This window comes from Silene latifolia, chromosome 11 (assembly GCF_048544455.1).
Source record: "Silene latifolia isolate original U9 population chromosome 11, ASM4854445v1, whole genome shotgun sequence".
Lineage (NCBI taxonomy): Eukaryota > Viridiplantae > Streptophyta > Magnoliopsida > Caryophyllales > Caryophyllaceae > Silene > Silene latifolia.
In genome coordinates, this window is record NC_133536.1 from 183634679 (window position 1) to 183706767 (window position 72089).

Sequence of the window (72089 nt, forward strand, 5' to 3'; positions counted from 1 at the left end):
CGATCAATCTCCTCGCCTCGGCCGAGTCCGCCCTCATGGCAGTCTCTGGCCACTCTACCTCCTCGGTCCCCGCACGGCACCGGGAATCATGCCGTAGTCCTCCCGTAGTGACTCCCACCTCACCGAAAGGCATGTGAAACGTGGAAGTCGTATCCCAGAATCGGTCCAAGAAAGCGCGGACCAGGCTAAGGTTAGCCCGCAGCTTCCTCTTCGCGATATCTCTCCAGGCCTGCACCAAAGGACCGAACGCTCCACGCTCGATCATGGCCCGCTCCTCCGCCGATAGCCGCTCATAGTGCTCCATCGCTGTCGTGTAGCCCGAGAACGACCTGATGTTCCCGGCCTCATATTTTGATTTGAAACAAAAGCTATCTTTAGTTTTGAATGAAATTTGAAAGAAATTTGAACAAATGAATGAAAGAGGATGAGTAATGAGTAGTGAATTCCTATTTACCAAGCTCTTCACCGTCCTGTAGGACAGGTGACCTGTGCAGCCCACAACAGGTGCCTGCTCTCCCAAGTCTCAGCCCACGCGGGAGCTCCTCTCAGCTGACAACCTCCTCGCCCCACGTTGGCCCGTCTCGGGGCCTCCTCCTCCTCGACAGCCTCCTCCTCGTGAACCTCGTCCCCAGCAGCCATCACCGCAGCGGTGAAGGCCTGCTCTAAAGCCTCCTCGACAGTAGCAGCGTCTATCTCCATGGGAGCTCTCCCAGAAGTAGAAGCCTCATCACCTGCAACGTTAAAGCAAATTTAGGCCGCGTCACGTGACGACAAGCCTTGGTTAAGGGATTTTCGAGCCTTCGAAGCCCTGAAATCGCTCTTTTCTTGCCATCCTTGGCCCTATTCCCACCAACCCGATCACTCATGTGGTAATTTGGGTCAAGTCAAGCCTAATGTGAAGCCTAGTTCCGGGTTCAAGCCGAAATTTCGGCAGCATTTCATTATAACGGCGGTTATGCCCTAGAAAAGTGTCCTGAAAAAGCCGTCACAGACCAAAATTCCGAGATGGTAGAAAGTTTACCCATCATTCAAGGATTCCAAATATCAAGTTTCATCGCAAATAGGCAGTCCTAAGGCTATTTTTGAAGCAATTTACGGTTTAGCTGTGAAACCGTCTCAAATTTCACTCAAAGGCTCAAAACTCAACGAAAATTCGAGACAAATACATGGTTATGTTCCTAATATTACCTATTATCCATTTCTAATGTCAATTTGACAAGGCAAATGCATTTGGGGGAAAAGCCCCAAATTTTCGATCAAATGGGTCATAAACCCTAGTTTTTTCGGCTCAAAATTTGACAAATATAGACAATTAATGCAAGAATGAGACACATACCTCGATTAGTCATGATTAATGCAAGCTTTTGGATCAAACCTTGGCGGAAATGGTGAAGATTTGAGAGAGAAATTGTGTAAATTTGTGTTTCGAAATAATGAACATAAGCCTCTGATTATCGCGTTTTTACGCAGAAATAACACTTTGGGGAATGGGAACAGACGCAGGCGGCGGCTGCTGCTCTTCCCAAGAGACGCAGCTCTTGCTGCGCCTCTTCCTTGTCTTCCCTCCATACGAATTTTCAAAAATTCGTTATGAGTTCGTTATTTGTGGGCCCATCTTTGGTGCGCCTCTTCCCCGATGCTATTTTATCCTTTTGGTCCGTTTAGCGATTTTCTTTCATTCCGACCCGTATCTTCTCAGCCAGCAACAGACTGTTGCATATTATTTATTCCTTCCAAGACCTTTTGCTTGTTACAACGAGCATTTATTCCTTCACAAGATTCGACACGCCTTCATTATGTCTCCAGCAAGAGTAAGCGGATACACTTTCCCTCTCATGACATGAAGAATAAATCCCAATCACGTCGCCAGCGAGAGTAAGCGGACGTACTGTCCCTCTCAAGACATGAGGATTGACATCTACCTAAGCAGATTTCCCCTCAGCAGTTCCCGCCTGTGTCCTACTACTCGCAATTATTTCTCGAAGACTACCCAAGCAGTTTTCTCTCGGCGGCTTCCCTTTGTGTCCTGCTACTCACAATATTTCGTGTTTCCCCGCGGAGTTCGACAAAGGTGTCGTTCTCCAGAAGTTCCCAAACCAATAGAGTTCCTATACCCAAGCTTTAGTTACCCCTTAAGTTGAACTTATATTCGGCCTCCTTCCCGTCGATGCTTTCCTTTAGGGCCCCACACCGTAGCACAATCCTTATATATCCTTTAGGTCTTAACCTTAGCTCCTATGCTTAACCTTAGCTCCTACGCACCTCCGGAAGCATCTCGAGAAGAAGTCTCAGGTATGGTCTCTTCTTATGGCTGGCGAGCCTCCTTACGTAGTCTAATGGACTTTAAACGACCCTCCCCGATAGTCGACAGACTCTAAAATGTTCCCGACGACAGGTCCTTGGTTAAGACCCCTTGAGCCGCCTCGCGTCGCCATAGTCGTCAGGTTGTAATCTTTGATTGACGTGATGGCTATACTTTGACTTTCGCCTTGTCCAAGCCTCAGTCAAAGTGGGGGCTCTATAGATACCTCATTTCTGCACCTCTCGCAAACCACCCGGTGATGATTGGGCCGCATGTTTACTACGCGGAACGATTTGTGACAATTCGTAAGATTATCGTCAAGTGATTGCGCAAACATTAATGTCTACCTCTTAGTTGTCATCTACGCGCCGATACGGTCGTTTTGACAGTAATTAGAGTACATTTGGAGTCCGGGCCTAAAACCGTCTCCATTTTCTGATAACCGTTAAATCCCAAGTCGGAATGTTCTGGAATGTTCCGGATATTTCTATTCCATATTTCACAATCTTTATCTTTTGGTAAACAATTTCCCGTAATATTCACATAAGATATTAAGGAAAATCAAATTATTCCGTCCTACCATAACTTAAACACGGAAATCTTTCTTCCGCAGGAGGAAACCCCTTGGGAACAGACGCAGCAGGGTCTGCGCCTCTTTCCAAGAGACGCAGTGGGCTGCTGCGCGCCTTTCCCGTGCCCTTTCTGCGTATTTCTCGTATCTTTTTCATATCTTTCCGAGATTCACTTCCAAAGAGTCTCCGAAACCCTAATTCCTTCACGTGATTAGTATAAATAGGAGCCTTCGCTCCTCATATTTCTCACGCGAGTGTCCGCCCTTCTCTTCTCCCTTTGCATTCTAGACCTTTGTTCTTACTTTTTGGCGTCTACGTGCTTGAACATTCGACCACGTAAGCTCGGATCCTTCTGAGTACCAGCCTCGTTTGCATGACCGACCAATTTGACCAACTCCACATCAATCAACTTAATTAATCTAATCGTTTTCCTCTTACGAGGGCACTTTCTTTGCATTCGCGTCGAGCATCACTAATCGATATCTTAGTCCTTCTCGTTTCGTCAACATGTAAGTCTGAAGGTGTATAATCTCTCTTTTATTTATTGTATTTTAATTATTGTATCACAATTGTAAGGTTTATGTCGAAAATACCTCATTAAAACCGATTTCTAAAACCACGTTCAAAACCTCTTTTTACGGATTTTTAGAAGACTGACTGTCGAGAAAGGACGCAGCAACTGCTGCGCCTCTTTAAAGGAGCGCAGTTCCTGCTGCGCCTTTTCGTGAGGCTGCCGCAGTTCCTGCTTCCTTTCTTCTTCCTTCGTCCTCTGCAATTCGTCAAATTCTTGTTCTTTATTTGTTTCTTGTTAATTCTTTGACATGATAGCATATTAATCTCATATGTATATTGTAATCATCATCATTAACATGTTTTAATCATCATAAATCCGGCTTAAATCCCTTATAATCTCATATTTGCGGGTTTTCGTCACTAAATTCAATCCGGGTTATAGGAATTCGATTTGTTCATATCGGGTTTCTGGAATTCGATCTTTGACATATTTGCACTTGTTATTCATCGTTTGTTCGTCATATTCGTCATATGTTATTCATTAATTCATCATGTTTAGTTTAGTCTAATTAATTTGTTTAGCTTGTTAATATCGTTCACTCCTGTAATTAATCCATCTTAATTCCGTCTCACCCATGTTTTACTGTTTTTCATGACCCATTCATATGTTAAATAACCTATTAATCACTTTCATCCGAGTAAATAATTTAATAGATCATTAAATTCACCAATTGATATTAACAACTTGCAATTCCGGCTTCACAGCCAGAATAGAGCCAAGGAACAGACGCAGCAACTGCTGCGCCTATTCCAAAGGACTCAGCTCTGCTGCGCCTGTTCCTGGTTGATTTCTGCCTCTGAACTCCGTTTTTGCCTTGACCTAGTTTATTTAGCTTACGTATAATTGACTATTATTCGTATTATCACCTTCTGATCTGTTCGTAATTTTATTTCTTTTATTCTTTTTCTCAAATTATCCGTTTTAAAGGTATTTTCGACATAAATCGCCTAACCCAATGTAATTATTGTAATTCTCATTATTGTAATTTATAATTATTGTACTTCTTTTATTTCTTGTATCATTTGTATGCTCTCACATGTAATTGAACATTAAATCCTACTTCGACTCAATTGTTTGCTAATTACGTGTCAACCGACTTAGTATTATTTCTCACATGTTAGGCTTAAAACTTGGATGTTGCATTGCATGCATATAGCCGACGATATATCAAGTACGAATAACTTCCCTAATCATTAGTAGAGGCCGCTATCGAGGCGGGCGGGATTAGGTGTTCGATCAAAAGAGCTTCCTAATACGTACCCTCACCCCTTACTCCAGATCTCTCAACAACACCCGTGTTCATTGGCATCCACGAGAGTCATTCTAGACATAGAATGCTAAGGGTAACGATTGCTTAGTGTTCATGTCTCTACTTTGTGTCTTGACATGGCACGAGGTATTCGAACGGTTCCAATTTCCCATAAAAATTGGTGGCGACTCCAAAAAAAATGCAAACGCTTGTTCTCTTCCTCCCAAGCGCCTCTGTGGGCCCCCGCTGTCCACAGTTCTACATACCATGTCGGATTTTAACCCGAGTGCGATGATGAACGTTGACTAATTACAAACAAATGAACTTAAAACAATTAGTTCATAGTCATTTTCAAAACTATTCATGTCAAGCTTGCAAAACCGAACCCGACATCGAATATTGTCAAAACAATGACGATTATTCAAGTCTCGTTCTTCAAATCAACACAAAAGCGGCCTAAACGGCCTTTTCAAACCAAGACGGGTTAAAACACCCATTTTTCAATACATTTTATAAACCTTTTCAATGGTCAGAAGACGTCTTTCATCGTCTGTTAACTCGCGCCTAAACAGGCCACTTATTTTCCATTTTCAAACCAGGGCAGACCCCCTTGCATCGCCAGCAGGCTCGCGCCTCTTATGGCTGCTTGATGCAGGATCTGTTCCTATTCCAGCATTTGTCCAGGACGATCCCGACTTCGGTTAACCCGAATACAGGATGGATCAGATGACAAATCTGCCCATTTTACATCACATTTGCAAAACGCCTTACCAAGACAAATGGATCACGTTATGCACCATAAACCTAATTTGGTAAATGGATGTTTAATTTCCGTCTTGCATGCAAATAAACAATAAATCCAACTTGACATCAAATACTTGATACTTGAATTAAAACAACCGATATAGAAAGCTCACATGTTAGGTTCAAACTAGTGGATGCACATTCATGCATTTACCCGTTTTATCAATTTTTGCATTTAACCAACCAAGATCGATCAGTAGAGGCCGCTACCGCGGGCGAGATTGGGTGTCCGACTAAAGGGCTTCCCAATACGTACTTTCACCTCTTACTCAGAAACTTTGGATAGTGGACGACCTTATCCAGGGCGTACGAGAGTCATTCTAGAGATAGGATGCTAAAGAGGGACGATTCCTTATCTTTATTAACTATGTCAAACACCGCCTTTTTGCCTTGGTTAACCTAGGTATAAAGTGGATTCGAACGGGTTCTAAGTATCCCACAAATGCTTGGTGGCAACTCCAAACATCTCTTGCATCGTTTCGAGACCCTTGCCGAGACGAAACCGACCGATCTAAAACGATCCGGTCGAAAGCATTTTTACGCCGCCGAGCGTGGCTTTCAAAGACCGCTATACGTCCACAGATTGGCTTGGCTTGTAGGTGGGTATGTCCACAGATTGGCGACTCCGCTGGGGATAACTAGGACAGTTGTGTCTTTGTGATCCCTAGATGGCGAGACTCGAACGAGGTCTTGGTTGAAATGCATTAATTTATATTACGGTCATAGTCGGGTTCCTTGTCCGGGCCCACAACCTAACCCTTTTCGACCAATTGGCTCGACTCGTCGGCGTGAGTTTTCTCATCCCCGCGTTTCGAATCCCGATTGAGTCGAGCATACCATTGACGTTACACATTTCTGTTTCGCAAAGAGCTTTCATCACCTTCGAGCATGAGGCTAGGGCACCCTCCTTACACATTTTCTTTGGATTGGTATCCCTCTCGAAAATCGGGGTTTGGTTGCTTGGTGTGTAACCCACCCTTTAAGCTAAAACCCGTGTCAGCATTATGCATAATATAATGAAACTGCGAGTTCTTATGGGTTATGTGATCATAAGTCCTTCCGTGTCATTTTCAAACTTTCAAAAAACACCCTTTTGCCCTGTTATAATGGCCATTTCAAAACCTTAGTCTTTCGCCGACCGTTGCATTTCAAACAACACGCCTTTCATGGCCGTCGTAATGACGATTTTCAAACTCGGTTTTCTACAACCATTTCAACACGCCTTTCTAGGCCGTCGTAATGACGATTTTCAAACTCTGTTTTCTACAACCATTTCAACAGGCCTTTCTAGGCTGTCGTAATGACGATTTTCAAACTCGGTTTTTTTACAACCACTTCAAACATGCCTTTCTAAGCCGTCGTAATGACGACTTTCAAACTCGGTTTTCTACAACCATTTGAAAACACCTTTTTACGCCGTTATAATCGCCGCTTCAAGACACGGATTTTAATCCGTCTCGCGCCGACAATGGCTCTTTCAAAACCCGAAAAAAGCACACACCACTTTCTCGAAACATTTTCAAAATCCCGAGGACCATACACCGTCCCCGAGATCTTTTCAAACATTTCAAAACTCGATTTTCAAAACATACAATTTTGAATTTAAAAAAAACCGTCTCTGGAAACAACACACTGTTTTCCAAGCCAACTCAAACTTACACCGTCTTTTGAAAACAAATTTAAGACAACCCTTCAACTGACCGACTTTCGGAGATCCCTATTCTTCGGAAGCCGTCCATAAAGCGACAAACGAATCTTTTTGAAAATCTCTATTTTCGAAAGCTTCAGTCCACCATTCCAATTCCGCCTCGTGTCTATCGAGTCGAAGCAAGCGTACTTATGGGTCTTTACTTATGAGTCGTCTCACCACGAGAGTCGTCCAACTGCGTCACGCCACTACGTTGGGCGCAAGTAAAAAAGTCCGGTCAACATCGTCGCGTTATAAATTGAGTCAGCACCGAGGTACCACACACGGTCATCTTCGTCTTGTTGAGTCTGATATTGGTTTCGTCCTTTGTGTTGTCTGCATTCTGTCTTTGGACCGTGTCGGATTGAGATGTAATGTGAGCCGTTTTCCTGCCTCAGAACCATGGCCCGGTCTTCAACTTCGTTAATAACAACAACAACAACAACAGAGATGTCACAACTGCCGAGCTAGCCAACCTACTCACTGCTCTCAAGGTCACCCTAGACCGTGTCGAGACCCGTATCGACACCCTGGAAAACAAGGAAACTGGAGAACATAATACTCCGCCCTTGACTGAAACTGAGAAAAGGCTCAAACTCTTGGAGGAACAACTCCTAGCCCGGGGTAACAACATCCATCTCGAGAACAACAGAAGATTTGAACCCGTTGGGGATCAACTACCCGACAACTTTACATTGACTGATGTGCCCAAATTCAAGGGAGTGGAGGACCCACTCAATCACATCCGAGCCTTCAAAGACTACATGGCCATAAAATGGGTCAAACAAGAACTCTTCACCCGGATCTTTCCATCATCCCTAGAACCGATCCCTCGCCAATGGTACTACTCCATTGACCCGAAGAACCTCACCACTTGGGATGAGGTCGCAGTTGAATTTGCTAAGCAATACGCTGACAATGTCGATATTCAGGCCAACACCCGTACTCTGGAGGTCCTCACTCAAAATGATAAGGGGGGATTCACAGAATTCCTGACCCGTTGGAGGAGAGTAAGCACTTAATTGGTCAGCAAGCCAAGCGAGTCGACTTTGGTAGAGAAATTTGTTAATAATCTCCGCCCGATGTATGTCAACTTACTGAGATACCAAAACATCAAGACGTTCCAGGATCTACAAATCCTTGGAACCCGCATCGAAGACGACCTCCGAAAGGGTGTCCTAGCCAAAACCACCGGTAGAGGCTACCAGGAATCTAAATCAACCGGATCTCGCCCCTATGGTCAAACAAACAAAATTGACGAGGTCAACCTCCTCGAGCCAACCGTGAAAAGAGCTGAGCGCCCTCAAAGAGTGTTCACCAACCTAGGGTCAACTTATGCAAGCACCCGAAAAAGGCTTATGGATCAAGGGAAATTACAACCAATCGGACCCACTCTGGATCCGTTTGAGGCTAAGAAGACCCGTTTTTGGAATCCTAATGACTACTGCCAATACCACCAAGGGAATGGTCATGACACGGAAACCTGTTTTAAGCTCAAACACGTCATTTAGGACATGATAGAGAAAGGGGAATTACCTTTGCCTCCACCGATAAAACCAAACAACAAGACAAACTCTTTGGGAAACCATGCTGTCTCCGATGATGACGCTTACCACCGATTGATTTTCAATCCTCCAGTACCGCGCCCGAGGGAGGGTCACCCAAACACCCGAAGCTACCCTCACCAGGAAGGATTGCTCCCGCGACCATTCTGGCACGCGCCCCACAACAATCAACCCCACAATAATCACCCCCACAAAAATTACCCTCACAAAAACTTCCCTCACAAAAACTACTGACCAAGTAATACCCCTCCGAGGTACCCTCGAGATCCCGAAGTCAATGGTATTTGGAGGGACGATGCTAAGGATATCTATGTGGTTCCGGGAAAAGGGAAACAGGCAAAAGATATCGGTCATCTTACCCGGTCCGGACGCCCCTATCAAAACCCAAACAATTCAACAGTCGTTCCAACAACGAATGACCAGATTGTCCCTAACGTGGACACTCAACCAAAGGCTCCCGAAAATCCGATCCTCAAACAACTGCAAAAAGCAAAAGTCGAAATTTCAATTTGGCAACTGATCGCCACATCCTTCGAGCATCGGCAAGCTCTACTGCAAGGCTTGGGAAAACTGATTGTTCCCTCTACCTCCTCTCTTGAAGAAGTGGTAATACACATGACAAGGGATGTCCCCGACTTGAGCAACCCGATCATCTTCTCTGATAAAAATATCCCTCAATTCGGAGCCAACCATAACCTGGCCCTATACATCACCGTGCAGTGCCTAAAAAAGAATGTACCTATGGTTCTAGTGGATGACAGATCCGCGGTTAATGTCATTCCCCACAATACGGCTCATAAATTGGGTATCAAAGAAACTGATTTGGTCCCAACCAATAAAGGGGTACGCGCTTATGACGGCACTTGTCGTAAGGTTGCGGGACTTATTACCCTAACCGTTACAACCGGACCATTGGAAAGGCAAACCAGTTTTCAGGTAGTCGACATCGACGCCTTTTTCAACATGCTTCTGGGACGCCCGTGGATTCACGCCGTCAAGGCGGTTACATCAACCCTTCACTAGAAAATCAGGTTCCCTTTCAACGGGAAGACGATCACAATACTCGCTTCCCCAATCAAAGCCGTCATGAAAAAGGGAATAGCCTCCCAAGCCATTGAGGTGGACGACAGTGAAATGTGGGGGTTCCAAGCTGTGAATGCCCTAACCGACGAATCAACACCTTTTGATTGTGACCCGTTTGCCAACCTCACTGTCAACCGCATTCTGATGCGCTAGGGTTATTTCCCAGGTCTACCCCTCAATCCGCTGAAGAGCACCTTACCTCCCTTGAAACAGGCTAAGGTCCCCAACACCCCCTTCGGGCTAGGCTATGAGTCTACCGATGAAGACATCCAGAAGATGAACCTCCTAATACGAAAGCGCAAGAAGCACGGAGTTATTCTCCGTCCTTATCATTTGACCCTCAATGGATACTTTGTCCCCGAGGGAGAGTCCGAACTCTACCACGGCTTTCCTGAGCCGATCTATGATTCTGTGGCCAAGGTCAGACACCCGGGTGTAGAAGTCTTCCAAGACTGCTACTTCATCCCCGATAAAGCCAAAGCTGCATCAACCAAATCTGAGTCGACCCCATGCCTCGACGGACAAGCTGTCACTCTCCTCTTCGGAGAAGACAACATCAAACACCTCGACTATAAGGACAACATCGAACACCAGTTTGACCCCACCGCCTTAATCTCTGATACTGACCCAGAGAAAGCAACACAAGGCTGGAGGAAAACTGTCAAGTGGACCGATCGTTAAGGCTGCTTTCTAAAGATTACAACTGGAGAAGGCCCTATGTTCAAAGAGGGAAGTGAAGAAAAATTTGAGTCTGAGTCGGAGTCAGAGTATGTCTTAGCTCCTAACACTCCTGATGCCCCAGTCAGAGTCCCCTTCCCACTGTTTTATCACAAACTTGTGGCTGCTTCAGAGGCCGAGTCAACTAGGGTCATCCCCACTCCCATGGAAGGTGACAACCTGGAGCTTGTTCCAGGGGCCACCTCCTCTGCTGTGTCGCCTCTTACTGCCCACGAGATGTCTGTCCTATCCGAGCTTTTCACTCAGGTCGACTTAATGAACGCTAATTTTGCTTCTGACTCGTCTCAATTTAACTGCAATGCAATTCTGAACGACTACGAGGAATTTGACTTGAGTGACTACCTACCTCACCTAGCCAAAGAACTTGACAAACGGGAAACTAGGACCCCCATCATTGAGGAGACCGAACCTATTAACGTAGGGACCAACAACACGCCTTAAGAACTTAGGATAGGGACAACCCTTGACCCCTCGGAAAGGCAACAGTTCATTGACCTCCTACACGAATACAAGGACGTATTCGCTTGGTCCTACAGAGACATGTCTGGGGTCGACAGGGATATTGCAGAGCACATGATACCCATTAAGCCCGGAGCTAAACCCGTAAAGCAAAAGTTACGCCGAATGCGCCCTGAATGAACTTGAAAATCAAGGAAGAAGAAGAAGTGGTTAATCAAAGTGTCTGAGTACTTTGACTGGGTGGCCAACATCGTGCCTGTACCCAAGAAAGACGGAAGAATTCGGGTTTGCGTCGACTTCAGGGATCTGAACAAAGCAAGTCCAAAGGACGACTTTCTCTGCCACATGTTGACATCCTGGTGGACAATACTGCCGAGCACGCCCTCCTATCATTCATGGACGGGTATGCTAGGTACAACCAGATCAAAATGGCTGAGGAAGACATGCACAAGACTGCATTCACTACGCAGTAGGGTACATACTACTACACGGTCATGCCTTTCGACCTCATCAACGTTGGAGCAACCTATCAAAGAATCGCTACCACTCTCCTACATGATATGATGCACAAGGAGGTAGAGGTATATGTCGATGACATGATCGTCAAATCAAAAGAACAGGACAGCCACATCAGCGCCCTTCGGAAATTCTTCGCTCATCTGCGGAAGTACAACATGAGACTAAATCCTCAGAAATGTGCATTCGGGGTCACCTCTGGAAAGCTCCTGGCACATGTCGTAAGAAAAAGAGGCATTGAGATTGATCCAACCAAAATCAAAGCCCTTCTGCAAATGCCTCGGCCTAAGAACGAGAAGGACATCCGGGGATTTCTCGGTCAGGTTCAGTACACCAGCCGCTTCATAGCCAAACTCACCATGATTTGTGAACCAATATTCAAGAAGCTTCGCGCCTCCGATCACACCGATTGGGACGACGACTGTCAAATGGCCTTCGACAGGATAAAGGAAATCCTGTCCAAACCTCTTGTCCTCATGTCACCTCAACAAGGAATTCCCTTACCCCTATACTTGACTGTCATCGACACGGTCATGGGAGCAATGCTAGCACAAACAGTCGACGGCGAAGAACGAGCCATCTACTACATCAACAAAAAGTTCATCGAGTATGAGACAAGGTACACCCATTTGGAAAAGACATGCCTTGCCCTAGTATGGTCAACAAAGAAGCTGCGGCACTACTTGCTCAGCTACACGGTTCACATATACTCCAAGATAGACCCGGTCAAATATATCTTCGAAAAACCCGTACTAAACGGAAGGCTGTCTAGATGGGCACTCATGCTATCCGAAATTGATCTCAAGTTCGTGTCCCTCAAGGTTATCAAGGGAAGGACAGTCGCCGATTTCCTAGCAGAACATCCCGTCAACGAGGACTTAACGACCGACACATGGTCACTTCCTGACGAAGACATCCTTTGTGCCGACTCCGACGCATGGGACCTATACTTCGATGGTGTATCTAGTTTGAGAGGCTTCGGGGTAGGAATCCTTTTAATATCACCAGAAGGAGAACATGTTCCAATCTCGTTCAAACTGGACTTCGCCGTCACCAACAATACCGCCGAATATGAAGCATGCCTCATCGGCCTTCAAGCCGCCATAACACTTGGCTTCAAGAGACTTAGGGTCCATGGCGATTCCTCACTCATCATCAATCAAGTGTCCGGATCATGGAAAATCCGAAGCGACAACTTAACACCCTACCGAGCAAAAATCAATCAAGAGGCTGATTTCTTCGACCAAGTCGACTACTTCCACTTACCACGAGAGGAAAATCAATTTGCAGATGCCGTGGCAAAACTTGCCGCGCTCGTCAACATACCTGACGACATGACATCGATGCCCCTATGTGTCGAGAGAAGGAGCGAGCCAGCTCACATATGCGCCATCAACAACGAGGAAAACCATGTCAAACCTTGGTACCAAGCCATCCTCAACTACAAAACCAAAAACGAATTCCCTCCCAACTCTGATACAAGAGGACAAAGAGCCATCCGTTTACTTGAATCACAATTCGTGATGAACCGAGAACAATTATACAAAAGAACAGCCCAAGGGATTCTCCTCCTTTGCATTGACCATCACAAAACCAAAAAGGTCATGGGAGAGGTCCACGACGGAGAATGTGGCCCTCACATGAGCGCAATGATGTTGGCCCGAAAATAGGCTACTACTGGACCACCATGGAAGCCGATTGCCGCAGCTACATCAAACATTGCCACAATTGCTAAATCTTTGCCAACATACAACACATACCACCATCCCTTTTATACACCATGACGTCACCCTGGTCTTTCTCGACCTGGGGCATCGACATCATCGGGAAAGTCAACCCGGTAGGCACTAAAGGACATTGCTTTGTCCTCGTCGCCATCGACTACTTCACCAAATGGGTAGAACTATAGTCCTATGCAGTCTTGACCGCCAAAAAAGTGGCCAGGTTCATCCAGGACAACATCATTTGCAGATATGGGGTACCCCATGAAATCATTAGCGATCAAGGCTCTCACTTCCGGGCACAAACACAAGCCTTGCTGGACAAATACAGGATCAAACGACATCGATCATCCCCCTACCGTCCCCAAACCAACAGAGCGGTGGAGGTAGCGAACAAAACTTTTGTCACCATTATCAAGAAGATGCAAGATAATTACCGCGATTGGCCGAGCAAACTCCCATTCGCGCTCTGGGGATACCAAACCTCCATTCGAACACCGACAGGAGCCACACCCTTTTACCTAGCATAAGGTATGGAGGTGGTTCAGCCGGTAGAATTAGAGGTCCCATCTCTACGCATCCTACTGGAAAGTCAAGTCCCTGAGGCGGAATGAACCCGTCGAAGGTTCGAACAACTCACGCTTCTAGACGAACGGCGGCTCAACGCCCTGCACAACGTCCAGCTATACCAACAACGTATACAACGGGCATTCAACAAGTAGGTTAAACCCAGGAACATCAAGGAAGGCGACTTGGTCCTCAAGTCGGTTCGAGCACCATTACCCGTCGATCCGAGGGGGAAATTCAAACCCAATTGAGCCGGGCTATACCTGGTCAAGAAAATAATTTCAGGGGGCGTAGTGAGACTGAGTGACCTAGACGGGGAGGATTTTACAAACCCGACCAACCTAGACCAACTCAAGAATATTACCCTTGAACTTCAGCAACCAACAACCTCACCCTAGTTTTACAACTAGCGACCACCTTGTCCCTTTCAATTCAAGTTCCTCAACGCGATCTGATTTGAAATTGCATGTTTTATCGAGTCTAAGTTGTGGCACCTTGTCCGTTTCGAATGCCCTTTGATCTGTCAAAGGAAAAATCCATTTGCACTCAAACAAAAACACCCGAACTACGAACATGGTTTGATTTAACCTCTTCAGGTGGATACGTAGGCAGTCCTTTCTTATACAAGAAGGATACAACCACAAAACCCAAATAAATCTACAAAAAAATCCCGAACTACGAACATGGTTTTATTTCACCTCTTCAGGTGGATACGTAGATAGTCCTTTCTTACACAAGAAGGATACAACCATCCCCATAATAAAAAAACCATCCCCATAATAAAAAAAACATCCCCATAATAAAAAAAAAAAACCATCCCCATAATAAAAAAAAAAATATCCCCATAATAAAAAGAAAAAAACATCCCCATAATCAAAAATCAATCACCCATACCAACTAAAAAAAGAGAGGGGGAACAACATTCCCTTTCCCATAAAAATACAGAAATAAGCCTTTCTCGCTTTCCACAAAAATCCCATTTCCCAAGTGTAATATTTAGGGTAATTCAAGCCGAATTGCCTTTACAAAATGGATGGAAGAAACAAGCGTTCACGACTCCTTTGACACAAGCAATCCTCTTATTTAATTAATAATGAGAAGGATTACAAATTCAACAACAAATAAAGCTCGGCAAGTCTACAACTTGTCAAAGTTAAGATGTCGATTAAGACACCTCACACAGTACAACTAGCATAAAACACACAATACATAGCTAGTACAACATAATTAAAATCACAACACTAATACAACATAATAATAAAGTAGGTAATGGAGGTCTTCATTCTTCCATTCTACCTTGGCCTTTTCCCTCTGGGTACATCTTTCTCTTGTTCTTCTTGTTGGCCCGCATAGCATGAACTTCCTCTTCGGAATGGATCCTCAACGAATCTACAATGGGGACGGCCTCCGGTCTCTTTCATGACCCCATACTCGGTACAAGACGAGCCCACACGCGGCTCACTACCTCTTTGGGACCCGAGCTTCTCCTCTTTGGTGGTCTCATCACATCCGGGCTAGCTCCATCGATAAAGTCGTCAAAGAAGGCATGGTTGGCCTTGCCAACCTCTCTATACTTCAAATAAACAACCTCGTCCTTATGAGATTTGGACCTTTTCTCCAAGGTTTGAGCTCTTGACCACTTGACATAAGCGGGAGTCACCCATGTCGTGGCAACGGGGTTTGGTACCTCCCAAAGCGGCCGAGTGGCCCACCACCTTTCGAAGACCTTCACAAGCTCGGAGTTTCGAAAAACGCTCTCTTGGACGAGGGTATCTTGAGCAGGCACCTTTTGTTGACGCCCCATTTGCCTCATGAGCCTTTCGGGATAAATGAAGGAAGCAACCTTCAAACCCACCACCATCAAAGAACGAGAACTAGCAACCGGAGCGGGCAACCCCGTGAAGGACCTCAAGTGCCACCATGGCACCACCCACCGGATGTGAGGACCACCCTCCTCCACCAATCTCGAGGTCCAATAGGCCTCGGTGGATGCAAAACTATCCGAGTACAATTTCTTCCTCATAGTAAGGTGAGGAAGGAGTAAGAAGAAGAATCGGTCGGAGGCTCCACATACCTTAGCCTCTCCAATAGCCACACTTGGAGAATCCTTGGAGACCCAAACGAGGGAGCTTCTCCACACGAGCTCTTCTTGTTCAAAGCTTGGACGATCTCGCTAAGCACCAACCATGATGGATCTCTACCATGCTCCATTTGCTCAACCACATGCACAAGGGTCATACTACCATAGCATTTTGACCCCTCCTTCTTTAAGGCATCAACAAAGAGGTATGCATGCACTAGGCAAAAGGCAAGAGTCCTCCTCCGAGACATTGGCATCCAACCGGTTTGAGAAAATGTTGATAAGAGCCAACATATCCACACCATGAGCAGCAAGGAGAAAGTTGACTTGACTTGTCGACAAACCCAACATTGAACGGAATTTCTCCTTATAACACGACCGAGTCGTTGGAAGCACCGGAACACAACCGGGCCACCCACCAATGGCACCTACTTCTTCGGCAAGAGGACAAATTTCGCCTTTCGGGAAAACGAAAACATGATGTTTCGAATCCCAAAACCGAGAGCATGCTTCAAGAAACGAGAATTGCACCTTGACTTGACGAAGCACCAACAATTGACCAACTCCAATGACTACGAGTTGATATTTCTCGGGAGGTGACAAATCCCGGCACCAATGCCGCAACCTATTCTCGAAAGCATCCATGAATAATTTTGTGGAAGAAGAAGAAAGGTTTTTGTAGAGATGTTTTTCGTGTTTCGGATGATGAAACAATGAAGCACAAATGTCCCTATTTATACAAAACAATCAGCGCATTTTTTCCGAAAAAAAGGGAAGCTCCCTTCTATCGCCAGTGTACTCGCGCCTCTTCGGGCTGTTCCTCAGGCTTCCCGCCTTAAATTGTCCCTTTCAAGTTGTGTTTCTTCCTGACACCTCAAACCTCCCGCCACAGGGCTCGCGCCTCTTCGGGCCTATCCAGGATATTTTGTGTTTTCTCACACTCACATTTCCTTGTTCTCGAGTTTTACGAAATCCGACACGGTTTCCATGACGCAGCTTTAAACATACAGGTTTTTCTCTTTCTTTTATAAGGGGGAAGGGCTAGTCCCCCCGATCCGCGATGGATCGTTTCCATGTCAGTCGAAATTCCGAAAATTTTTCACTTTTTCGCATTTTCCACAAAAATCGAAAATTGATAACATGACGCCAGTTTTCTTCAAAAATTCAAGCTCTTACAAATCCGAGTCTTGATCTCACAAAAATCAAACACTCGCAAAAATCTCTTTTTAAAAAAAATTCACTCCAGACGGTTTGAGTTTTAATTTTTTCGAGTTACAAATCAATTTTCAGCAAAATTCGATGCAATTTAATTCAAGATACGAGTTAATTGCTCGAAATTTCAAATCAATTTCTTTTTGAAGAATCCAAACGTGACGACCTGTCGCGGAATTTTCAAAATATCAATTCAAATTTTAATTTTAAGTTCGAGTTATCGTGGTTAATTTTTGTTTTAATCAAATGCTTTTACGTGTTTACATTTGTGCGTACGTGCTACCTGTTGCCTGTTTTCTACACTAACGATGCAGGGACTAGTATGAAGCAAAGGGGAACTAACAGCCGACAACGCTTCTCCGAAATACAACACAAAAAGTCAAAATCACAAATAAACCACAATCCAAAAACACATATATACAAACCGCCTCACGCAAAATACATCGACATACGTTTGATAAAAACGACTGACCATACAAACAGGATCCGGTACAGACATTTAACATACAGACACTGGCCTAAAACAACGAACTAGGGGCTACCTGCAACCTACCGAACTAAGCACTCCCTATCCCTCCGATCAGAAAAGAAAAGGAGTAACGGCAGAAGCAGAGGTGGTTACCATGACGGTAATACCACGTTCCTGCTCCATGACAAAAAGGAAAATGATGCCTAACAGATTTTGGATGACATGATAGTCAGGGATCGTAACTCAGCGCGTCATCTCGACGTTGACCTCCAATCGTCAGAATTCGGCGACAAAAAAGAGCCATGACATCGGACGCTACCCCGATGTTGAATTCCAATCATCAGAACTCAACCACGATCGAAGACGGCAGCGTGGGATAACGCACCCGTCTTGAACCCCACTCATCAGATATCCAACCTCTGCAAACAACAGCCAATGATCGGTGTACAGTCAAAGGCTGGGCAAAGGCCACCAGGGAGAAACACAACCAAGCCTGTAACAAAAAACAGTCGCCTGTCTCCCTCCAGGATCATCCTCGTCCTCCGAAGTCTCAGCAATGGACCCGGTAGGCCCCGAACACTCCCCTGCAATCAAAGAACAAACAAAAAACGTCAGCCAAAATTTTGGCATTACGACGACACAAAATGGACAAATCCAAAAAAAAAACCCTGCAAAACAAAACAAGGGCAATCCCGCCCAAACCCAACCAAACAAAACAATCCACAAGAACCGCATAAAAAAACGACTCGCCCTTCTTTTCAAGCAAAAGACGAGTCAAAACAACAACAATAAAACGGCACCTCAAGATCCACGCAAGGTCCGTCAATAACCAAAAATATATTCCCGACACAACAGGGTGTTTTCCACGGCTCGAAAAAAGCAGTTTTGCCCCAATTCGAGCGCAAACAGGTCAAAATTTCAAAATACGACCACAACAAAACAACGTGATTTTTATCACGTCTCAAAACGACCTAAACTACCAATAAGGTCCATTTCAAAACAAACTAACTCAGTTTGAGCTCAAAGTGACGCTCATTTTGACAGACATAAGATCGCTTCAAAGGCAAAAATTCCAATTTTGCCCACAATACCCCAGTGAAGGTTCAATATGGTAAACACGGTCTTCCCCGACTACAATAGTACCTAGTGGGGCACACAACTCAAGCAAACAAACTTGACGTTGTGAAATAAGACGGTTTTACCGTCTCATTCACGTTTTTCAAGCATAGGGAGCGGGAACGGGGACCAAAATGCAAACTAAAAGCGCCCCTATACTCCTAAACAGGTTTCTAACCTAATGCAATCATCAATTTCACTCGAAAGGGGGTTAATCAAAAATGCCCAATTCGATTTTTGAGGGTTTAGGGTTCCACCCTAATTCAATCAACAAAAAGACAAACAAAAACAAATGAATTCAAGAGGATTTACATACCTTGAGATGACATGATATTGAGAACACGAAAGCAAGCAAGAAATGAGGTCGAAAATTGCGTCTTTCTTTGTTTCGGGTTTTTGTGTTTGAGGAAGACGAAGTGAGAATGGAGAGCTTCCCATTCTCGCGTCTTTTCTACAAAAATAGGGAAGCTGCCTTCCTTCGCAAGTAGGCTCGCGCCTCAAAGGGTGTTCCCCCAGCTTTGTTCAGCGAAATTCTGGGCTTTGGCCCAATTTCCCACACAAACTACCAATTTTCAACGACGGCAATAAAAACCGTCATTTAAAAAAAAATAAAGTGAAATTCAAAATTCACTATTTCTTCAAATGTCAACAACGGCAATAAAAACCGTCATTTCAAAAACAATAATAGTGAAATTCAAAATTCACTATTTCTTCAGATGTCAACGACGGCAGTAAAAACCGTCATTTCAAAAACAATAATAGTGAAATTCAAAATTCACTATTTCTTCAAATTTCAACGACGGCAATAAAAACCATCATTTCAAAAACAATAATAGTGAAATTCAAAATTCACTGTTTCTTCAAATTTCAACGACGGCAATAAAAACCGTCATTTCAAAAACAATAATAGTGAAATTCAAAATTCAATATTTCTTCAAATGTCAACGACGGCAGTAAAAACCGTCATTTCATAAACAATAATAGTGAAATTCAAAATTCACTATTTCTTCAAATTTCAACGACGGCAATAAAAACCGTCGGTTCAAACACCAATAGTGGAACTCAAATTCGCTATTTTTTAAAATTTTGATGGCGGCATTAAAAGCCCCCATCTGTCAAAAAATATAGCAGGATTCAAACGCGCTATTCCCACAAATTTTTCAAATTGTGGGAAGACGAAACTAAAATCGTCCTCCCCAAACACACATCAAACGACAAAGCACGCATCTGTCCCTTTCCTACAAAACCAACGGTAATAAAAACCGCTATCTCTCTTCGAGATTCAAAATCACCGTCGACCGCAGGGGCTAGGCTCACAAACCCGTTCATTTCCGGCACCACAAACATTCACTACAAACACCGAAATCCCCAACAGGATATCGGAGGCTTCCTCACGGAGCCCACTAATTCGAATGACTTCTCGAAATAAGCCCACCGAACGCGGCTATTTCCACGGTCGATCAATCGACCTTCAACATGGCTGGCGAGCCATACAACGCACGCGGATGGCGAGCCCCTTTCATATATGCACCGCGGCTGGCGAGCCTCTCTCATATACGCACCGCGGTTGGCGAGCCCCTTTCACATACGCGCCGCGGCTGGCGAGCCCTTTTCATATACGCACCGCGGCTGTCGAGCCTCTTTCATATACGCACCGCGGCTGGCGAGCCTCTTCATATCCGCAACACACCTGGCGAGCCTTTGTCCGCAAACAAGAAATAACCCAAGGACATATCCCGAAGATGCCTCGGGTATGACTCCTTCTTATGGTTGGCGAGCCTTTGTACGTAGTATAACAGACTTTAAACGACCCGCACGGACAGTCGACAGACTCTAAACTGTTCTCAATGATAGCTCCTTGGCTCGTACCCTCGAGTCGCCTTGGTGTCGCCCTTCCCGACGGCAGGTCCTTGGCCCAAATCCTTTCGAGCCGCCTCGACATCGCTGCGATCTCCAGGTTGTAATCTTGATTGACCTGGGGGCTCTACTTTGACTTTCGCCCTGTCCAAGCCTCGCTCAAAGTGGGGGCTCTGTAGATACCCAGTATCTGTTGAGACTCCAACAAACACCCGATGATTATCAGACTACAACATGCCTAGGAATCGCAGCGTTTGATCGACCGTTTGTGTACAACTATACGTCGGAAAACTTAAAACGATTTCGAAAACAGAATATTTCAAAACTTTTCAAAAGTACCTGGAGTGTTTAATGCATGACGACGGGATCGCAATGACACTAATTAGAGTCAAAACCGACACTGGACCAAAAACCGACTCAAAATTCAAATCCCGACTCCAACAACGAGTCAAACCGAGTCAAACACAAAAAACAAACTTTTCAAATGCTTCCATGTTAAGATTTCCCGGAATCCAAAATGGTCAATTACAAATCAAGTTCTTCCAAATCCTAGGATAAAACAAATCATAATTACACTTGTGTGATAGCGACAAGACAACCGAAGACGCGCGAAATAGCTCGCGCCTCTTTGTGAAGCCCATGCGGCCACGTCGCTCAAAACACACACAACCACCCATTTTCCTATAAATACCCCTCAAATGCCACCATTTGAGAGTTACGCGAGTGTCCGCCCCATTATTTCTCCCTTAAAATTCTAGACTCGACTTCTCAAGTCACCAACCGACATGTGTTTACGACCTACCGATCGTAAACACAAGCCTTACACATTGTTTGGTACCGTCATCGTGTATTAAATCACTTGTCCGACCATCTCGACCACTACACCATCACTAAACTTAAAAAACACTCTTTTACTTGCTAAAACGGTTTTCAAACCGAGTTTTCCGGCCAAACAAGTTGATACACTTTCATCGGTTTCTCGTCTCAAGCCTAACATGTAAGTATGAGGGTGTAGAAATCTTCTTCTATCATGTTTTTCATTTGTTCCATGACTATAACATGCTAAATCATGCATAACATGGTCCAAACATGGGATGAATGAGCCAAAACCGGATTTTGGTGGAGGCAGGGGATACTTACGTAGCAAGTAGGCTCGCGCCTAATGTAACAACCCGGATTATAAAACAAAGGAAAAACTTATATAAAGTAAATATCAGAGTACGATACTGATAAAAGGGTCAAGGCGGCGGAAACACCTGACAAATCCGATTCGCTACTAAAACCAAAACAACTAATACATTATTCAAAGGGTACTTAAAACTTAAAAGAAAACTCCTATTTCATTATTAAGCTCACTTCGCACATTCCTCAAGCAAGCATCAACCAGTCAGCAACAAGCGTTCAACCTGAACAACCTGAGAAGGGGGTCGACAATCAGTCGGAAGTAACTAGATGCTCTCCCAGTCATGTTTACAACAATTGAATATAATCAACAACCATTAACAAATGAAATGTAAAACCAGTAAACATGTGAGATCATCTATACTCATGAATGTCAAACTCAGACTTACTACTCATGATACTCTTAACACTAGACGAATGAGACTATATATGAACTTAGATCATGTACACTAATAACCATTGTAACACACGATGTAATACTCCGTATTTATAAGTCTTGGGGTACTCTATCGAGTAGCCCTTACTCTGTCGAGTAAGGGTAAGTTGCGAGATAAAATAGTTTCTGACCTGTTGGGTACTCGATCGAGTAGTCAGTACTCGATCGAGTAAGGGGTACTCGATCGAGTACCTTGGGTACTCGATCGAGTGTCCGGTTTTACGGGGAGTTTTCTCGGGTTTTGTTAATTATGCGATTAAGGTATTTAAACATAGTCGTCATTGTTTTAAATCACTTTTACAAAACCTAAAACCCCGTTTAAGAGAGAAAGCAACCAGTTCATCTTCCTAATCGCATCCTTAGCAATTCCGGAGTTCGACGGTCGGTTCTTGTCGTTATTCGTATCGTTGAGTTCCCTGCGTCGAGGGTAAGCTTTTAATATAATTTTTATAATGTTTTGTTAAGTTTGGTTAAACCCTAATTTAGAGATTGGGGGTTTTGTGTGTAGTTTGTGATGTGTAGCCTCTATGTGTTATATGATAGGAGGAGGGTTCGTAGAAGAGACTTTTGATACAATCTTTGTTGATACCGTCTGATCATTGTGCTTTCCGGGTAGGATTTCCTACTCAGTATTAGTCCCATAATGGGATGATTGTTGATGTTTTGAGATTGATTGTTTGATATAGTAATTGTATTGTGACGGCTGTGATTGTGATTGTGATTGGTTGTCTATGGTTATCGAGATGCGTTCTCGGCTGAGTGGAGTCACTTGCGGGAGTGGCTTCACGCCCTAGTTTCGCCCTTCGTGGAACCCGCCACGGAAGGGGATGTGCACATTAATGGACAGAGTTATCGCTCGGTATGATGAGCGGGGCTTAGGTGGGAACGGCAGGCGGTCCCCACGCGGGGCTGGTCCAAAGGGACGATCAATGATTGAGATGATTGGAATTGGTTGGTTGTGTGTGTGTGACAGTTAAGTCATCTGTTTATCTTATTGTGGATATATGTGTTGAATTGTGTGATTAGTATCGACCCGTTTAAATGTTTTAAAAATTGTGGTGATCCATTCGGGGTGGTGAGCAGTTATTGAGCAGGTGTGATATGACGCGTATGGGATAGCCGGGATGAGTCATCACGTGGCGCTTAGAAGTCTTCCGTGTCGACGAAGTCTAGTAGCTTTGATAGTTTTAGCTGTAGACCGTATGAGAACCTTGTAATTCCTTTTATTAGTTTTGGTTTGAACATGTCATCACTTAATCTATAATCACTTTAAAAGTACGTTTCTTTATTGTCTTATGATATTCAGTACCTCGGGCAACCGAGATGGTAGTATCCTTATACCTGAGTGGTCCTGGTAAGGCACTTGGAGTATGGGGGTGTTACAAATGGTATCAGAGCGACGATTTTGGAACCTGTAACAAATGAACATAATAAACATAGGGAGTCTAATAAAATGAACCTGGTGTATGTGTAATGGGAGCCCCGGCTGATGCTAGGTTTTGGGTGAGTAGGTGCCCTCACTTCAAAATCTTGGCCCCATGATACTTAAGCCAGTCACATGGTATGGGAACGTGGAGTCCGTGTGTATATGTGCGACGTGTATGTTACTTGTGCTGTATATAGTTTGTTGAAAGCATGTTGCATGATAGTTGGTTGACATGTTGGTTGGAATCGTTGGAAAAGTATATGAGAATGATGAATGATATGGTAGAAAAAGAAAGTAGTTCGTATATGATGATGTGTGATGAAGTGGATTTGTAATGTTGTTGTGTTAGCAACATGGGAATAGGATTTTTAGTGTATGGGTGTGGTTTGTGTTATGAAAAGTTATGAAAATTTAAAACATGCAGGTAATACTGGATTGAAAGTTGAATGTTATATGAGCATGATAGATGGTAATGTTTGGCTTTGGTAAGTAATAACATGAAGAATAGAGGTTCAATGATATGTGTTTTGTATAACGAATTGGATGAAAAGCATGATGGCTGTTTATAACGTGGCACTTGATAACACGAAGTAGATTATTTTGTTAATTGTATGAGGAGTCGCGCAGATTTGAATGCGTAGTTGTAATCATAATGTTGAAATAATAATGAATGCATAGTACGTTAGGGTATGTGAGATAACATTCGGGTAGCATTCACGAGTCTGCATGACGCGATCGAGTGGGTTGATTCGATCGAGTGGGTATTTGTCGTTATTTTGACCAGAATCGTGTTTTTGGGCACTCGATCGAGTACCTCGGGCACTCGATCGAGTATGGGGTCACTCAATCGAGTAGCCGGGCTACTCGGTCGAGTAAGTCGAGAGATCGAAGGTCTCCGCTTTTGGGTTAAGTCGGGGCACTCGATCGAGCATGTTGGGCACTCGATCGAGTAGCCTCAACTCGATCGAGTAGGTTCTGGTACTCGATCGAGTGGGGTCTGTGCAGGTCATATGCGTATTTCGGGTCATATGTTTGTCTTTTGACATTCGTTGCATATTATGTTTAATTCAAAGGTGTTGTATTACTTCTTTATGCATTGTTTTACGTATGTGTTGGTCCTGAAGCGTAAGTTACCCAACCTTATGATGTAAAGAGTGGCACTATGATGAGTATGAGTTCGGTGGGGAGGACATGAGTTATATGTGATTATGATAGATGGTGGAAAAAGAAAAGGAAGATTAGTATAGTTTATTGAGGCATGGCGCACGTTTTGCGAGACGGGATGAGTGATATGATTGTGTGTTGAGTAATGTAAAAATAAGTGAATATAGGCAAGGGATGATGTGAGTATAATGAACGTGAGAATGAAAAGATTGAAAGTAAGAATGTGGATAGTGGCAGCTTGAGATGTGTAAAGAGTTATGGAGGGAAATGGTTAGGAGTCGTGTGGGTTATGGATTTATGTAGTGAAAGTTCGTTTAAAGGGGTTGAGAAGAGTAATATATAGTGAACTTTGTGGAGACATGTTGCGAGGTGTATTTTGTAGACAGTGAGTGAGTTTGGGAGGTTTGGTTTATTAAAGGATGAAACTACTGTGTGATTTCCTTGGGTAATTAACGGTATTAAATGAATTCTGATTTCTAGAGATGTAAAAAGGGAGATGCAATTGTTTGAACATTAAACGTTGGTTCTATGGATAGATTAGTGGCAAGTATGAGTGATAGCATAATAAGAGAAGATCCATGGTAAGAAAGAGTGAGATGATGTCGGTAGAAAATAATGGAATTAAGTTTTGGAGCAACGAAGGGGTAACCAGATTTCTAAAGAGTTAGCTAGAAGGAATAAGGAGTTGAACTATTAATTGGTATTATTGAGTGTAAAGAGAAAAGAAGGATAAAAGTAAGCTGAGGAAAATGTTCACCGGAGCTATGTGATATAAGATAAGAAATCATCGAAATATGTGATGGTATCACGAGGATGTTAGCTAAAGGTTATAGAGGAGTTTCAGGGCAACATGATTGGTAATGAGTTTCGAGGAATTAAGGGAGTAAGAAGTTGGTGGAGTATTGGCACGATACGAGATATTTGGTGGAGAATTGGATGACAATACAAATAAGATAGCATTGGGAATAATGTTGAGGTAATTTTGTGGATGGGTTTGATGTTCGTTATTTGCAATGTTAACCAAAAATGGTAGAAAAACCATGTTATTTTGATATGAGTGTAAGAGATTTGATATACGAGCAACGGTGGCATTGTGGTGTTATCACTAATGGCTAAGAGTGATGGAATATTAGAAGGGTAGCAATTCTAAAGAGGTTGATTTGGTAGGGACCTGATTGTTGTGTATGATTGTGAGAGGGTATAAGATGTGGTTAGATGAGGCGGACGCTATAGTTGAATAGTGTAGGTGTGATTATATTTGGCAGGAAGTGATGGTTATGCGAATGGGGGAATATGTTATGAGGGGCATATGAGTTAAACTCGGGCGACAGGTAACCTTTTTCGAGTGGTGACTTACGTGGTCAGGATTGACTAGTTGGTTGTGATTACGGGTCTGTGATTTGTGTAAATGTTTGTGTGAGGTTCTGACCTCACAAGAAGTGGTATGGTATGATAATTATAAAATTGTTTTATGAATGTTCGGTAATATATATGTTGGACACGGTAATTTAATTTAATGATATCCAAAAAGGTAATAATTTGATTGATTTGACATGGCTAGTTATAATTTTATGTGTATTGATAACACATGTGTATTCCGGGAAATGGCAGAGAGGATGTTCATGAGATGCTTATCTGTTTATCCATATAATATGTTGCGTGGTGATTTAATAAAGTGGATTTGAGTAAATTTTTCTTGTCTGAGAAGTATGCTAAGTCAGTATTTATGGGAATTGTATGAAGTTGTGATGTCTATCGGTGTGGTTGTGGTGCCTCGGGTGGTGATTCGGGCACGGTACATAGTGCTGTGATGCGGGTATTTTCGCACTACGGTGTGGCTGTTGGTGGCGGTGTTGTGATGCCGTCACCGGTTGTGGTGGAGTAGGCGGGATGATTATGATTCGAGTTTCGAAAGTACATACCAGTTATACATAGATTGTTGTTTTGTTTGATGTTGCTCTCTGCGAGTTTCAGTTTGTGCTGATAGACAGTTGTCTTGCTTATTCATGTTTTCTTTACCAGGTTAAGTTGGGAATGAGGTAGAGTATGATTTGAAATAGAGTTGTATATGTTTCGTTGTTGTCATGAGATAGTGATAATCTGTTGATGGGACACGATTGTGAGAGGTTATTCTGATAATTTTGATCTTGTTTTCAGATGAGACATCGGTAGACATGGTAATGGAAAATGATTCGTGGAACATGTGTGGTAATGATCTGAAAGCGGCAGGTAGTTCATAATCTTTTGTTGAGACAGTGAGTGTAGGGTGTTGGGGAAATTAGTGTCATGTTAAGTTGTGTATGAATTTTGCGGTAATGAAAGAAAGAACTTGAGGATCTAGTGTGCGTGTACGTAACGAGTGCGGACCGTGAGTTATGCTTCCGGGAGATAAGTGCCTTACGTAGAGAGGTATGTTGTTTGGCGAATAATGGAGAGTGGGTATGGTGATTTGCTACGAGTTTATGGTATAGGTTAGGTGCACCGCCGAATGAGTTGAGGAATGGGAAATGTTTATGTATGGGAGCCTTGGATATAAGAATGGTGAGTGTTTGGTTTATAGACGGTTATCTTTGACATGTGGTGGTACAGAGGGTAATGAGATATAGATATGGTTTGGTATTAGTGAGTCACGAGGACGTAACATTTGTCTTAAGAGGAGTAGGATGCGATAAAGCAGATTTTGATGGTTGTACATATGGTAATATATTCGGAAGTTGAGTCTTGATGTAGAATAAAAGATCGATTCGTGTTGTGGGTGATTTTATTAAAGGTCATGACCGTGCTTGGAGTAGCGTGATGTTTAGGAGTGTGAGAATATTTCGCTAGTATTGACAGTTGGATGATGAGGTTACGAGTGTGAGTAAACTTCGAGGACGAAGTTCCTTTTAAGGGTGGTAGAATGTAACATCCCGTTTGATGTCTATGAGTGTCTTGGTATTGGATTTGATAGTTGATGATATTAGGGAGCTAGCAGCATTAGAGGATGGTAGTTGGTTACGTATGGAGTTGGTATCGTGAGAGATATATATGTGGTAGATATGATATAGTAAGTCATGTTGTGGAAGTAAACATAGTTGGTGGAGTGGGTGTTAAGAGTTCATGTTCTATGTTCGGTCGAGTTCTTGAGTCCTTAGCTAAGTTGTTGTGTCTTGGTCGAGTCTGTATGGTTGTTTTTATGTATGGGTTGAACTTCGGGGACGAAGTTCCTTTTAAGGAGGGAAGACTGTAATACTCCGTATTTATAAGTCTTGGGGTACTCTATCGAGTAGCCCTTACTCTGTCGAGTAAGGGTAAGTTGCGAGATAAAATAGTTTCGACTGTTGGGTACTCGATCGAGTAGTCAGGGGTACTTGATCGAGTAAGGGGGTACTCGATCGAGTACCTTGGGTACTCGATCGAGTGTCCGGTTTTACGGGGAGTTTTCTCGGGTTTTGTTAATTATGCGATTAAGGTATTTAAACATAGTCGTCATTGTTTTAAATCACTTTTACAAAACCTAAAACCTGTTTAAGAGAGAAAGCAACCATTCATCTTCCTAATCGCATCCTTAGCAATTCCGGAGTTCGGACGGTCGGTTCTTGTCGTTATTCGTATCGTTGAGTTCCCTGCGTCGAGGGTAAGCTTTTAATATAATTTTTTTATAATGTTTTGTTAAGTTTGGTTAAACCCTAATTTAGAGATTGGGGGTTTTGCGTGTAGTTTGTGATGTGTAGCCTCTATGTGTTATATGATAGGAGGAGGGTTCGTAGAAGAGACTTTTGATACAGCTGTTGATACCGTCTGACTGTTGTGCTTTCCAGGTAGGATTTCCTACTCAGTATTAGTCCCATAATGGGATGATTGTTGATGTGTTGAGATTGATTGTTTGATATAGTAATTGTATTGTGACGGCTGTGATTGTGATTGTGATTGGTTGTCTATGGTTCTCGAGATGCGTTCTCGGCTGAGTGGAGTCACTTGCGGGAGTGGCTTCACGCCCTAGTTTCGCCCTTCGTGGAACCCGCCACGGAAGGGGATGTGCACATTAATGGACAGGGTTATCGCTCGGTATGATGAGCGGGGCTTAGGTGGGAACGGCTGCGGTCCCCCACTAGCAGGGCTGGTCCAAAGTGGACGATCAATGATTGAGATGATTGGAATTGGTGTGGTTGTGTGTGTGTGACGGTTAAGTTGTCTGTTTATCTTATTGTTGATATATGTATTGAATTGTGTGATTAGTACTGACCCGTTTAAATGTTTTAAAAACTGTGGTGATCCATTCGGGGTGGTGAGCGATTATTGAGCGGTGTGATATGACGCGTATGGGATAGCTGGGATGAGTCATCACGTGGCAGTTAGAAGTCTTCCGCTGTGTCAGACGAAGTCTAGTAGCTTTGATAGTTTTAGCTGTAGACCGTATGAGAACCTTGTAATTCCTTTTATTAGTTTTGGTTTGAACATGTCATCACTTAATATATAATCACTTTAAAAGTACGTTTCTTTATTGTCTTATGATATTCAGTACCTCGGGCAACCGAGATGGTAGTATCCTTATACCTGAGTGGTCCTGGTAAGGCACTTGGAGTATGGGGGTGTTACACACGACCCATAACAACTCAAGGCACAATGCTAGCATCAAAGCATAGTGAATACGGTAACACACAATCCACAGCAACAGAAGGCACAAAGGTAGCAGCAAAGCATAGCGAATAGAGCGAATGCCTGTTAGAGCGTATCACCACTGCCTCTAACTTGTCAAAGCGTATCACCACTGCCTCTGACTGACGGAGCGTATCACCACTGCCTCTATCGGTGTGGAGCGTATCACCATTGACTCCACGGTACTATGTATAGCGTATCACCACTGCCTATATGCCTAAGACCTGGCCAGACCCCTCGGTGCAATAACTGTACACCGAACGACACTCGGGACCCAGAACGTATAACTGACGACTCTGGCCACCCCCGAACATAGACCAAAATAAATCCCGCATCAACGGGTGGCGTTTGTTCATTCCGATAGTATATAACTGATACTACCGTCACCTATTCAACCAGCCAACAAACAAATGCACAGTATAACTGACTGTACTAACATGCGTGAACAACATCACGACTCAACTCATAGGATAGTATAACTGACCATCCTACTTATCATATGAACACGAGTAACCAATGACATAAGCAATAAAAGTACATAACACGTTGAACACAATACAACATATGAAACAAGTATAAGCAACCAATGTTATAGCACCCCGGCTATATCTTTAACATTAACCATTCAATGTTATAGTACCCTAACTATAACTCTGGATGCGAGGTTATAGTAACCTCGACTATAACTTCAACATATACGACTTGAAGTTATACTTACCTCAACTATAACCTTGACACGAAACTAAAAGTTATACTAGTTCCACCCATAACCTTGAGCCATAAATCTCAGGGTACGTTAGTTTCAGCTATAACCTTAACTCGTATCCAATGTTATAGTAGATTCAGCTATAACCTGGATTCATATTTCCAAGGTTATACCTGTTTCAGCCATAACTAGAGTGACTACCCAAAGTTGTATTAACTTTAGCTATAACACTTGAATCATCATCAAGGTTACACTAGCTTTAGCTATAACTTTGGAGAGAACTCTTGGCCGCCTATCATGCCGCCACTAGAGTTTGATTCATAAACCCTAATTGCGCTCATGACACCCATATTAAACATGTAAACAATATACAAGACATAATTAAAACATTAAATCATGTACAAACATGCGAAAACATTATTAACATGATAATAAACAATCAAACACGTACCAATTACACAAATCAATTATTAAATCATGTAAATTACATCAATTGGCAAGGGTTTGGATTCCCTTCTTATTTATAGAGAAGCTCATGGGTTTATTTCAAGCTTAGGCCCAAAACTCATCCATCTACACCAAGAATCACGTGAGACTCAAGGAAGGAGCGGGTCTTTACCGTTTTCGAGCCCAATGAGCCCAAAAGACAAGAGACAGATATTTTCCCGGAAAAATAAAATATGAAATATGGGAAAATAAAATTAAAGAATTATATTACGGGAATTAGGGGTGTTAAACCTAAAGCACCCCCTCACCTTAAATCCAAACCGTGTTTGGTCTCTTCCTCTCTTTTATTTTTATTTCATATTTGTAATTGGTTTTTACCATTTCAAATATTCCAAACCATTTTTATGACAAGTTTTTAACCATGAAACATTAATCATCCTTGGTTCTTAATACCATGACGGTTTAATCCGTGTTTCGGTGATAATATTTGGTTAATTACATTATAAAAGGTATTTTAAAACCTTTTATTTCATTTCTTCACATTTTGAAGGGTATTTTAAAGCCTTTCTCATTTCTTTACATTTTCAAAACAAATGTATTAGTCACCAACACGAAATCATCCTTGGTTCTACATACCATGTCGGATTTTAACCCGAGTGCGATGATGAACGTTGACTAATTACAAACAAATGAACTTAAAACAATTATTTCATAGTCATTTTCAAAACTATTCATGTCAAGCTTGCAAAACCGAACCCGACATCGAATATTGTCAAAACAATGACGATTATTCAAGTCTCGTTCTTCAAATCAACACAAAAGCGGCCTAAACGGCCTTTTCAAACCAAGACGGGTTTAAACACCCATTTTTCAATACATTTTATAAACCTTTTCAATGGTCAGAAGACGTCTTTCAACGTCTATTGACCCGCGCCTAAATAGGCCACTTATTTTCCATTTTCAAACCAGGGGAGGCCCCCTTGCATCGCCAGCAGGCTCGCGCCTCTTATGGCTGCCTGATGCAGGATCTGTTCCTATTCCAGCATTTGTCCAGGACGATCTCGACTTCGGTTAACCCGAATACAGGATGGATCAGATGGCAAATATGCCCATTTTACATCACATTTGCAAAACGCCTTACTAAGACAAATGGATCACGTTATGCACCATAAACCAAATTCGGTAAATGGATGTTTAATTTCCGTCTTGCATGCAAATCAACAATAAATCCAACTTGACATCAAATACTTGATACTTGGATTAAAACAACCGACATAGCAATCTCACATGTTAGGTTCAAACTAGTAGATGCACATTCATGCATTTACCCGTTTTATCAATTTTCGCATTTAACCAACCAAAATTGATCAGTAGAGGCCGCTACCACGGACAGGATTGGGTGTCCGATTAAAAAGCTTCCCAATACATACCTTCACCTCTTACTCAGAAACTTTGGATAGTGGGCGACTTTATCCAGGGCGTATGAGAGTCATTCTAGAGATAGGATGCTAAAGAGGGACGATTCCTTATCTTTAGTACCTATGTCAAACACCGCTTTTTGCCTTGGTTGACATAGGTATAAAGTGGATTCGAACGGGTTCCAAGCATCCCAAAAATGCTTGGCGGCAACTCCGAACATCTCTTGCATCGTTTCGAGACCCTTGCCGAGATTAAACCGACCAATCTAAAACGATCCGGTCGAAAGCATTTTTACGCTGCCGAGCGTGGCTTTCAAAAGACCGCTATACGTCCATTGATTGGCTTGGCGTGTAGGTGGCTATGTCCACAATAGTGTATGGAGGAGATTCGGGAATTAAAATGCATATTTTTGTAAAATTTTCAATTTTTCGATTTTTTGTGTTTTTAAATGGGGATGCAATGCATGAACTATACTACATGCAATATTGAAATGACAATGAAAATTATGCTAAATGGATGCAATTCCTATATGTGACAATATATTACAAAATTGAAATCTAATGCAAGTCTAAATGAATGCAACTAGATGAATAACTATTCTACATATCATACAACTAACTAAATGCATACGAAATTTAAATATGAATGAGAAGTTTGGATTTAGGGAATCATACTTGGCTTTGGATTTGAAAGGGAGTAAAATTAGGCCAACAACTAGGCCTCCTAGGACTCGTTGTCCTCATCATCATCTTCCTCCTCCCCGAACTTGGACTCTCGGATGAAGTCGTCCATGTTCATGCCCGTGGTCGTGTCAAGGAACATCTTTGTCCCCCCTCCCGAGCCACCTCCTAGCTCGGGGTTACCAAAAATGGAGGGTGCTCCCCCAAACCATTAAGTATCATTCCCCTCCCCTTGAGAGGCCGGAGGGGGAAAGACCGGGGCGGCAAAGTAATCGGGCCGAATGTTGATATCGGCGTAGCCGTAGCTTCTGTCTTTCGAGTACCCACCATCCAGCTCGAGGTAGTAAGATGGATATAGGCCGGAGGGGTGGTTGTATTGCCTCCTCCGATAGTCATCATAAATGGGGAATTGCCCTACCGATTGGTCTAAGTAGATCCTTTCCAACCGTTGCTCTATACCGCGTCTCTCACTTGCGGCCGTTTGCAAGCCCATTCTCATGTCGTTTATAAACTCCACCAAGTCGGAGTGAATTGGGGGCGGTGGAGGAGGTTGGCTTGAGGAGCCTTCACCAAAGGGAACCCCCATGGTTGAGATTGGAAAGGGGGAGGTTGGAAGGAGGGATTAGGCATCGTGAATTGGAGGGTAGATGTGGTTTGTGCACAGTTGTCCCTTCCATAGGTAATTGGGTGAAAGGGAGGGGGTTAGGTGGTGTCCTCCTCCGCTTGGATTTCAAAGAGATATGATTCTTCACCGGGTTTGATTTTGAATTTGGATGCATTGGGGAGTGGGACAGAATTTCGCTTTTATATTTGCCAATATTCTAGGCCATCAAAGGGGTTTGTCTTGATCCATTCAAGTTTCTTTGTCAAATAATCCTTTGTGATCCATGTGTCCCCCCGTACCCAGTTCATGGTGGATAAATCCATCGGGCGGTCTAAATGCTTGGTTATGCGGGTGATGAGGCCACCCACATGGAGGGGGACTTTTTGCCCCGGAGACTTGGCCAATTCTGACAAATGGAGGGCCAAGTGATGACCCACATTAATTTCGTAGGGAGTTGGGGTTTTGAGTAAATAAGAGCCCAAAATTTCAAGCTCAGTTGTGCAAAAGACCCACGGCTCATCCGTAGCAAAAACCGTGTACCCCATAAAGCGGTGCCAAATTTAATTGGCGCATTGTGAAAAAAAATTTCCGGCCTTTTCACACCATTTTTATCTTCCACCCCCGAGATAGCCTTCCAAACCCGAGAAATATGCATATTTGCGGGTGCCTTATGGTTGGGGGAATTTGTTAATCCAAAAATTTGGCAAAGTCGGCCAAGGGACAAGGTGTGGTCTCGGTTAATGAGACGGAAATGGATTTGGGCTACCATTGATGTTTGGCGATGTTTGTCGAGATGGAAACTACTTAGGAATTCTCAAGTAGGACGGGGGTAATTTTCCTCATGGATGTCATACATACCCTTCACCCCGACTCCTTTAAACAAGGCAAAGGTCTCCGCATCCAATCCTAGGCTTCTCATATCGGGGCGACAAATAAATCTAGTCGGGGTGAGGGGGCTATTTTTGAAAAGGATAAATTTACCTTTTTTATGCTTGTGTCGCAAACACCACATCCGGAAAGTCGAGATCCGGGTTGGTGTCGGAAGCCGCTGCCTCAACTAGTTGTTGTTGAGCCCTCACAAGATCTGCCCTAATCCTCTTGCTTGCCATTTGTGATGGATTTGAAGGTGAAAAGTGAAGGAGGAGTGATGGGTTATTGATGGATGGAGGTATGGTAAAGGTTTAATGGGGATTGGTGGTAATATGATGGAGGTTTGATGGTGTTTTGTTGGGGTAGGAAAGGGGAGAGGGAGATAACAGTGAAGAAAAATGGATATAGAATAAAGAGGAAAAGGGGGTGTCGGGTTAAAATTTAGGCGAAATAGAGGGTCTGTGCCGGCAAAGGTGCCGGCAGCCGGTCTGCCGGCAGGGGTTCCATGCCCCTTTTTTAAAAATCTGAAATTTCTGCCCAAAACACAAAGAACTCGCTGCCGGTGGGGGCGTCGGCTGTCGGTCCACTGGCAGAGGACTCCTCTTTTCTCCTTTGGATCAGTTTTTGGCCTTCAGTGTATGTCTCTACCGGTGGGCCGGCTGCCGGCCTGCCGGCAGAGGATACGCCTCCTTGCTTTTTCCTTCATTTTATTCAATAATGAGTTCCTCTGCCGGTGAGCCGGCTGCCGGCCTGCTGGCAGAGGACCTTCCTTCACTTCAATTCTCAAAATTTTCTCCAAATTAAAAAGGACTCGGTGCCTGTGGGGGCACCGGCTGCCAGTCCACCGGCAGAGAGTCACTTCTCAGGATTTTCAACTTGTTTTCTTCCTTTTACTTAGAAAATTAATTCCCGACTCCTTAACTTACCCCTTTTTTCGAGTTTTCCACTTTTAAACCGACGCCTCATGTCGGCGTTTTGGGTAAAGTGAGGGGCCCCGCTTTGCAACCCAACTTGTGCCAAGAATGATATTTTCAAATCCTCTCATTTTCTAACTACATGCATGCTATATACAAATGGTGGTTCTTGTGGAGCTCTACCAAACCGCTTCAATGTTAGAGATTGAAACAATTCCTCCTCGGGAAATGGGTCCCCCAGGTATAGCACTTCGATAGTGCCCTTCTCATCACCATCATAGTATCGCTTCACCCTTTGGACATTTACTTTGAAGGTTCCACTTTCTTCACTCCAAAGTTCAATTGTGCCACAAGGGGAGATGTCCGTCACTTTGAATGGTCCCGACCACCGTGATCGGAGCTTCCCGGGAAATACTTTGATCTTAGAATTGAAAAGGAGCACTAAATCTCCTACACTCACATCCTTCTTCATTATCTTGGCATCATGCCACTTCTTCGTTTGATCCTTGTAAATTTTGGAGCTCTCATAAGCCTCCATCCTCAATTCTTCTAACTCATTCATTTGGAGAAATCGGACTTCTCCGGAGGCATCAAAGTCGAAATTCATTTCTTTGAGAGCCTACCAAGCCTTGTGTTCTAGCTCAACGGGCAAGTGACATTCCTTTCCATACACAAGTTTGTAGGGCGTGGTACCAAGAGGTGTCTTGTATGCCATTCTCAACGCCCATAACACATCCGGGAGCTTTTGGGACCAATCCTTCCGGCTCTTTCTAGTCACCTTTTCCAAGATAGCTTTGATTTGGCGGTTAAAAACCTCCACTTGCCCACTAGTTTGAGGGTGGTAGGCAAGTGCGGTTTTATGCCGCACTCCATGTGACTCGAGTAATGCCTTGAAGGTGCTCTTGCGGAAATGGGATCCACCATCACTTATAACCACTCTCAGGGTTCCGAACCTTGGAAAAATTGTCCCCTTGAAGAGTTTCATGGCGACTTTACTATCATTGGTGGGAGAGGCCACCGCTTCAATCCATTTGGACACAGAGTCCACCGCCACCAATATATACTCATTTCCACAAGAGTTGGGAAAGGGTCCCATGAAGTCTATGCCCCAACAATAAAAGAGCTCAATCTCCAATATGTTTGTGAGGGACATCTCATTCCTTTTTCCAATATTCCAAACCCTTTGGCATGCATCACACGATTTTCCCAAGTAATGGATGTCTTTGAACATGGAGGGCCAATAAAATTCGCCTTGTAGGATCTTGGCAATAGTTCTTGAGGTGGCCAAGTGTCCTTCATAAGCGGAATTGTGCACTCTGTCAACAATCGTCAAGCCCTCCTCTCTAGAAACGCATCTCCGGAACATTCCATCCCCACACTTGCGAAACAAGTGGGGATCATTCCAAAAATATCGTTTGGCGTCATGCCTCAACTTTCGCCTTTCTCTCGGTTCCATCTCATCCGGTATGAAACCATTCACTAGATAATTTGCAAGAACCTCAAACCAAGGAGTCTTGGTGCTAACTTCCATTAGGCTATCTTCCCTTAGCCATTCATTAATCGGTGCACTCTTGTCTTGAATTCCATGGTCTTCAATGGTCAATCTTGATAGGTGGTCGGCAACAACATTTTCCGAGTCGGCCTTTTTCTTGATCTCCAAATCAAACTCTTGAAGTAATAGGATCCACCTCAAGAGCATCGGTTTTGCGTCCTTTTTCACCATTAATTGTCTCAAGGCGGTGTGATCGGTATACACCACCACCTTGGAGCCAACTAAGTATTGCCGAAACTTTTCAATGGCATGCACAATGGCCAACATCTCCTTTTCGGTCGTTGAATAGTTACATTGCATTTGGTCAAGGGTCTTGCTAGTGTAGTAGATGACATGATGTCTGTTTTCAACCACTGGGCCTAATACCGCGCCCACCGCAAAATCCGACGCGTCGCACATAATCTCGAAAGGGAGGTTCCAATCCGGGGCCCAAATTATTGGAGCCGTGACCAATGCTTCCTTCACCCTATTGAAAGACTCAATACAAGGTTCATCAAATACAAAAGGCACATCCTTGAGGAGTAATGAAGTCAATGGCTTTGCTATTTTTGAAAAGTCCTTAATAAAACGCGTATAGAATCCAGCGTGGCCTAGAAAAATCTTCACCCCCTTCACATTGGAAGGAGGTGACAAGTTTTCTATCACAGCAACCTTAGCACCATTGACCTCAATACCCCTTATAGAGATAACGTGACCAAGTAAAACCCCCTCCTCTACCATGAAATGACATTTCTCCCAATTTAGGACAAGGTTGTGCTCCTCACATCTCTTCAACACATTAGTCAAATTGACTAGACCATGATCAAATGAGTCTCCATGGACACTAAAGTCGTCCATAAAGACTTCCATGCTTTTCTCAAGAAAATCCGAAAAGATGGCCATCATGCACCTTTGAAAGGTGTCGGGTGCACTGCACAACCCGAATGGCATTCTACGATATGCATAGACTCCTATGGGACATGTGAAAGTCGTTTTCTCTTAGTCCTCCGGGTGAATTGCTATTTGGAAAAACCCGGAGTAGCCATCGAGAAAGCAATAATACGCATGCCCGGCTAGCATTTGGTCAATAAAGGGGATTGGGAAATGATCCTTAAGGGTGGCGACATTAAGTTTCCTATAGTCGATACACATTCGCCACCCGATAACCGGTTTAGTGGGTAGGTGAGTCCCGTCCTCTTGCTCGACCATGGTTACCCCTCCCTTCTTGGGTACCATATGGACCAGACTCACCCATTTGCTATCCGTTATTTGGTAGATAATCCCGGCCTCGAGTAATTTCAAAACTTCATTTTTTACCACCTCGGCCATTTTAGGGTTTATCCGCCTTAGACCATCTACCTTCGGCTTACTCCCATCCTCTAGAATGATTCTATGCATACATAGGCTTGGACTTAGCCCCTTTATGTCATCTATGCTATACCCGAGTGAGCCTTTCTGAGTTCTCAAAATTTTTAAAAGTTTCATCTCTTATGACTCACTAAGGTTAGCATTTATGATCACGGGGTAAGCCTCCCCCTCACCAAGGAAAGCATACTTGAGTGAGGGGGTAAAGGTTTAAGTTTTACCTTTGGAGGGAGAAGGCCCTCCACCTTCTTCAAAAGCTCGTCATCTACATCACGATCTTCTTTCATTGCTTCATCATGTAGGGAGATTTGAAAAACCTCTTCCATCTCCGCCTCTTCTCGGGTCACTTCATGAACTACCTCATCAATCACTTAAATAGCGCTTAACCTTTCAACTTTGGGTCCTTTTATCAAATGTGGGAGGTTAAATTCGACATTGTTGCCCTCAATTCGGAAGGTTAGAGTCCCATTCTTCACATCAATAAGCACTCCTCTGGTAGCAAAAAACGGCCTACCTAGGATAATGGGGGTATGGCTATCCTCCGGGATGTCAAGGACAACAAAATCGGTTGGGATTAAAAGCTTTCCAACTTTGATGGGTACATCTTCAAGCACCCCCAAAGGGCACTTGACGTACCTATCCGCCAATTGGAGAGTCATAGTAGTAGGATCAAGACTATGAATGCCAATTTTCTTTGCAACTTTTAAAGGAATGACACTCACACTTGCTCCCAAGTCACAAAGAGCTCTTGATATAGGAACACCACCAACTATACATGGGATTGAAAAGCTTCCCGAGTCACCAAGTTTAGTGGGCATCTTGTTAAGTATATGAGCACTACATGCCTCTTCCATTGCCACTATCTCTTGGTCACCCAAGACCCTCTTCTTAGTCAAGATATCTTTCAAACATTTTGAGTAAGTTGGCATGTTCAAAATCACATCCGTAAAGGGTAGGGTTACTTCAAGTTTCTCAAGCATGTCACAAAACTTGGCATACTTGAAGTTTTCCCTATTCTTTATGGCTCTTGAGGGATATGGAATATGAGAAAAAAGTTGAGAATTGGGAGATACATTTGGGGGATTTACATTCTTTGTTACCTTAGTAGTGGGTTGTAGGAATACCTCTTCGGTAGCATCTTCACCTCTTTCTTCTCCATAAGGTAAATCCTCAACCAAACCGTCAATATCCCTTTCCACTTGTGTTTTCTCACTTGAAGATTCTTCGCATGTCTTCTTCCCTTTCTTGGCTTCACTCATCCAAGCCGATGGTGTCATTGGTGGGCTTTCTCTTCCACCATTCATGTTCGTTTGCTTTCTCTTGGGATCCGCATCGACTTTTATCTCAAGATGCTTATAGGGGTCTTCAAGTTCTATCCCACTTAGCTTCTCAAAACCACCGCGTATTCTTGGTGGCTAGTTGAGGCATCCTTGGAGCTTTGCCCTTGAGATAACAAACCACCGGGTGGCTTATGAGGGTTAGGTAGAGCATGAGAGGCCAATCGGGCCTCCAATTCCCTCATTTCCTTTTGATGGGCAAGTCGTTGATTAGCATTTTCTTGTTGGGTAGCCTTTATGAAATTAGCCATGTCTTGGCTATGTTGCATTTGCATGTTCTTCACCAACCTCATAAGTTCATTTTGAGAGGGGTCACCTTGGGGGTCTTGATAAGGTTGGTTGGCTAGGGGTAAAGGAAACCCATAGTCATTCCGAGTGTTGGGACCTTGTCCCCCGTGATAATTCCCTGTAGGGCCATTGTTGTTGAAGTTTGGTCCTTGACCTTGATCTTGAAACCCTTGAGCATACCCTTTCCCAAATCCTTGATTAGCTTGATTCACTTGGTTCCCTTGATAGAACCCTCGGGTGTTTTGATTTCCCCCCAAAATCTTGGTACCCTTGATATTGGTTCCCAAAGTTTTGGTTTTGATTGTTGTTGGGCCATTGGTTTTGATTTCCGGGGTTATTTCTTTAGTTTGAGTATCCACCCCTTGGTTGAGAAAATCCGGGTGGATTATTTGGGGCTTGGGGTTGAAGATGTTGTGGGTTTTGAACATTGGTACTCTTGTAGCTAAAGTTAGGGTGGTTCTTCAAACTCGGATAATAGAAGTTGGTGTTTGGGTTATAGACATTGGGATTGTTGTAGGGTGGTCGTGGTGGTCTTGTATTGTTGTTATAGCTTTGAAAGGCATTGACATCTTGGACATTCTCCTCATCCCCCCCCCCCCCCCCATTGTAGTTGTTGGTACATATGTCAAAAGTGTGGTCATTTCCCCCACATAGCTCACAAGGTGAAACTTGAACTACCTCCTCCATGGGTGGACCATGTGAGGCAGTAGCTTGATGAACTTGGTTCCTTTGCAATTTCTCAAGTTGCTTGGTGAGAAGATCTAGCTTAGCATTTGTCTCGACATTTGAACTAGAAGAGTTCTCCTTAGGGTATTTGCCATTTCTCCTAAGCATATTTCCCCTTGATCCATAATTGGCCTCCGAGTCTACCATCTTCTTAAGTAATGCCGTCCCTTCCTCATCACCCAAATGGTAAAATCCCCTTCCCGCGGAGGCATTCACCATTTATTTAGTTCTAGGAAACAAGGTTTGGAAGAAGGTTTGGGTGATATACCACTCCGGGATCCCGTGGTGCGGACAACTAGCGATAAGGTCTTGATATCTATCCCATACTTCACCCAAGGATTCCCCATCTTCTTGTTGGAAAGTGTGGATTTCATTTCGAAGCATGGCGGTCTTGGATGATGGATAGTACTTGGCCATGAATGCCTTGGCTAAGGCATCCCATGTTGTGAATGTATCCGGAGGGTGAATATTCAACCACCGGTCTGCCTTACCCGTCAAAGACAATGGGAACAACATCATCCTTAGAGTGTCTTCGGATACCCCATTCTTCTTCATCATCGAGACCTTTATCTTGAACTTTCGTAGGTGAGCGTGAGAATCTTCTTCAATGTGTCCCTCGAACAAGTATTTTTCAATCAACCCCACTTGGGCGAGGTGCATCTCAAAGTTGCTGGGAGCCAAGGTGCCGAAATTAATTGGATTACAAGAATCATTATGGTTAGGGCGATTATGATCACGTAAAGCCATTGGAGGTGGTGGTGATTGAGGTGGAGTCAGAATTTGAATTATGTGAAATGGGTTTTCAATTGGAGTCTCAATTGTGTCGTTTGATTGTGGTTGGGTTGTGGTTTCAATGATTGGTAGGATGTGTGGGTTTGGTTGGTCTATGTTTGTTTGAGGAGGATTCCTAACTCTATCAAGAGTCCTTGTCCTCAAGGTTCTAAAAAGCCTCTCGGGGTCGGAGTTGAAGATTAGAGCTTGATGGTTCATCCTAGGCATGCACTCGACAAACCGTTAGTCTCCTAGTGTTTTTACACACTAGGGAAAGGCAAGAAAACACACACTCTACAAAGAAACACACAACTACTGAAGCAAATAGCAAATGAGATGAAACTAAAGCTAATGTTGGAATATGTGTCCTCCGACAATAAGGCGATCACAACTGTCGATCTTGATGATCACATGTTTAAGTCTCATTTTAAGAATACAATTGGGAAGTAATATTTTACTGTCAACTGGTCTACACATATCGGTAATGATTGGCTGACTAGAGTTTGACATTACTGTCGTGCGACGGTGGTGATCAGTTGATCCCCTTAGGTCATACCTAAAGGGTAACACTCTTAATTGATTATTTAATTGATCGTATGACGATACGGGTTAATTAAATTACTTAAAATTGACGGACGATTTTGGAAGTAATATTTACATATCTTATTATAATTGATTAAATAAGATACGGTCTAAGTGATCGAATTGTTTTATTACTTAGATGAAATTATTGTTTAAGGAAACAATTGCATTTGAATGAATAATTTATTATAAATACAAGATGTTGTGATTTATAATTGGTAAATTATTTTGGTACAAGTAATTATGAATTACTAAGTCGATTTTGTACATGACGTATTTTTATTAATGCGTTGATTTTTAATATGTTAAAAATGCATAACAATTTTACATGTCTTGTGACATGTGACAAATTGACAAATTGACAAAGATAAAATGGAATCCATTTTATCTTAAATGGACCGAAATAGAGGGTATTAGGATAAATATTGTGTTGATTAATTAAGTGGAAAACATAATCATTTTACCTAATTACTAGCCATGCATACCTAGTTACTCTTGTGAAGAACACCTTGCTCATGCATTGGCCCCTTTTACCCTCCCCTACCCGGTTTTCCTTGAAGAAAAGACAAAAGGGTTTTCTCTATTATTTACCTAATACACTACATCAAAAGATTGGTGTATATTCATTCATTCTACACATCTAAAACAAAAGTATTTTAGAGAGATAAAAATTACTCCATTATTCCTCCTCTTGACCAAAATTCTATGAGGACAAAACAATAGTTTTGGGTCTTTTTATTTAGATTAATATTGTTCTAGTATTAATAATATTAATCTTATTACGGGGTTACTTTGGGTATTCATCTTTGGGAGAGATTCTACTCTTGAATCTTTGTTCATCCATATTAGGAGAGCTCAAGAACAAGTGAGTAGGAGAACTCATTTGTGCCCAATAATCCGAAATTTCTAATGTAAGAATGATGAATTCTTTTTTATCTTTATTCATGTTTGCATGCATAAGATCTAAATTAATTTTATGACTAAATTAAATTGTAACATATACTAATATGTTGTTTTATGAGATATAGATTTCTAACAAGCAGTATCAGAGCCTTAGGTTGTTTGCATGCAAATCGGTTATAGTTTTTCCGAGTTATACGATTAACAAATAAAACTTATAAATTTGTGTTTATTATGATATATCACGAAATCAATTATGCATATTAAATTTTCTGGTCCTAAAATGTATTTAGGATTTTTTGGTTGATTTATGGATTTTTTATTGTTCATTTTATATAATAATGGCATTAGAATGTGATTTTATGATAAAAATGTCATTTTTGGACTAAAATTAGCTAAACTTCATTTTTTCCAGTGGTTTTTTGATATGTTTTTACATATATTATATTTTGATGACCTGTAAATTTTCATAATTTTATGAGTTCTTATGCTCGAAATATGGATTTTTCATGATAAAATCGAATTTAAATAGAAAAATAGGTTAATATGAGTTATATTTCGAATCTGGTCATAGAAATTTATTATGTTGTCACATGAAATTTTAAAAGATGTGTGTAAAATAATTGGCTATAATGAAGTCTTTATGCATGATTTATGATTTTTTGATGTAAAATAACATAAATAGTGACTTTAATTAGTAAAAATTGCTAAAACATACTTCATGACTAAGAAAAAACGTCACATGTTGCATTTTATCATATATTTCAGATCTAAAAGTGAAAAGTAAATTAATACAATTTTTCTCATATTTTTATGATAATATTTGATAAATCCGATAAACCGCAACATAGTTTTTCTCGATAAATTTCGAAATTTTTAACCTAAGTTTTTGAACATTATGAGTTTCATGGCATTTTTCCGGAATGGTCATGAGTTTAAAATTTCAAATTTTGAATTTATTTGAAATTTTTTGTGATTTATTTGAAGTTTATGGCACTTTATTGTAATTTTGAGTCCATTTGTGAACAATTTTAAGAAATATAAGTTAATTATTGTCAATATGTTAGTGGAGACTAATTTTGAGTCCTAAGTTGGTTAGGGTAATTAACTTGTGCATAAATATGATTTTATGTAATTTATTGTGATTTTAAAAGGTTGAATCACGCAAATCCGTAAAAAACGATTAATATACGATATTGGCTCCTTTAAAGGAGATTTAGCATAAAATTGGGCATGTTCATACATATTATAATGCTGCATTTTATTTATGATTGTCATAATTTTATTTTATGTAATTTTTGAATTATGTAATTTTGCTTAGTATGGCCTTAGTTTTTAATTTGTATTACCCGAAATGTATGGGAATATCGATTCGGTTGTAATTTTTTTTTTGTGATCTCGTATCAAGGTTTTGTAATTTAATAGATTTATTTTAATTACAAATGTATAATAGGAAATTATGTAATTTGTTATGTAATTTATTTATTCCGGAGTTCCTTGAAGACGGTGCCACGCGAGAAGGCGATCCATTAAAGACGGTGTTACCTCGAGATGCGTGTCAAGACCGAAGTTCAAGGGACCAATGGAGTTGGTTTCCAAATTTGTAATAGTTTATTAGATTTACTATTTTAGGAAGGCCATACTAGGATTTATTTTTATGCTTTGCATTTTATTTATATGTTGCATGCATCGCTAAATCGCCATAACTAAAACATGCATTATCATTTAATCGAGTATATACCGACCGTGTCAATTACAATTATCGTAGTTCACCGCTTTAGTTCACTTAAAACGTGATAGATGATAATTTGACATGACCTCTCGCTAAAATAAACAATTGAGACTTAGCCTTACCAAAAAGTAGAAACCATGAAAACCTATTTCGTGAGGGAGTGCACTCGGCCACACCAGGGTACAAACCTTGTTACGTAGGGGAAGTGGGTGATAAATGTCTATCCACCGAATTCATGTTGATAAGGGATGAATCGGCTACACCGTGCCCAAGTTAATGTGGATTTGGATCATGGACACATTTATTCGAAATTTGGGTTGAACTCAACAAAAGTATTGATAAGGGATGAATCGGCTACACCGTGCCCTTTTCGGATGTGTTTTGGGCTAAAGATAAATGTTAATGTAATTTTATCGACCAAGAGTTCTAAAAATAGAATCGATTAAAGTGTTAATCCACCGAGTTATATTGATAAGGGATGAATCGGCCACACCGTGCCCAAGTTAATATGAATTTGGATCTTGGAATCATTTATCAAGTTGGGTAGAGGTCACTAGATAAATGCAATAAAACTTGTTTAAATTAATTTTACGAGTATTATTATTTTGAAAACGACATATATTTTATTCCTTCAATTTTCGTTTTGTAGATCGCATCTATTTCTCATAACAAATGGTCACTCCTAACACCAACGCCACACCTCTCACTAATACTTCTTGGCTCCGATCCTTCATGGATCGTTGTAAACTTGAAAAGAATGGGTCAAATTTCTCCGATTGGGATGCCCAACTCAAATTAGCCGCCCAAGGTGACGACAAGCTTCGTTACCTTACCGAGGCCTCTCTACCCGAACCTAATGCTAGGTCTAGTGCCGCCACTAGGGAAGCATATGCGGCTTGCCACAAGGAGTCCGCCGCAATGAAAAATGTGTTGATCTTTGCGATGGAGGCGGATCTCCAAAGGAGAGCCTTTAAAATGGGCACCGCTAATGAAATCTATTCCAAGCTTGTGACAATGTTTTCACAAACTCCGAGGATCGTCCAATATGAGGCGGCCGCGGCATTCTTTGATCTTGACTTTAAGGAGGGCCAAAAGGTTAGCCCTCACGTGCTCAAATTGATGGAGCTAGTCGAGACTTTGAAAATTCAAAAAGTTGAAATCCCCAAAGAGCTCATTGTAGATAGGATTCTACACTCCTTATCCAAATTCAAGGCATATGTTCAATTCCGGATGAATTTTAACATGCAAGACAAGGACGTGTCTCTTGAAGAGTTGCACAAGTTACTTGTGCAAGCCGAAAGAGACATGGGGTTAAATGTTAACCCACCTAAGGATGTGCTTAATATAAGCACCAAGAGCAAGGGGAAATTCAAGAAGAATGGGAAGAAGGGTAAGAAGCAAGCTCCCACTTTCACCAAAGCTAAGACTTTTGAAGCTAGCACTTCCAAGATCAAGAAGGGTCCTCTTGATAAATGCCATTATTGTAATGGTGTTAGACATTGGAAAAGAAATTGTTCCAAGTATCTTGGTGACATCAAAGCTGGAAAGATCACTCCAGTAGGTAAATGACTATCCTTTCTTTTATGTTTCTAATTCAACTATGGTATTGTGATACAAAGTTGTGATAATGTATCCCCTTTTTATTGTAAATAGGGCCTCCACCAAGCAAGGACAAGGGAAAGGAAAAGCAAGCTTGAGTAATCATCAAGAAGCTAAGAGTAGCTTCCATGAAGCTTGGATTTTTTATTGTCTTATTTTAATTTATGTTTCGGATTTTTAGAACCTTTTGATTTCCGTGTTCGACATGGAAATGTTTGATCCTTTCTAAATAATTGTTATATTTTGGATTATGGTGGCTTGGTTTGCAACCCAAGTCACCCGTTTTATCGTATTTTTTCGTGTTCTAAAAATTTGTCTTTATATGCTTGCTCATAGAAACATATAATCATCCACTTAAAGTGATCTAATAGGCAACTATAATGATGGGATTCATTATATGTCCACAAGCTTAAAGGCTTGTGTATGATCAATTAAAAAGTGATGATTGGTTTGATGAACTCTCTTAAAGGAATGTCAATCACCAAGTACACTTATCAAATCAAAAACTATTAGTCAACCTATGAGATAGTCCTACTTATACTTCAAAAATCATTATTTGTGTCTCATATGCTATCTTTGAATCTCTAGTGTATTTATTCTAAAGATAGAGTGGGAGAAAAATGAAGACACAAAGAACACCAAGCAAAATTTGTATACTTGTGTAAATGAGATCTACGCAAGAAAGAATGATTTGTATACCTATATATAGGTATGGTACACGAATAGATGAGATCTATGGTCTTGAATAGATGAAATCTACATGACAAAAGAGACCAAGTGAAGTAATCAAAAGAATATGTTATCAAGATAACTACACGAGGAGACCAAAAGAAAGTTTTGGAAGAAGAATGACTAATGTAAAGTCTTAACAAGAGATTTGGCTAGTTTATGAGCGACTTTTGACCAATTTACTTAAGAGCCTAAATGAAACAAAGTTTCATCCTAGAAAATAAATGAGATTTATGACTAAAAGTTGCAAAGATTGATATGCCGATATCCACAAGAGCTAAGTTATGTATTAACCACGCTAGTGTCATTACTTAACCTCATTATGAAAATGAAATGGTTAAACCTCCTTCCAGAAAAGGGTATTTTGAGAAGGACGTATATTAAATGAAATTCACATTTAAATAATGACATTGCTACGCATCATTATAAAATGAATGAGTTAGAGATTAAAATCTCTTTCCATAAGTTTAAGATTGAAACCTTTTCAAAATAGGTATTTTGAAAGGATATGCTGGGAACATATATGGTTTTATCTTAATAACTTGGCAAAGCAAAATATATTTCAATTCTTGAAATGTTTCGATTGAGTAGTCAATTGCGAAACATGTGGAATTAAGTGGGAGATGGAAATTATCATGTGAAGACATGGAATTTAGTGGGAGCAATCATCTTGTAAAAATTTATAACTCATTACTCATTGAGAATGACGAGCTAATACTATCTTTCACAAAGAAGTATTTGAGTTTTCAATTCTGGATGAAAATGGACTATGATGAATCCAATCACATCATGAGATGTTGGATAGGTATTGAGCTATACACATCGAATCACCGAGAAACGTAGGTTATTCATGTCAATGAAAATGGAATTGCCATTAGCAGTCGTGGTCGTTCATTGAACCTAATAATGGTTGATCACATGATTATTAATTATTAATGTTTCCGCCATTAGAATAATCATACATATGTCCAATAATGAATCATATGCATAAGAGCATGATGATTCATTGGCAAGCCATAGAAGAATCGTCATGAATTCTCGAGGAGAACTAATGAGCGATTCCAGTGATGGACAAAACACTCTGTTATGTGACAAGAGGTTGCACATATTGAAGTTCGATCACACGTAAGGATTTATGAAAATCCTAAGCTATTCAAGCTAAAAGGAGAAATAAGAAGCTTTGGAAAGATACTTAGTTTTAATAAGAAGTTACTCAAAACTAATATTTTCTAATATGCTAGGACTTATGAGAAGTACTAGGCTAGTCATCTTGACAATTGTTGCAAGACTCTACAAAACGTATACCTAGTGCATTGTGAGTTGATAGAACACTTGACCAGTGCAAGTTATATCATCCACCTCAAATTCGTTGGTTATGTGATAAACAACTAGAAAGTTCTTTAAAGATAAAGAACCCAAACCAAGGTTGGGAACCTATATGTGTACTTGGTAAGGTTCATGCTATGAGAGATAACATGAATGTAAAGGAAAATACGATAAAAGAAGTTTGAACACATGGACACATGGTATGTTAAACTTCTATTGCAATCGACTAGTGTTTACACACTTACGATATGCATCACAAGGTTGTAATATGGTATTGACTACCCGAATGTGATGTCGACATTTGTCGTTTGAGTTATTATTAACTCACCTTATACTTTGTTACATCCAAACGGGTTGTAGAGACAATTGAACCCCGTTAAAGTGAACACGGATTAACATAGTATTCGCCCATAGTCACTTGTATGAGGTGACGTCTCGAAGTGACTAGAGTGTGATGCGATTGATGGCAAGTTCAAGTGTCATAGACTCATGTGTGATGACTAGTCGATCACATAGGCAGACTGTTAGGAACACCTTGTCGGGCCTTATGACCGCTTATAGAGTTCTGGAAAATTTATATAGCCTGGTCGTGGCGAGAGCTACTATAGTATTCTAATGAGTCAATTCTTTTGAATAAAGACTGTTCGCCTAAGATGGCACAGTTTCAGATTAACTTTGATTTGTGTTACTACGACCTTCGTAAATGGGGTCAAATGGGCATATTTTGGGTTATGATGGCTGTGGCTAGTCGAAGGGAATGAGTACAATAGGAATTGTCCACCCCTAGTCAGGGTTATAACAATATCTCAAGGCCACTCGAGGAGTAATGAACTGGAAATACGTGGCCACGCTCGGAAGATATCTATGGTAGATAAATCCGGTCAATCAGTTATTCTCCAGATCGAGGAAACCACTCTCGATATGATCACTTGCAAGTACGACCTGAAAGACACCTTGCATTGAGTGGGAGATAGTAATAGGACAAGATAATTGGAGACGCACACTTGTCGAGGACAAGTGGGAGATTGCTGGAATATGTGTCCTCCGACAATAATGCGATCACAACTGTCGATCTTGATGATCACATGTTTAAGTCTCATTTTAAGAATACAATTGGGAAGTAATATTTTACTGTCAACTGGTCCACACATATCGGTAACGATTGGCTGACTAGAGTTTGACATTACTGTCGTGCGACGATGGTGATCAGTTGATCCCCTTAGGTCATACCTAAAATGTAACATTCTTAATTGATTATTTAATTGATCGTATGACGATACGGATTAATTAAATTACTTAAAATTGACGGACGATTTTGGAAGTAATATTTACGTATCTCATTATAATTGATTAAATAAGATACGGTCTAAGTGATTGAATTATTTTATTACTTAGATGAAATTATTGTTTAAGGAAACAATTGCATTTGAATGAATAATTTATTATAAATACAAGATGTTGTGATTTATAATTGGTAAATTATTTTGGTACAAGTAATTATGAATTACTAAGTCGATTTTGTACATGACGTATTTTTATTAATGCGTTGATTTTTAATATGTTAAAAATGCATAACAATTTTACATGTCTTGTGACATGTGACAAATTGACAAATTGACAAAGCTAAAATGGAATCCATTTTATCTTAAATGGACCGAAATAGAGGGTGTATTAGGATAAATATTGTGTTGATTAATTAAGTGGAAAACATAATCATTTTACCTAGTTACTAGCCATGCATACCTAGTTACTCTTGTGAAGAACACCTTGCTCATGCATTGGCCCCTTTTACCCTCCCCTACCCGGTTTTCCTTGAAGAAAAGACAAAAGGGTTTTCTCTATTATTTACCTAATACACTACATCAAAAGATTGGTGTATATTCATTCATTCTACACATCTAAAACAAAAGTATTTTAGAGAGATAAAAATTACTCCATTATTCCTCCTCTTGACCGAAATTCCAAGATGACAAAACAATAGTTTTGGGTCTTTTTATTTAGATTAATATTGTTCTAGTATTAATAATATTAATATTATTAAGGGGTTACTTTGGGTATTCATCTTTGGGAGAGATTGTACTCTTGAATCTTTGTTCATCCATATTAGGAGAGCTCAAGAACAAGTGAGTAGGAGAACTCATTTGTGCCCAATAATCCGAAATTTCCAATGTAAGAATGATGATTTCTTCTTTATCTTTATTCATGTTTGCATGCATAAGATCTAAATTAATTTTATGACTAAATTAAATTGTAACATATAAGAATATGTTGTTTTATGAGATATAGATTTCTAACAGCTAAGACTCTTAACAAACTAAGTATAGCCTAACGCCATCCCCGGCAACGGCGCCATTTGATGAGTAGATATTTTGGTCGTCATTTCTACTATCAAAAACAATTTATAATAATCCCAAATTAAGTAGTATAATAAGGGGTGTTGGTCTCAAGGATGACGGGGGCTAGCACTATGATTTGATTAAGTATAAGTTTAGCCTAGTAAAAATGGGAATTTGATTAAGACTAACAACTAGATTTAAACTCAAGCGAGCAATTAACTAGATGTATAAATGATTGATTTAAAGAATTAGGGTAGTTGGGTTCCCCTAAGCAAGGTTGGTCAACCAATAGGTGTCAAAAGGTTTCCTGGTAGAAAATAATGAAGAAAGCAAGTTAATTTCTTAACCTTATCTTAAGATGGACACAAGAATCATCATTTCGTATCCTATCTCTTCATAAACTTGCTATCAAGCAACAATACAAACTCTCATTCATAAAGAAGCTAAGCAAAATTGTAGAAAAGTATGAACTTTCATACACACAATTCAACAAACACCTTCAATGCATGATTATGAACAATAATATTTCCACCCAAAAACACAGTTTAACAACCCATTTGATTGACTTAAACCCTCATTTAGGTTCTCCCTAAACCCTAGTGGGAGACTACTCACACATGGTTACAAAGCAAATGCAAACAAATGAGTAAAAGCAAACAAACATGACAACAAACATTATAAGAAGATGAACAATCACTAATTATCAAAAGAAAATGTAAATTATTAAATAAACAAAGTAAATAAGGAAGAGAATTGTACCAACAATAAAGAAAGATTGATACTTTGATTGAATTAAGGAAGAAATTCTTCAATATCTCCAAAATACAACCCAATAACCAAATGTAAACAATTGATATTAAGTGGATCTATATTAATTAAGTAAATGATTAAGGTCTAATTAGGGAAAGATTAGTACTTGGCTTAGTAAATAATGCATAAACTTAGAGGAGTTCTTAAATCTAGGGTTGTGTGTACAAATGATTAAGGGAAGGGGTATTTATACTACCCTTTTGAATTAAACACAAATGAAGGGAAAAAAAGCCCAAAATGCTTTCTGTGATCCTGTGCCGGCTGCCGGCATCCCTACTGGCAGCGCGTCTTTTCTTTCCTGAGGCAATATTTGAGCTCGGGTTGTTCTCTGCCGGTGGACCGGCCTGCCGGCAGAGAGTACTCCTTTGTTGATTTTTTCTCTTCATTCTTCAATATAGGGTGTGTGTGCCGGTAGACCGGCTGCCGGCATCCTTACCGGCAGCGAGTCATTGCAATTTTGGCTCCAAAATCTTCCTCAAAATTGGCTAAGTGTTGGCATGTGTTCCCTGCCGGTGGACCGGCCTGCCGGTAGAGAACACTTCTTCATTTTATTGTTCATTCTCAGGGGTTGGGAGGGGTCTGTCTGCCGGTGGACCTTCTGCCGACCTGCCGGCAGAGACACCTTTCTCAGCATTTTCCATCCTCTTCTTCTCAAGCTAACTTGATCTTTAGCCCGTTCCTACTCCTTCTTCCGTTTTGCCTTCTCTTAGGCCTATTCCCTGCAAATGGAGACGGGAATTCATAGTATGCGACCACGTGAAATAAAAGGGCAAAATGCAAGCGAGTCGGGGTCAAAATCGTGCCAAATGGGGTCAAAAATTATGAAAAGAAAGAGGGGAATTGGTCAAAAATAATCAATCATCAAATACCTTCTTAGCTTTTACATATTACTTGTACAAATCTTTCCCGTTAATGATATTAATGTCATTTAGGTTGGTGTTTCGGGTTCATATTCACATGTTCTTTACATCTATCTAGTTTTAGGGTATTATAGTACGGGAAAAGTAGTAAATTCGCTCAAACGTTTAAAGGATCTATATTTAAAGGACTTTCTTAAAAATTGAGAAAAGAAATTAGCAACGCATTTTAAGTGTCAGATTAATTAATTTTATAACTTAAATTATTGAATACTTAATTGAAATTGTCTTATTTGACAGAGTTATACATAAAGTGCCTAATTGTTTGACTTTTCCATTAACTCACTAAAATTAATAAAACTAGTTTTTAATTTTTAGTTTTCTCTATAAATCGTGTAAGGAACCAATGTCTTTATGTTTTGGTAAATATTTTGACATCTCTTCACTATATCGGCTAGCTTTGTACATTCACTAAATGGCAAAAAAAAATCCACTAAAACTCTTCCTCAAGATCAAGATCTAAGAGGTGTGTACATTAGAAATGAATGAGAAAAAATAAAATTATGAAGTAAACTGAATAATGGGACATAATTAAGAGTTGTTTGGTTCTTAAAAACATAGGAACTTGAAAATCACATGAATTGTATATAGGAACTCAATTCATGTGAATTGTAACTTACTACATGAATTAAATTCCTAGATGAACCAAACGACTCCTTATTACTGGAGTTGACTTTTCATAAAAATAAAGAGCTTAATGCTAACGGGAAGAGTGCTAACGGCAACAATGCTAACGGAAAATCATTTGGATCCCTTAACTGGAAAATTTAAATGTTCGGATCCTTAACGGAAAAAAAGATGAAAGTTCAGTCTTTGTCTTACTCTTATCTCCATTGTAGCTTGTTATGCCAACTTGGTTTTTTAAGCTAATTTGCTTTTCGGCTACAAATCGCTCCATTGGTAATCTACAACATCATGTAACTTGTACGAGTCGTCCTACTATATTATTTCCTCCAATGAAAAAATTTACCTTTTTTTTCATACCAAACTACATGCTTGATAGAGCTACAATGTTTTCAAGCAACTTTAATTCATTCCTTCTCCGATGATAAGCTACTTGCTTGTAATTTTAGAAATATTGCAAGCAAGTCCTTATAAATTACCTAAATTGACAGTGATTATCAAGACAAAAAAAATATTCATGTTCGTATCTCCAACTTGTTTGCACTTTAATATATTAAAGACATTTCATGTTGAATTTATTTTATTTTTAATATAAGAAAAATTAGTATTTAGCTATCTTATTATTTACTCAATACTGTCAAGTAATATCTTTTTTTTCCTCTATTTATCATAATCTAACTCACAATGTGCGGCGGCCTTTTATGTATTTGACCTTATTTTACATCACCATTTCTAACATCACGAATAAAACGAATATACTAGATGAAGTCTCATCAGCTGGCATGCCATTACTTGGATCGATGAGGGACATCGGTCCTTAATAATGTCAATCACATCAATTTAGATGTTCATGTTTTAATTTTGAATACGGAAAATTCACGTGGTACGCCTAAACTTTGTCATTTTGCACGTGGTACCCAACTGTTTAAATTTGTGCATATGATAACCTTAAGGTTTGATTTCAAGTACAACATGCTCTTTTTATCGTTCTTAAAATTTTCAATTGAGCATAAATCGTTGACCAGAAATAGGAATTGGCCAATTTTTTTTAAAAAAATTAAATACCGCTTCTAGATCTATTATTTGATAAAACAAAAAATGGTCAATCGGAAATTTAAGATCGAACTTATGGTTAATTTTTGGTTTTCGTGAGGAAAAAAACCCTAGAAAAGTCAGCCGATAATTTTTTTTAATCAAATTGAAGATTATGACAAAAAATGTTTATAGAACAAAAATTGGCCAATTCCGAATTCTAGTGCAGGGGCTATGCCGCTCAATTGAAGTTTTTTAAAGCGACAAAAAGGACGTGTTGTGCATAAAAGTCAAACATGAAGAGTAACATATACACAAACTTAAAATACTGGGTACCATGTGTAAAGTGGCTAAGTTTAGGGGTACCGCATGAATTTTCTGTTTTAAATATAATCAATATATGACTCATGAGCCATGACTTAATATCTTTTTTTTTTATGTAAGTTCGTGTTGAGGGCATTAAAGAATGACCACGAGAATTCTTTAGAATCTTCAAGTTATTACAGCATGACCATGAGATTTGTCAAATAACTCATGTATTTATGGGCTCCACATTTTATCATTAACTAATCATTTATACTATTATATAAAGTGGTACTCATTTTTGTTCTCTAACGGGACTATCACGTTATAACCTTTATAAGTAATTACGAGACATTATAAATCAGTCGAAAAGGAATAATATTTATATATGATGTCTGCATTTGAGGATCAGGTGGGAGTAGCATTAATTTGCAGACTCCTAGTGATAATATTGCTGATATGTTACTATTGTTCACTACGTAAGGGGTATTACGCCCTAATATCACCAAAATTGAAGATCGCATTATCAACTTCGATAGGAATTCATACCCTTCAACTTCAACTCCGGCTCCAACCTCATCTTAGTTACCGTACAACCTTATTACCTCAGATAATCTTGTAATTATGCATTTTCAACAATTGTGGAACAAATTTCTATTGCTTGTTTTGCAATTATCGGCCAATTTAATAAGCTATTAGCTTCATTAAGGTAGTTGCTTAAACAAGTCATTCTACATGGCCATCTCCGATGGTGTAGCAAGTTGCTTGCAATTTTAAGAAATTGCAAGCAAGTCACTAAGCTACACCATTTTAGACTTGTTCTTACCTATCTACAATAGATGAGTAGCATTACAATTAAATTGAAGTTGAAACTATGACTTTCTTAAGCAACCAGCATTGGAGTTGGTAGCTTCAACTTTGTTGGCTCAACGACCTCTGAGTCATACCTATGCTCACAGTCAAAATTTGAGTTGATTCAAACTCGATTTCATATTGGCTCACTTACGCTCATACTTCATACACCATTTTGTTTGTTCATTTGTCTTAGCTAGTACGTTACCATGTTTAGAATGCTAGTTAACAAATACATAATCAAAATTGAAGTGAGAAACAAAAGCATAGATTAATATGAACAGTTCAGTTTAGTTTGAATCAATTTGAACCTGCATCATTTTAAATATCGTTTAAAGAAGGTTCAAATTGAATTTTTATGAGGTTGGGTTATTTTGATTTTTGTATTATATTTAATCTGTTTAACTCAAATTTGGTGACAAATTTGTGTCTACATTTAGGTAGCATCGAAACGGACATGGACACGACATGAACACGTGACACGACATCCCATGAAATTAAGGACACGGGACACAATATTTAAAATTTAATAAAATATATATTTTATAGTAATATATGTGTAATTTTATTTTTGAAAAAGTATTTGATATTAAATTTAAATAAGTGAAGGTAAAATGTGACGTTGGTTATAACTCATTCTCATTTCCAAAACCAAAACCCAACTTATAATCAATCTCTTTAGACATGTCATCGCTCGTCTAAAGAACATCATTATTCATTTTCCCCAATTCAACTTATTTCCCCACCAAATTCAATCATAAAACAACCCACACCATTTACCTTAAATTTAACTTGATTCTGTTTGAAGGTGCGTCTAAATACGATAGAGACGTGCCCAAATTAAAGAAGAAAAATAAACACTGCTTTATAGGTATCCGACACGTTTTTTTTGTCTACATTAGACTACTTGCCCAAGTGTATTTGTCAAATATAGTTGAAAAAATAGAAAAATAATAGATGAAGCGGACATTTTTTGGATAATTTGTTACTTCTTTTTATTTTTACTCCTAACATGTAATAATTCTATACTTTTATTACTAATTTGTAATAATTTGTCACTTCTTTTTATTTTTATTACTAATGTGTAAAGATTCTATATACTCATAACTTTGTTCAAGAGTGAAATTAAGTCCTTTAAATTTTTACGGGCAATTAAACCTTTCAACTTTAACAAAAAGTGAAATTTAACCCCGATTTTTATTTTTCCGAAAAATCTCAACAAAAATCACATTATATTCATATTATAAAAGTAATAACACATAAAAATTACTAATTTAAGCATTAATTTATATGCAATTATTATTTTCTAAAAAATAATTTAACATCCGCTAATAATAAACAAAATAAAAATATGATAAAATTTCAAGAACGGTTTTTACTCTCCATAGCATACATGTAATCACGCCACTTTTATCTACGTGATGTCACATAGAAGAAAGGATGAGAGAGAAACCCTAATTTTTTTACTGTTCTTGCTTGATCAGACGCAATGGCTCGAGCGAAAAAACAAACAAAAATCCTTTACTTAATACAAGTCAAAAATCACAAAAAATGATCGAATAAATCAATTGAATGGAAAGGCGAAATCAGCAGCGAGGCATTCGATTTTCGTCTGTAGAGTTTGAATCGGATCTGGAATCAATCATTGAGAATGAAGAATTGGTGCAGGAACTTCCGGAACATGCTCAACTAGAAACACCAGCACCGTCGTTGCTTCGCATTACAAAGGAGGACGTTGAGAGTGAGGTAAAATTCTGATCCACCTCCATTTATTGTTATATTCTTGGAGCGAATCCACGAGTAACATAATAAGTCGTTTTGTGAAGAGAGTTTGGCAGTCTAATGGGGTAGATAAAGTCTCTTTTCTTCCAAATGAGATTTTTCTGGTTCGTTTTAAAACAAAGGAACAACAACCAGTAGTTTTGAAACATGGTCATCTCATATTTGATAATAAGCCGGTCATAATTAAAGAATGGACACCAGATGCAGAGTTACTCAAACACGATGTGTCTAAAGTGCCCATTTCGATGAAGATATATGGCTTGTATATCAAGTTTTGGGGTGTTGACTGTTTGAGAAAATTGAGTGGAATTGTTGGGCAATTTATTGATAAGGCTAAAGTCGTATCACCTAAATCAAAGTAATCCTATCTCATTACTAACAAAATAGCTAGTGGCAAGAAAAGTATCGAATCCACAGAGAGACGGTAATATTCAGTTTGTTAATATTTAAAGTGTCTTAAAGTAACAATTTCTTTGATGTTTGTTTTGTTTGTTTTCTAACAACTAATAGCAAGTGAATTTAAGATGAATAACAATAATATTAAAAAGTCTAGGATGCCGGTTCACTAGGTCAATTATACGAGTTGTATCTTAATCAATTGTTAGGTTAATCAAACTATCTAAGGTCCCAAAATTGATTAATTCTATTATGCCCTTTAGATTAAGTCTAACATGCAATCACTATAATTAAACACAATCTATCTTATTATCGCAGCCTATATTAATTCTAACCCAGTTGGTGAAAGTATTATTTCGCTACACTAATTATAGATTCAGGCCTTAAATCATATAACTAGAAGAAGAACAATAATCAAACGATAGTTTATATGATATTACTAACAATCAATTAATAACCCCCCTTCCAATCAATCTAGATCCCCTTTATCCTAGATGAATGATTTAGCTACTCATATTAAATTGATTAATAACAATAAAGGTAGATGGAAGTATGATTGAAGACATAAAATAATAACAATGAATTAAAAGCATAAACCTGAATAATAATTAATGAAGAATGATTAAGTACCTTAACAATTAATGAGGAAAGATTAAAGATCCAAAAGTATGCTAACCAACTGATTCTAAGAGTTTTTGCCGTATGAAAGTAAATAAAAGCGTAACCTAATTATTCTTACGAGTTTAGAATATATATAGTACAAATAAGACGTGTTTTAGGAAAACACGGAAAATAACCTAACTAAGAGAATCCTCGATCGAGCCTTGACATACTCGATCGAGGACAGGTTACTCGATCGAGCCCGTATATACTCGATCAAGGGACCAAGTGCTTCAGCTTGATTTAGTCTTTAAATTCTCTTCTTATCTTCAAGTCTCCTCGTTTCTCGAGCCATGCCTCGTGTATTCCACTATGTCATATTCACAATGCTCTTCTTACTTGATTCACCTCGTAATGCGTCATTTCTGCATTAAAACATAAAGTAGCGACAGTATCGACATTTTACTAATATAGGCATATAAATGACATAATAGGTACAGAAACGGTATCAAAAACAACATGAAAGGAGTTATAAAAGTGTGTATAAAAGTAATACATCAAACTCCCCCAAACCAAACCTTTGCTTGTCCCTAAGCAAAGCAATCACACCATACAAAAGACAAACACACAAATGGTGAATGAATACCTCGGAGCAAATGTCAAAGCATATACAAACCTCAAGCTATCCATATGTATAACAAAGTGATGACCAAAAATTGTGCTAATGAAAGAAATTCAAAGGCACGAGTAATAGAATAACGCAACTCAACTCAAGATGTGACATGATACCGTGACTCAGCCAAATACTTTTCAATCTTGCAAGACAAATTAGTTGGATTCTCGCGGTTTCTCTCGTGCACTCATAAGGGGTAAGATATATGCAAGATAGAAAGAATTAAGACACTCACACAACTTATGAAACATGCATGCACTCTAATGTGATAGAAATTTCTCCAACTAGTACGCATTCACAATAAAGACTAAGTACATGTATCAAGGACAATAGGGTGTCAAATGGGCAAGGGTATAGAAGTGGTTTGTACCGAAACACGTATGGATATGCGAGGCTAAAACGGTAGTCACAACGCTAAACCAATAATCAATTCTAATAAAAATAAATATAACCATCCCAACTAGAGAAATTATCTCAACTTTGACAACATATGAGAGAAAATGAAAGACTCTTCAAAAGTGCATTAGACTCTAGTAAACACCACTTATGATCTCCTAACAAAACCGAATGAAGCAATTTCTTTTTCTTTTTTTGTTCTCTTTTATTTTTTCGGATTTTTAGTTTTTTTTTTTTTTTTTTTTTTTGCTTCATAATTTTCTTGTTTTTTCCAACATAGCAGATCAACACAATTGTTTACAAAATAAAAGCTACCACCCACATGACATAAAAGTCCCAATCCCAACCAAAGTAGCTAAAATAACATGAGACTCAAGCAACTGCGACTGTCCCGAAAAGGTAGGCAAATTCTAAATTGTAGCTATGAAATGGCTACAAGGTTCAAACGGGCTAACAAAACAAGGTAATGTATGACTTATTTGAACGGTAAGAACCGCCTTTCCTCATGTATTTAATCATATGAACGCGCAAAAAGTTAAGAAACTAATGTCACACTTATGCAGTTTGATATTACACATTCCACAAGGAGACCACACTCTTTAGCCTAATTGACAAATGAGACCAGTTTATTAATGTTCCTGGCCTAGGAAGCTCTATGGACCTTATAAATTTAAGTGGTTTACCAACATAATATTGTCAAATTTACTAGGCATAAGGCATATTGTGACGGTTAAGACTTGAGTTATGAGCTTTGTTTATCATAAATAACATGTCAAAACAATGTACATGGACAACTTAGATGGGATTCAAATGCAAAGCAAATTATCATCATTACTAAACAATTCACTAAGACTCGAACTAAAATAAAGAAGAACATTTTTTTGTATTTTTTAATTTTTTTTAAATTTTTATGGATTTTTGATTTTAAAACACACAACATAAATAAAGCACACAATTGAAAGAAAATCACACAACAGAAACAAATACTCTCCCCCAAACCTAAATGTCACAGTGTCCTCATGGTGACGCCTACAACATAGCAATCACACAAAACTCCAACAACCTAAAGGACACTAATACCAAAGGGAGGAGGGAAACGGGAATTATATTTCAATCGGAAATGGAATGTCAATAAGAATCACAATAAAATAAATACAAGGAAAGATAGTACCAGCTGTATAGCAAAAGCTCCCCGAAACCAGCTGGAAAGTGAGGGATGTAGTGACCAGTTGTCACTACTGCGCTCCTCCATCATCATCATCATTGCCACCATGGATGGCCTCATTGTACCAATCAATCTCCTCGAACATGGCCTCCAACTCTGGATCAGGAAGACGGCCACCACGGCCTCTAGCTCGGCCACCTCGTCAACCACGGCCTCTAGCACGGCCACCTCTAGAAATAGCTGCTGTCGTAGAAGTAGAACCTGCAAACTGTCCAAATTGCCCTCTGTGAGAAAGAGGGACCCCAATATCCTCAGGAAACACACTGGAAGGCTGGTAAGGCTGAATAGGAGTGTAGAATGGTCGACCCAGAGCACCAAACTCCCTACTAAACTACCCATACTCCGCAGGAGTAACACCATAAAGATGAAAAACACGACTATCATCACCAGGTGTAGTGTAAAAGCTCAGAGTAGTAATAGTATACTAACCTCCCCCAGAAATAGTAGTGGCCTCCATATGCTCCCATAACCGCCTCTGTGTCAAGGTAGTGTTAATGCCCTCGTGAATCCCCACTTCCCTCCCAATAGCTGGATCGAAATGGTAACCATAGTGGGAAGTAGAGGCAATAGAAGAAGCAGAAGGCTGTGGCTGGTAAGAACCAGGTAAGTGGGTAGGAGGTCTACGGCGCTGCCTACGGCGCCCTCTAGTGGTAGCGGTGGTGCTGGAACCAGGTAAAGTGACGAGGAGCTCATCAGGAATCAAATAGGTAAGAAGTGAAGGTCTTCCTCACACTCATCCTCCTCTAGAGCTGAAATAGTTGTCAATTTAGGGTTAGGCAATAACATGTAAAAGTGATCCCTCACCTTCCAGTAATGGTCTTTACCACCAAGAATATCAATGTAGGAGATACCATAGCGCAAATAGTCGTCATCTACCAAGGGCTCAGGATCCTCCATCGGCTCATAAGGAGCATCACCCTGAAAATCACACAAACGGCGTGCAATCCTAGTAATAATAGCCCCACAATCTAAATCCGGATACTTCCCAGTCATGCGGTCTAAGGCTTGGCAAACAAGGGCCAGTGGACTAAACAGGAAGGTCTCCTCCTGATAAGGGTTCAAGTAGCTAGCTAGAATCAACACCTCGAAGGACTGAGCCTTACTCCTGTTATGCCTCCCAAATAACAAATAACTCAAGTACCTCAAAAATAGCCTAAGGCAAACATGTTGCACATCAAGCAAGACCATAGAGCTAACATCTGCATCCGCAAAACCAGTAAACAAAGGAAAGTATCGAATGACAGATAAACCAACACCATTATACAAATCCCCATCAGAATGCTTATCTAGGCTTAGGTACTCAGAAATTTGATCAAATGTCAATGAACGTTCAACATTTAATAATCTAAATCGAATCAAGTGGTCCTGTGGGAGATAGACATAGGAGCTAAGAAACTCAAGTGTCAAAGCACGATAAGAGAGTTCATGCAAAAGAAAGAGACCTTGAAACCCAATTTGAAAGAGCATATCGTACATGCCCGTCTCAATACCCATAGTACGCAAAATCTTTCGGCCCACACACCTAGTAGGAAGCATAGTTTTTGTATTCATCAATGCCAAAAATTTATCCCGTTGCTCCTTATCACGAAATTCAACAGAAGGAAACTCGTCTATTGGTTGAAGCTCTTCCTCTTCCTCCTCAAAAGTCTCTACTACCACCGGTCGACGAACGGGGGCACACCTCTCCCGTGACCTCTTGTTACATTGTCCACTAGTCGACATACCTACAAAAAGACAAGTATATAATCACAAACCAATTTAATTGCCAAAACAGTTCACGTTTTTAAGATCACACGAGTCGGAAAATTCGATTTTGAGGTCTAAAATCACACATAAACCATGTAAAAGGCAAGGGAATTGCAATTTTATAACAAAAAGTGAAGATTCCAAGCAAATAAACACAATTTCTAACCAATTTAATGCAAATTGTCAACCCGGATTTATGAACCCTAATTCCCAAATTTTCGAAATTAGGCCTTTATTTTATCAATTAGAGGGTTAATAAGCAAGGAAATAGCAATTGTATATAAACAATGGAAGATTCAAGGCAATAAACACAAGATTTGAGCAATAAAAATGCAAATTTTCGGACCAAAATAGAGCAAAAAACGGGACTTACTTGTTTAATTATGAGCAATGAAATACACAAATAAGCAAAGAGAAGTGATTTAATCCACTAGCAAGCAATTTAGCACAAAGTAGAATATGAAGATTTGATGATGATACGAAGATTTAGAGATGAAGATATGAGTATGGATGAGAGAATAAAGAATAAGAATTGACGGAAATAACAATGACTAAGAACAAATATGAGAAAGAAAAGAAGAATTAGCCGGTTTATTTCACGCGGAACCCGGTCCAGGTTGGATCCTGAATCGAGCCTGACCATACTCGATCGAGGAACCAAATTCTAAATTTCCCAACTCTCGATATTTGACAATTTAATTAATTTTTTGGGTTCCTCGATCGAGCCCTCATGTCAGTTGATCGAGCTAACAAAATCCTTGATCGAGCCTCCTAATACTCGATCGAGGCACCAACTCCAATCCTTTTCTCACAATTACGTTTACTTGCAAGCTTGAAATCCGTCTTAGCTGCAAAAATTACTTGAAATACGTTAAATTATGTCCCTCACATCACTAAAAATAATGAAATAACATAATTGAAATACGATTAATGAAATTTAAATTCCTAAATTACAAATTATTACAATGAAAACTCCGAGCTGCCTCTCGGTAGCGCTGGTTTAAGCGGTCCCGCACGACCATATTACCTCATCAGTAAGAGGAATCAATGGTGAAGAGGTCAACGGCATCTATCACCCCAACATGGGCACCTTCATAGTAGATTTTCAACCGTTTCCCATTCACTTTAAATGTCTCACCTTTATCAGTTTGCAGTGTAAATGACCCAAATTTGTTCACCTCAGCAACTATGAACGGTCCAGACCATCTACTCCTTAGCTTACCTGGGAACAAATGCAAACGAGAATTAAATAGCAATACCTTCTCACCAAAATGGAATTCTCATTGCAAGATATGCTTGTCATGCCACTTCTTCGTTCATTCCTTGTATACTTGGGCACTATCATAGGCATGCAGTCGAAACTCATCAAGCTCATTCAACTGCATCAATCTTCTCTTACCCGCCAGTGAGGGATCTATATTTAGCTCTTTTATGGCCCACGGAGCCTTGTACTCAAGCTCCACAGGTAAATGGCAAGATTTGCCATAGACTAATAGGTAAGGTGATGCTCCAATCGGTGTCTTGTATGCAGTACGGTAAGCCCACAAAGTATCATCAAGCTTCCGACTCCAATCTTTTCTATTCTTGCTCACTACCTTCTCCAAGATTTGTTTCAATTCTCTGTTGGAAACCTCCACTTGTCCACTAGTTTGAGGATGATATGCCAATCCTCTACGGTGTGTAACGCCATATCTCTTCAACAAGGAGTTGAGATGACGTTCATTAAAATGCTTGCCTCCATCACTAATCACCGCGCGAGGCACTCCAAACCGTGGAAAGATGATTTTCTTAAACAACTTAACAACAGATTTAGCATCACAAGTGGGGGTGGCAATTGCCTCCACCCATTTAGAAACATAATGTAGAGCTACTAAAATATATTGATTCCCATGAGAAGTAGGGAATGGCCCCTTGGTAGTCAATACCCCAAACATCAAAAATCTCTACCTCTGAGATCCCAGTTTGAGGCATCCCGTGCCTTTGCGAAATATTATCTGTTCTTTGACACACATCACAAGAACGGGCAAAAGTAGTAGCATCTTTCAAGATAGTTGGCCAAAAGAAGCCCGATTGCATTACCTTAGACAAAGTCCTAGAATGACCATGATGACCACCATAAGAAGAAGAATGATAGTGAGAGAGAATGGCATGTACCTCACCCTCTGGAATACATCGTCTATAAATACCGTCTGCGCACTCCCGGAAAAAGTATGGATCATCCCAGAAATACCGCTTCACATCATGCATGAATCTCTTATTCTGTTGATAAGACAAGTCAGGAGGAAGAATACCTCCAACCAAGTAATTAGAATAATCTGCAAACCATGGAGTGCTCGCAGCAATAGCTAGAAGATGGTCATCTGGAAAAGAATCATCAATAGGCAAAATTTCTCATCCTGCAAATCTCAAACGAGACAAATGATCTGCAACAACATTCTCAGCACCCGACTTATCACGAATTTCTAAATCAAATTTTTGCAATAATAAAATCCATCTAATAAGCCGCGGTTTAGCTTCCTGCTTAGTTAAAAGATACTTTAATGTTGCATGGTCAGTATGAATATTAACTTTAGAACCAACAAGATAAGCTTTAAATTTGTCTAAAGCATAGACAACTGCAAGAAGCTCCTTCTCCGTAGTAGCATAATTGATCTGCGCATCATTAAAAGTCTTACTTGCATAGTAAATAGCATGCAACACCTTATCTTTTCTTTGCCCCAACACATCTCCAACTGTATAGTCACTGACATCACACATAATCTCAAAAGGTAGACTCTAATCCGGAGATCGGATTATAGGAGCTGAGATAAGAGCTTGTTTAATCCTGTCAAAAGACATAATACACTCATCAGCAAACATAAAAGGTGTATCCTTATGAAGCAGCTGGGTTATAGGTTGAGCAATTTTTGAAAAATCCTTAATAAAGCGGCGATAGAACCCTGCATGACCAAGAAAACTACGTACACTCTTAACATTAACCGGGTACGGGAGTTGCTCAATTACCTCAACCTTAGCTTTATCCACTTGGATACCTTTACCTGACACCAAATGACCAAGTACCACCCCTTCAGTAGCCATGAAGTGGCACTTCTCCCAGTTGAGCACAAGATGGCTCTCCTCACAGCGCTGCAAAACCTTTGTCAAGTTTCTCAAGCAAACATCAAAATTAGTACCATAAACACTGAAATCATCCATAAAGACTTCCATAATAGACTCTATGTAATCAGAAAATATGGCCATCATACAACACTGAAAGGTAGCTGGGGCATTACATAAACCAAAAGGCATCCTTCTATAAGCAAATACACCATATGGATATGTGAAAGTAGTCTTTTCCTGATCGTCGGGATGAATGGGGTATCTGAAAGAAACCGGAGTAGCTATCTAGGTAATAGAAATAACTATGACATGCTAATCACTCTAACATCTGATCAAGGAAGTGGGAAGTGGTCTTTCTTAGTAACTGTGTTCAACTTCCTATAATCAATACACATCCTCCATCCTGTAACAAGTCTAGTAGCAATTAATTCATTTTTATCATTCTTAAATACTGTAGTACCTCTCTTCTTAGGTACAAGTTGGACAGGACTGGCCCACTTAGAATCAAATATAGAGTAAATAATGCCAGTATCAAGTAATTTATGTACCTATTTCCTTACCACCTCCTGCATTAGAGGATTTAGTCGTCTCTGACCCTATGCACTAGGCTTGTGGCCTTCTTCCAAGTGAATACGATGTATACAAAAGTCAGGACTAATACCTTGTAAATCATCAATGCTATATCCAATGGCCTTTTTGTGAGTTTTCAAAACGGACAACAAAGCAGAAAGTTGACCTTCAGTTAGGCTAGCATTGACAATTACTGGGTTCATTTTACAGTCATCCAAAAATTCATACTTAAGATGAGAAGGAAGGGGTTTAAGTTCAGGTTTCTTTACCTCGGTAACCTTGAATGGGCTACCTAAGTTGTATACCTTTTGCTTTGGGCATTCCTCTCTAGTTAGCAACTTCTCAATCTCATCAACTTCTTGACTCCATGAACCCGTCTCAGCAGCTGAATCAGAAACAAGGGCAATCTCCAGAGGATCCCTGTTTAAACATATAGCAAGACACTCATCAGTAGTAAAATCAACAGCATCAATACTACGACAAGTTTCTTCTATCATGGGATGTTTCAAAGCTTTTTATAAGTTGAAAACAACAGTATCATCCCCCACAGCTAAAGTCAGTCTCCCTCTCCTAACATCTATAACCACCCCCGCTGTGTGAAGGAATGGTCTACCCAAGATGATAGGAATTTGGTTGTCCTCCGCCATATCTAAGACAACAAAATCAACGGGAATGAAGAATTTCCCAACTCGAACGGGAACATCCTCCAACACACCCAATGGGTGCTTAATAGATCGGTCATCCATCTACAAAGTCATTTTAGTAACAGTCATTTGACCCATATTTAAATTCTTACAAATCAAATAAGGCATGACACTAACGCTAGCTCCTAGAGCACAAAGAGCTTTACTAATAGCAAGATGACCGATATGACAAGGGATAGAAAAACTCCCTGGATCCTTTAGCTTAGGTGTTGAATTGGCTTGCAACACGGGGCTGCACTTTTAAGTAAAAGCAACTGTCTCCACTTCATCAAATGACCTCTTCCTTGTCAAGATTTCTTTCATAAACTTCGCATAAGTCGGCACTTGAGTGATCAACGCAGTAAAAGAAACACTCACTTGCAAGTTCTTTACTACCTCCATGAACCTTCCAAACTGTTTGTCCAGCTTAGATTTTTGATGACGATGTGGGAAAGGTAGTGCAATAGTAATCGGCTTGGCTTCCTTTGATTTAGAATTAATTTTTGAAACACCATCATCGACCAAAGGGGTGCCTCGATCGAGCCAGGGTATCACTCGATCGAGCACTGAAGTTCCTCGATCGAGCCTGTGACTACTCGATCCAGGAACCTTGGCAGATTCGTCTTTTTTGCTTTTCTCGCTTTTATTCTCGTCCCATGTTTCAGTATCGTCAACTTCTTTTTCATCGTCACTTAGCTCCAAATTACCCAATCCCTTAGTATGCATATAGGGTACCTCATCTTCATTAATGGGCAATTCTTCTTCATTACTTGGCAATTCCGGATTTTGATAAGTGGTGTCGCTCCTTAATTGAATGACATTAGCTTGCTCATGAGCTTGCTTACCTTGAGGAGGAAGATTTCCGGGCTGTTTTGAAGAATTATGAACCACCATCTGAGCCACTTGTGTATCCAACATCTTATTATGGGAAATCAACTCAGAAATTTAAGCCTTCTGTTTTTGTTGCATTGACAAAGTTTGTTGCAAGAGAGCTCTCAACTCTGTCATCTCATTATTTGGAGCTTGTCGAGGAGGTTGTTGATATTGATTATTAAACTGCTGACCTCCTTGATTTTGCCTTTGATATCCTCCTTGTGCTTGATTAACACGGTTTTGAGGAACAATATATGGGTTTTTCTATGGTTGTTGCGACTATGCATTTTGCACATTCTGACTAGACCATTGAAGGAAAGGATGCTCCTTCGTTCTTTCATTGTAAAAGTTAGAGAAAGGTATACCTTGCATGAAAGACTGATAGGCATTAACCTGCTCCAATGTGCTCAAACACTCAGTTGCATTATGACCATCCATACCACATCTAGCATAAGACTCCTCCTGTTGACTCATAGCATGGACTACCTCCTTATTACCCAAAGATTGGGTAGTATTCATCTCAGCGATTTGGGCAGAAAGAGCCTCTAACTGCACCGCAATACCGCTATCTGTCCTACTTCCACGGACACTTCCCCTAACATTTCCATACTTAGCAGTATGGATAGAAATCTGAGCAATTAGCTTCCACGCGGTATCATCATTAGTGTTGTCCTGAAACCTCCCATTAGCTGAAGAATCTAGCAAAGCACAATGATAATCATATAACCCGTTGTAAAACTGGTTGCAAAGAAACCACTTTTGAAAGCTATGATGGGGAACCGAACGGACCAAACGTTTAAAGCGAACCCATGCCTCATTCAAATCTTCAGTAGCTGCTTGTTTGAAGCTTGTAATCTGACTTCTCACCGCATTAGTTTTCTGTGGTGGAAAGTACCTCTTATAGAAAGCAAGGGCTAGAGTATTCCAATTAGTAACTCCCTAATCCTCCATATCCAAATCTCGCAACCACTCCGCAGCACCGTCTTTTAGAGAAAAAGGAAAGAGCACCTGCTTCACCTGATCTTGTGTCACCCCAGTAGTTAAAGGGATGGAACAACAATAAGTGACTAATTTCTCCATATATTTTGCAGGGTCTTTAGTAGCTTCCCCTCCAAATAAATTTCGTTCCACCAAATTGATGTAAGATGGACGAATTTCAAAAGTTCCATCATCTGTGGTAGGGAGCTTGAATCTTTTAGGGATGGAAGCCATAGTAGGCTCGGAATGACTTGCTAAAGTAGGCATGATGGTAATCTCAGGAACTGGAATATCAAGGTCAGAAATAGTGTCCTCTTCAGAGGACTGATTTTCTAAAGTAGTAGAATGCTCCGTCTCAACGTTAGATATACTCAAGTCTTCTACTTGACCCACTTCTTTCTGAAACTTTCGTCTGTAGCGAAAATTCTTCTCTGGCTCGGGATCTATTGGAAGAATCTCGGACCTAGTTGACCTAGGCATACACGAAACTAACAAGAAAAGTGTGAGAACGATCTCAAGGAACTAGGTTCCCTGAGACAAAAAGACAAAATAAACAAAAACAAACAAGAAAATGGTTGCCTCCCCGGCAACGGCACCAAATTTGATAAGGCTAAAGTCGTATCACCTAAATCAAAGTAATCATATCTCAGTACTAACAAAATAGCTAGTGGCAAGAAAGGTATCGAATCCACAGGGAGGCGGTAATATTCAGTTTGTTAATATTTAAAGTGTCTTAAAGTAACAATTTCTTGGGGGTTTGTTTTGTTGGTTTTATAACAACTAATAGCAAGTGAATTTAAGATGAATAACAATAATATTAAAAAGTCTACGATGCCGGTTCACTAGGTCAATTATACGGAGTGTATCTTAATCAATTGTTAGGTCAATCAAACTATCTAAGGTCACAAGATTGATTAATTCTATTATGCCCTTTAGATTAAGTCTAACATGCAATCGCTATAATTAAACATAATCTATCTGATTATCGCAGCCTATATTAATTCTGACCCAGTCGGTGAAAGTATTAATTCGCTACACTAATTATAGATTCAGGCCTAAAATCATATAACTAGAAGAAGAACAATAATCAAACAATAGTTTATATGATATTACTAACAATTAATTAATAACCCCGCTTCTAATCAACCTAGATCCCATTTATCCTAGATGAATGATTTAGCTACTCATATTAAATTGATTAACAACAATAAAGGTAGATGGAAGCATGATTGAAGACATAAAATAATAACAATGAATTAAAAGCATAAACTTGAATAATAATTAATGAAGAACGCTTAAGTACCTTAACAATTAATGAGGAAAGATTAAAGATCCAAAAGTATGCTAACCAACCGATTATATGAGTTTTTGCCGTATGAAAGTAAATAAAAGCGTAACCTAATTATTCTTACGAGTTTAGAATATATATAGTACAAATAAGACGTGTTTTAGGAAAACTCGGAAAATAACCTGACAAAGAGAATTCTCGATCGAGCCTTGACATAATCGATCGAGGACAGGTTACTCGATCGAGGCCATATATACTCGATCGAGGAACCAAGTGCTTCAGCTTGATTTCGTCTTTAACTTCTCTTCTTATCTTCAAGTCTCCTCATTTCTTGTGCCATGCCTCATGTATTCCGATATGTCATATCCGCAATGCTCATCTTTACTTGATTCACCTTGTAATGCGTCATTTATGCATTAAAACATAAATTAGTGGCAGTATCGACATTTTACTAATAAACGCATATAAATGACATAATAGGCACAGAAACGGTATCAAAAACAACATGAAAGGAGTTATAAAAGTGCGTATAAAAGTGATACATCATTTATCAAATGTGATGAAGCCACTGCTACCTGAGCGTTCCTAGGGTATGCTAGGGTAATGATTAAAATACAAAATGGCGAATAATTTTCTTCTGAGATGAATTTTATTGATGAGACTGGTAAGATTCAGAAGGCACGGCTGGTGTATGACTGGATCCCTGCTACCTACAGGCTGCACTGTTTGTCAAGGGATATGACACACAACTGATATATGCAGGAAGGGGGATATGGCAGCTGGGGTTCATCGGGTGTGGAAACCTAAAATCTCTATCCAGAAGAAGCAATAACCCGGGCCTCTAAATTAGGGGAAAAGGGTACAACCGCCACAGAAGAATCAGACTGCCCAACAGAGATAGTCACACCACCCAAACCTGTTTCACTAGTGGATACTCCTGTGCTACATAGGGTAACTATCACTCCTGCGGTGATGTCAAAGGAGCCTGTGGTAGAGAAATCTATGCCCAGGAAATTGATATCTAAACTGATGAAGGGAGATAATGGTGAGAGGAGGTTCTTTGCTTCATGGGGATTATCTTTTATGGAATCTCTTAACCTTTCACTGCAAAAATCTAGAGCAGGATTAATTGAGAGGGTAATGTATGAAAAAGGAGAATCAAGCAAAATCTAATCTGATAATGGGTAGCTTTGGGCTTTGGAACATAAGAGGTATGAATAGTAGTAGTAAGAAGAATGAAATAAAATGGTTTCTTAACCAAAATAAAGTAGGATTGTTTGAGTTATTAGAAACAAAAATTAAGACTATTAATTGGAATAAAGTGAGAAGCAATCACTGCGAGGACTGGCTATATGTACGAATTCCAGTTGTCACAAGGGAGGTAGGATTTGGTTGATATTGGATCCTGGTATGTTCCAAGTTAATGTATTGGATGTCCAAGCTCGGTGTATTCATGCTGAGGTAACTGATAGAGGCAGAAGAACAACTTTCTACCTCACAATGATATATGGCTTAAACAAGCCTGGTGAAAGGAAGAGCCTATGGAACAAGCTTAGAGAATTTTATAACAACATAAAGGGACCATGGATGGCTTGTGGAGACTTTGATGCTTTCATGTCTATAGATAAAAGAATAGGCGGAGGCCTAGTCACCATGGCTGACATTAGGCCCCTTAAACAGGTGGTGTAGGAGTACGATTTGAATGAATTGAAAGGATGTGGTTCTTTTTACACCTGGACAAATAAGCATGAAGTTGAGGGAAAGGTGTATAGCAGTATAGATAGAGTGTTTACTAATGAGGACTGGTTGAATGATTTCCAAGGGTGTTATGCTAATTTTCTCCCAGAGGGGTTATTTGACCACTACTCTTGCCTGATAAGAATGGAAGACACTATTGTCAATAAAAACCCTCCCTTCAAATACTTTAACATGTGGTCTAGGGCCAATGAGTTTGAGGAAAGAGTGCAAAGAAGTTGGGAGCCTGAGGTTAGAGGCACTACTATGTTCAAAGTGGTGACCAAGCTCAAAAGGTTATAAAAGGATCTGAAGAAATTGAAAAAGGAACAGTTCAGTGATATTGAAAACCTTACCCATATCACTAAAATTTCTTTGGAGCACTTTTAGACTCTGCTCAGAGATGATCCATTTAATGAGGACTTGTGTAAGGCAGTGAAAGACTATGCTCAAGAAGTAATTTGGCTACATAAAGCTAGAAGTGAATATCTGCAACAGAAAGCAAAAACCATTTGGGCTATGGATGGTGATGATAACACAACATATTTTCATGCCAGCATAAAAAAGAGGAGGAGAAAAAATAAAGTGTATTAGGTGAAAGACATGAGGGGCGGGTTATGCACCAAGTATGAAGATATTAAACAAGATTTTGAAGACTATTATCTATCTCTGCTGGGTACTTTTAAACCTGTTTTTCCTGTGAACAAGAAAGTGGTGAAGGTTGGTAAATACCTTACTGAGCATCACTGTGAGGCTCTTTTGGCACATGTGACTACTGAAAAGATAAAAAAAGGCCATGTTTTCAATACCAAGCAACAAAGCTCCTAGCCCTGATGGGTACAACAGTCAATTCTTTAAGGATTGCTGGCCCATTGTGGGACAGGAGGTAATTGAGGCAGTCAAAAATGTGTTCCAAACTGGGCAACTCTTAAAACAGTGTAATAACACTGTCATCACCCTTGTGCCTAAGATTGAGGTCCCTGAGACAGTGCTGCAATTCAGTCCCATAGCCTGCTGCAATACAGTCTACAAGTGCATATCAAAAGTGATTTGTAATAGGCTGAGTAGAGTTCTCATAGATATTGTGTGCCCTTCTCAGAGTGCATTCATTCAGGGGAGGGACATAGTTGGGAACATTCTCATATGTTAGGATCTGATAAGGCTCTATAAAAGGAAGTCATGCTCTCTTAGAAGGCTGATGAAGCCTGACCTTCATAAAGCATATGAAT

General features: G+C 40.3%; 3 protein-coding genes and 1 non-coding gene across 4 annotated transcripts in view; 2 read left to right on the forward strand and 2 right to left on the reverse strand.

The window, feature by feature from the left end:
• Positions 1-35184: 35184 nt before the first annotated feature.
• LOC141614457 (uncharacterized) lies at positions 35185-35664 on the reverse strand. Its single transcript, XM_074433202.1, has one exon. It carries the CDS (start codon positions 35662-35664, stop codon positions 35185-35187), a length of 480 nt encoding a protein of 159 aa, XP_074289303.1.
• A 2660-nt stretch (positions 35665-38324) lies between these two features.
• Positions 38325-39257, reverse strand: LOC141614458 (uncharacterized). The gene has a single exon (XM_074433203.1). It carries the CDS (start codon positions 39255-39257, stop codon positions 38325-38327), a length of 933 nt encoding a protein of 310 aa, XP_074289304.1.
• Positions 39258-40581: 1324 nt separating this feature from the next.
• On the forward strand, positions 40582-40688 carry LOC141615944 (small nucleolar RNA R71). The gene has a single exon (XR_012530329.1). It is a non-coding gene; the product is annotated as a small nucleolar RNA R71 (small nucleolar RNA).
• Positions 40689-71463: 30775 nt separating this feature from the next.
• LOC141614459 (uncharacterized) overlaps positions 71464-72089 on the forward strand; it is a 1485-nt gene continuing 859 nt past the window's right edge. The window contains exons 1-3 of the mRNA XM_074433204.1: positions 71464-71628; positions 71744-71905; positions 72011-72089. The exon at positions 72011-72089 is cut by the window's right edge and continues 119 nt beyond it. Of these exons, the coding sequence (XP_074289305.1) occupies positions 71464-71628; positions 71744-71905; positions 72011-72089 (406 nt within the window). The remainder of the gene's footprint in view (positions 71629-71743; positions 71906-72010) is intronic.

Bases quoted from the DNA above. Each gene is read 5' to 3' on its own strand.
- LOC141614457 (XM_074433202.1), bottom strand. From the start codon at position 35,664: ATGAATTTCGACTTTGATGCCTCCGGAGAAGTCCGATTTCTCCAAATG.
- LOC141614458 (XM_074433203.1), bottom strand. From the start codon at position 39,257: ATGAATGGTGGAAGAGAAAGCCCACCAATGACACCATCGGCTTGGATG.